The 72,089-nt window shown below is 38.4% G+C and overlaps 3 protein-coding genes across 5 annotated transcripts; 2 read left to right on the forward strand and 1 right to left on the reverse strand.

Moving 5' to 3' along the window:
- Positions 1–622: 622 nt before the first annotated feature.
- On the forward strand, positions 623–8,157 carry LOC124376594 (cytochrome P450 2U1). Its single transcript, XM_046835763.1, has 5 exons — positions 623–1,286; positions 4,437–5,090; positions 5,546–5,707; positions 5,888–6,055; positions 7,014–8,157. The coding sequence occupies exons 1-5, from the start codon at positions 842–844 to the stop codon at positions 7,190–7,192; spliced, it is 1,608 nt and encodes a 535-aa protein (XP_046691719.1). The 5' UTR covers positions 623–841; the 3' UTR covers positions 7,193–8,157.
- Positions 8,158–8,561: 404 nt separating this feature from the next.
- On the forward strand, positions 8,562–12,762 carry hadh (hydroxyacyl-CoA dehydrogenase). The gene is made up of 8 exons (XM_046837878.1): positions 8,562–8,726; positions 10,101–10,229; positions 10,305–10,462; positions 10,558–10,684; positions 11,491–11,580; positions 11,835–11,907; positions 11,994–12,110; positions 12,193–12,762. Exons 1-8 carry the CDS (start codon positions 8,610–8,612, stop codon positions 12,309–12,311), a joined length of 930 nt encoding a protein of 309 aa, XP_046693834.1. The 5' UTR covers positions 8,562–8,609; the 3' UTR covers positions 12,312–12,762.
- Positions 12,763–18,384: 5,622 nt separating this feature from the next.
- On the reverse strand, positions 18,385–58,263 carry lef1 (lymphoid enhancer-binding factor 1). 3 transcript variants are annotated; one of them, XM_046836703.1, is made up of 11 exons: positions 57,304–58,262; positions 55,642–55,708; positions 54,011–54,138; positions 35,611–35,734; positions 33,815–33,905; positions 32,665–32,784; positions 30,620–30,782; positions 29,989–30,096; positions 27,681–27,729; positions 26,984–27,041; positions 18,385–19,817 (listed from the first exon to the last, which is right to left on the reverse strand). In XM_046836703.1, the coding sequence occupies exons 1-10, from the start codon at positions 57,499–57,501 to the stop codon at positions 27,007–27,009; spliced, it is 1,083 nt and encodes a 360-aa protein (XP_046692659.1). In that variant the 5' UTR covers positions 57,502–58,262; the 3' UTR covers positions 18,385–19,817; positions 26,984–27,006. The 3 variants fall into 3 exon arrangements, with proteins under 3 accessions (XP_046692659.1, XP_046692655.1, XP_046692666.1); XM_046836699.1 differs by having other exon boundaries at positions 26,984–27,024; positions 57,304–58,261; XM_046836710.1 differs by lacking the exon at positions 26,984–27,041 and having other exon boundaries at positions 57,304–58,263.
- Positions 58,264–72,089: the final 13,826 nt, after the last annotated feature.

Raw genomic sequence — 72,089 nt, forward strand, 5'->3', positions numbered from 1 at the left:
TTAATCACAATCACACATTCAGAATGATGATATTTCTCATTTTCCATTGTTTGTACTGTTTTAATCATTTATAATCATACTTTTGGTGTCAACCAAATCAGAATGGGTTCCCATGAGTCTGGTTCCTCTGAAGGTTTCTTCCTCTTCTCATTTAAGGAAGTTTCTACTTGCCACAGTTGCTGCAAGCCAGCTCATTGGTGATAAATACACAATTTTAAATATAAATACATTGAGCTGAAATGAATTAATAAATTTGTTACTATTGATAATAAATGGGGAAGTGCTAGCTCAGTGGTTAAGACTTTTCAAGCCCTAGTATCGCCAAAGCTGCCACTCTTGGACCCCTGAGCAAAGGTCCTTAACCCTCTGTGCTACAGGGGGCTGTATCATGGCTCTGAGTCCAACTTTCCATTGCTGGGAAACCCTTTAATTAGCTACAACACCATAAAATTTCTGTTCACACCCCAGCACACATGACACTCATCCTATTCCAATATGGCGCCAGACGCCGCATATCTACAGCAGATTTTCATTGGACTGCGCGTTCTCTGAGCCACGCCCATGTGTCGCCCTGCCCACCCTATTTCTGACCAATGAGAAGCGGCGGAGTGAAGCACGCTTCCGAAACATCAGCGACAACACAAACACGAATGACAGATGCGCGATCGGGGAGCAGAGCAACGGAGCAAAAGTGGCAGCAGGGGCAACAGTGGCAGTAGGGGCAGCAGGGGCAGCGAGAACCTCGGAGGAGGATTTAAACGGGTTTCACTAGGATGTGTTAGATCCATCTGGCCTCACCAGAAGTGGCTCTTTTTATGCGTTTTATTCATTTCGGTGAATCATGGAGGCTGCGTTCATCAAACTGCTGCCTGGGGTTGAATTTCTCTCCGCGTCTTTCGCATGCTTCGGTATTTTCCTTCTGCTTTTTTATCTATTGAGGCAGCACCAACTGAGCAAACAGTTGCTTGTGAACATCCCTCCGGGCCCAAAGCCACTTCCGGTGGTAGGTAATTTCGGCAGTTTGCTCGTGCCCCCGTTCATTCTGCGTCTGTTCGTGCAGAAAGCTGAAGAGTATGAAAAGAAGAGGACCAGCCCGCTTTCCCCGCAGGTCGGCTTGACGCAGTTGTCGAAGATTTACGGTAACATCTATAGCCTGTTTGTGGGCAGCCAGCTGGTGGTGGTGCTGAACGGGTACGAGCTGATCAGAGACGCGCTGTCCAATCACCCCGAGGCTTTCTCTGACCGACCTGACATCCCCCTGGTCACCATTCTCACCAAGCGCAAAGGTGAGATCAGCACTCTTTCTGCAGTCATCAGGGGTTCTCTCAGCTTTGTTCACACTCATCAAAAGGGAAGCGAAGAGGATGATGAAGCCTAGAGGAATCTTATATAAGTTCTCAAAGCTCTAACACAATCCCAGTCTGTAAACCCTGACACTTACTCAACCTTCACTACATCACTCGAGACACACAGAAGTTGAATTGTTGTCTGTACATTTTACAGTTCAATTCATTTTTCTATTTTTATAGCACATTTAACAACAGACATTGTCTGGAAGCAGTTTTACACAAATAAAGTTATATAGTATAAAAGAATGTATAAGTGCCAATGCATTTGTTTCTTATAATTGTAAGTTTATCCCTAGTGAGCGAGAAAGTGTGGCAAGAAAAAACTCCCAGGAAAGAACCAGACTCAAAAGGAAACCCATCCTAATCTAAGTGGCACCAAATATCCATTCATTTCAGTTTCATCATTGTTGACGTCTACTCTTCAGGTGTTTAAAAGCAGAACTGTTCATGCAAACTGTTGTCCATTTTAGTAGACTGTTTATATTAATTACAGTTTTAAATACGTCCTCAAAGTTCTTGATTTGCTCAGTAACTTCATGGCTCTTTAGGCTGTATAGGTGGAACCATCCGTAGCTGCTCGGAGTGGTTTCCAATTTAAGAGAACTCCATCCAGAGGGTTTTGGGATGAATTGGGCAGATCTGAAGAGAAGAAAGAGACAGGAATGCTTGTACCTCAGGAACATGTTAAACTCAGAGGGAGAGAGAGAGAGAGAGAGAGAGAGGTTGTTGGTTAAATTTAGTTAGAAAATACACTCTGTGACCAAAACTTTCATGGACATCAGACCATCACACTCATATCGTTCTTCCCTTCACTGGTTCCACAAATTTGGAAGCCCTCATTTGTCTAAAATGAGCCACTTGCACTAAATGATCCACAAATATTCCAGCATTAAGCACGCTCTTAATGAACACATGGTTTGCCAAAGCTTTAATGGAAGATCTTAAGTGTTCTGCACAGAGACCTGGCCTCAATCCCACTAAACACTTTAAGGATAAACTGGAATGCCAAATGCACCCCAAGACTCCTTACACAACACCAGGCCCTGACCTCACTAACACTCCAAAATCTAAGAAGAGTGAAAGCTATTACAACAACAGAAATGGACTTTATCTGGAGTAGGGCATTCAACTAGCACACGTGTTATATTTTGGTGTCCACAAACTTAAAAATTGTGTCACAGAGCCCCAGACTTTCAAATCATGCATTAAAACAAACAACAACAAAAAAACCCTGACCTCCCACACGCTTGAATTTCCAGTTGTGCTTTGTGGGATCAAAGTTCGACAATGCACACCTCTAGTCTCAGACAGATGTCCAGTGGAAAAAAACAAACAGTGAACCTTCTATTCATGTCTGTATTGGTGTCTATTTTGAACCATTAGTTTATTTCAAACATATAGTTGTATTCGGATATACCCCTAAATCTAGTACTCAATACTGATCCAGTACTTCAATAAGTATAAGCTTCTGCAAGCTTCTGTTAGTGCATTACAGACGTTATTGTAGCTCATCATAACATGAAGATTATCAGGTTTTGGGTTTAATTAGGTTCTTTGCTTTTCTTCCACCTCATTAAACAATACTGGTAGGTGGATTGGCAAAAATGGCCACTACACGTGAGTGTGTGTTGAACCATTCAATGGACTGGTGTCCTGTCCATGGTGTATGCTTGCCTCATGTCCAATCTTTTTGGGGTTGGCTCTGGATCCAGGATTTCTGACGAATTGTAAAGTAGCTTCAAATGAAATAATTATCCTAGGCTACTGAAATAATGGTTGAGTCCAATAATATCAGGATAGAAAGGTTTCATCTCAGCATAATGATAAAAATGATAAAAATGAATACATACTACACTGCAAAATAAATTCTCTTGCACTTGTTACAGTTTTTTGCTTTGCAGCGTTTCTCAGATCAGATCTTCTTCTTCTTCTTTCGGCTGCTCCCATTAGGGGTCGCCACAGCGGATCATCCGTCTCCACACCCCCCTGTCCTCTACATCTGTCTCTTTCAAACCAACTACATGCATGTCTTCCCTCACCATATTTATAAACCTCCTCCTTGGCCTTCCTCTTTTCCTCCTTCCTTTCTGCTCCATCTTTAGCATTCTTCTACTGATATACCCCATGTCCCTCCTCTGCACATGTCCAAACCATCTTAATCAGGCCTCTCTCACTTTGTCCCCAAAACGTCCCACATGCGCTGTCCCTCTAATAAACTCATTTCTAATCTTGTCCATCCTCGTCACTCCCAACAAAAACCTCAACATCTTCAGCTCTGCTACCTCCAGCTCCACCTCCTGTCTTTTACTCAATGTCACTGTCTCTAAACCATACAACATCTCAGGTCTCACCACAGTCCTATAAACTTTCCCTTTCACTCTCACAGATACTCTTCTATAACAAATCACTCCTGCTATCACTCTTCTCCACCCACTCCACCCTGCCTGCACTCTTTTCTTCACTTCTCTAACACTCTCCATTACTTTGCACTGTTGACCCCAGGTACCTGAACTCCTCCACCTTCTCCACCTCTTCTCCCTGCAACCGCACCACTCCACTGCCCTCCCTCTCATTCACACACATGTACTCTGTCTTACTTCTACTGAATTTCCATACTTCTTCTCTCCAGCGTGTACCTCCACCTCTCCAGGCTCTTCTCAACCCGCTCACTACTCTCACCACAAATCACAATTTTTAGCAGTTTAATAAAATTATATATGAAATAAAATTCTGATGATGGACAGGATGATGGATGAGGTCAGACAGGAGTCTATAGCACATCCATGGTTAATTCATGACAACATGAATTAACATTTTGATTATCCTGTTTGTTAATGATGAGAAAAGGAATGGTTATTCTGATGTTCAGTGACAAAAATACATACTTTTAAGAGATGAACAAAGGATTCTGAGAAAAGTGCAGGTTTTTGCACGAAATCCAATGTGTTGTGATGTTTGTGATTTTGAGAAATGCACTTAATGGTTCACAAATATTAAGGATGATTTCAGAAATGCTTCAAAGCAACTGAGAATAACTGTAATCCGTCACCTCCAAAGATCCTCCTAAAGATTGCTTCTGATCTGCAGGCATTGTGTTTGCACCTTATGGTCCAATCTGGAGAAAACAGCGCAAGTTCTGCCACACGACCCTTCGAAACTTTGGCTTGGGAAAGTTGAGCCTGGAGCCCTGCATCCATGAGGGATTCGCTATGGTCAAGGCTGAGCTGCTGAAGCAAAACAAGGAGGCAGGGGGACAAGGCGTGGACCTGACACCTTTTATCAGCAATGCCGTGTCCAACGTGATCTCCTCGATCAGCCTGGGCCAGCGATTCCACCACCAAGACAAGGAGTTCTGTACGCAGCTGAACCACATGTCCCACGGTCTGGAGATCAGCATGAATAGTGCTGCCATGCTCATCAACATCTTCCCCTGGCTTTACTATGTTCCCTTTGGCGTCTTCAAGCAGCTCCGCCAAGTGGAAAGGGACATCACGGCGTTCCTAAAGAAGATCATAGCCAGGCACAGGGCTACACTGGACCCCGAGAACCCCAGGGATTTAATCGATATGTATCTGGTGGAGATGTTGTCTCAGCAAAAAACAGGCGGATCCGAGGAGGGCGGGTTCACTGAGGACTACCTGTTCTTTATAATAGGGGACCTGTTTATTGCAGGGACAGATACAACCACTAACAGCATCCTGTGGATGGTACTGTACATGTGTTTACATCCAGATGTCCAAGGTAAACCCATCTTTAAATCCACCTTAAAACCCACCTTTCCCAATATGAATGTAGCGCAGAAATATTGTATGATTGTAGTGGTGTTTGGAATTGTTCCCACATTTTGTTAGAGACAGTAAAAAAACACTATATTACTTAACAAATTTTAGTGGTATTATTACCTTTTTACCCTAGAAATACTCAATTCTGATTGGCTGAGAGTGTTTTTTTATTTCATGTATGAACATAAAATTGGGTCATTGTTATTCTATTATATTTACATTTGGGCATTTAGCATTGAATATATTTGGTATATTTTTTGATATTGTATCAGATATTGTGTTATCTCACAGTGGTATGATGGCAAATGGTTGTTTCTTAAATATACAAATACTTCATCACAGAGCCTTATTAAAAAAAGCAAATCCATTAAGATGCATTAAGCTACATTAAAACATCCTCATGTTAATGTTCAGAGAAGGTCCAGCGAGAGATCGATGCTGTACTGGGACGTGGAAGGCTGCCGTCGCTGACTGATAAGGGCACACTGCCCTACACCGAAGCCACCATCATGGAGGTGCAGAGAATGGCTGTGGTGGTACCTCTGGCTATTCCTCACATGGCCTCCAAGACTACAGGTTAGGAAGTGAAACCAAACCCCATGATTCTCCATAATCATGAAAGAAAATCCCAAGTTCTGTAAATCAGTCCTCTGATCTGATGTTTGCGTGATCTAAATGACACTGTGGTAACAATGATTGTGTAAAAAAGAGAACTAAAACCAGTATTTGTTTTTCTTGAAATTGTTTTCTTCTTAGAGTTTCAAGGGTATACCATTCCTAAGGGGACAATCATCATTCCCAACCTCTGGTCAGTCCATAGAGATCCCAGTGTATGGGAGAATCCAGATGACTTCAATCCTTCACGGTTTTTGGATGAACAAGGCCAGCTTCTGAGGAAGGAATATTTTATTCCATTCGGAATCGGTATTATTTGTTTTATTTTATTTACAAGATGCCAAATACTTATTACCTTCAGCTAAAGCCATAGTCAGGGATATTAGGAGAGCTGTATACATACATGTATATTAGGGGTGTATCGGTACGTGTATCACCAAACATTTTCTGTACAGGGCTTTCGGTACATGTGTACCGAATGCAATCCATTTTACATGCGGAACAAAGTAAAATCTGAGTTTCCTCAGGAACGTATTATGTGGCGGACCGCAAGTTTATTTAATCTCCGCCTTGCATTTTTTAAAATTATTATTACATTTGAAAACATACACAACAATGCCAGGGGTATAAACAATTTAATTACATTTTTCCATTTATTGAATTTTATTTAATCAGTTTAATTTGTTCCAGTTTAATAAATTGCTCAATTTAATCAATATAATAAAAAAAGTATATTACACTAATTTGATTTATTCTATTTAATTTTGAGATATTTTATTTTTATAAATTATTATAAAATATAATTTTATATATTATTTAACCGAGCAGGCATTTCATTTAAAATTATTTTAAAAATAAAAACTGTTGATGTTCACAATTGTTTATATAATTATATAATAGTTAATAATAAAAAAAACTGCGTCAATAAAAAAACCACAAGCAATTTTGTTTTGCGTTTCTTTTCCATAACTGTAAACATAACTTAAAAACCGAACTGTGAATTTTGTGTAGTTACACCCCTAATGTATTTACACATGCATATACATATGTACATGCCAAGAGCAGAAAAAGCATTTTCCTTGTTTTAATATAAATAATGAAAGTTTGTATTGGACAAATGGCTTAAATCAATTAATAGATCAATTTTATTTCTGTAGGGAAATTTTAAAATATACTAAGTGAAGGATTGCGGTGAAAACAACCAAATATAGTTTCCGTATTTGTTTTGTCACCTGTATAAGGAGAAATGTCCTTCTCGTGTTTGTAGGTCGGAGAGTGTGCATGGGAGAACAGCTGGCCAAGATGGAGATCTTCCTGATGTTCACTAGCCTGATGCAGGCTTTCACATTTCGCCTTCCCAAGGAACATCCACCCCTGTCCATGCACGGACGCTTCGGCCTCACTCTGGCTCCGTGTCGCTTCAGAGTGTGTGTAACACCACGCTAACTGCAGTCCAAACATAATCAGAAAATCTCAGAGGCAGTAACTTTTTTTTTTTTTTTTTTTTTTTTACCTAAAATGCTTTTTTATGGCTATGAATCATTTCAATAAGGGAAGGAGCTCTAGTGAAGCTGCTCATCAAAAAATTTCAACTGATTTCCATAATGTGAGACTGTGAAATTATGGCTTCAGCTTCAGTTGTTTGTACCAAAGGATTTCACTTAATTGTGTCCAATATTAATGCACAGTATCAGTATACTGTTATACAAAAATATATATCTTTTTTATTCATTTCTAATTTTACCTTCAGCTATTGCACTTTACTACACTATAAATGTATGTGTCTGACCATTTCAAAATCAGAATCTTAATATTGTAACATGAAAACAGAGCATTTACATTTCATATTATTATTTTGATTTTTTTAAGCTTTAGCACCTTATGATCTGTGGCCAGAATCTTCTTCAATGATCTTTGTTTATCTTTCATTATTTAAGCGCATTTTATGAAGCTGTGTACATTTATTACCTAAAAAAGCTGTACTTCATTAATAATTGCTATAAAATTAGGGAACTGATATGAAACAGTTCAAGATAATTAGTCGGTTTGATTTCTCTGACTGAACAAGCCATCAATTGAAATGAACTGCAGTTTGATAAATGGTTATCTGATCACTTCTGGGAGATGCTGTAAAAATAATGTGATGTGCAAGTGGCCTTAACAGCATTTAAAGTTAATGTATGAATCTCTGATTTGTAGACAATGCAAGTGAAATGTATTGCACTAATGTGTTATAGATGAAGATCAATGCATAAATACTACAGTATGTAAAATTAATCTATAGGGAATCTTATGGGACTGTTCTCTTTTTTTTATTAAATAGGGCATTTACTGTGTTCTTTCCTGTTGAATGCCTTAATACTTGAAGCTTTAGTTTTATTTGACCACTGAAATAAATTAATAAAAATAAATCTGTGCATTGAAGTGTGATTATATAAGTTTTATATAAAACACTGAGATATATTACTACACAAAAAAGACTTTTATTTGATTAAAGTTGCAATCATATATATTTGTATTATTATTATCATTATTATTATCATTATTATTATTACTATTATTATATTTCTCATTAGTATAAGTAACTTATTTAACATGCAGAATGTGAAAAAGAATAACTGATTAAGCATTTAATAGATAGATAGATAGATAGATAGATAGATAGATAGATAGATAGATAGATAGATAGATAGATAGATAGATAGATAGGCTGGGGTAGAATTTCCTCACTGCACGCATGGCCCCTTTGGTGTAGTAGTCACGTGGTCTGGGAACATCATAGAGGAGCTGGGATCACGTGATCAGGCTGACCCCGACTCCGCCTATTTCTTCCGGTGTCGAGGAGAACCGCTGTGACACAATCATGGCGTTTGTCACTCATTATTTTACGCGAGCGCTGAGCTCTTCTAGCATCCGAAATGCCGTTATTAAACATGTCACTATCATAGGAGGAGGATTAATGGGATCGGGGATCGCACAGGTAGGCTCAGCTAGCCAAAGAGCTAACGGTTAAAATAGGTGTCAACAGCCTAACCTTATCTAGCTAGCTAACTTGTGACTAGCAGCAGGTCACGTGTCCTCTGTCCACCTGTCCTCTGTAACTTTCATGCAAAGTTTACTTACAAACGTGTTTGTGTCTAAACCTCATGAAAAGACATTTTATTCAGGGTTATGCTCTTTTCTAAACAAGACTGCGACCCAATCATGAAAGAAGGTGTTTATATTGAAGTCCTAAACAGCTCTATGTTGTGATTTTAGGGCACTAGATAGGGTGAAGACCATGATTTAGAATCCAGCCATCAATCTCACTGGAAACTGCTACATATTCTAATATGAAGCAACCCTACAAACTCCTTCTCTTCTTTTTTTCTTATTGTTTTACATTTAGTTTTACAATATGCAAGTTACAGAAGGAAAAGAAAAGTACAGCAGAAGTGCGATCTACTGTAAAAAACGAATGAATTCCCAAACATGCATGACTCCAATTGCATATCAGTTCAATGCATTTGTATTTGTAAAGCACTTTCAACAATGGGACGTTGTTCTAAAACAGCTTTAAGGAGATAATGAAGTTATAAAATATGAATTTTAAAGTTTAGGGCGTATAAGTTTATCCCAAACAAAAGAGCCAGTGGTGACGACGGCAACGAAAAACTCCCTGAGATGGTACGAGGAAGAAATCTTGAGAGAACCCAGACTCAAAAGGGAACTGATCCTCATCTGGGTGGCACCGAATGTCCATTCATTAGTTTCATTATCGTTGAGGTGTGCTGGGATCTTAAATGCAGAAATCTCCATGCGAATTGCAGTCCTGAGCCAAATTACAGCCCAAATCCATCTTCATAGTTCTTGAGTTGCTATGTTGCTCAGCGCTGTCGAGATGAATCGGGTGGATTCGGCAAGAAGGGAAGAAAAGGAAGGCAAGATCGCTGGTCACTGGTACCTTAAGAACATGTTTAACTCCACAGTGGGAGGGAGGGAGAGAGAGAGAAAGGAAAAAAGGGGAGAAGGAGAGTAGATGTGTGACATGAAGAGAGAATTAAGAATTATTAAGTATCCTTATGAGAATTAAACGATATTGTAATTGTCTTATAATTGTCCTAAGACTAACAATTAGAAGACAATATAATTGTCTTGTAATTAAGACAATTATAAGACAATAACTGTCTTATTGATGTCTTGTGTTACAGACAGTGTGTAGTGTGATCAGAGAGCAAGTGTGTGTATAAGTATGTTCAGAAATGTATTCAGGCCATACTGAATCATTCATTGAGTGGTTTAAGGTTGGACATTCATGTGTACTTACATCGTCGAAACACTGATTAAGCGAAATCTGTTTCACATCTTCATCCAGGTCGCGGCGTCAACCGGGCATTCGGTAGTGCTGGTGGACACGTCTCAGGACATCCTGAACAAATCAACTAAGAGCATCACGGGCAGCCTGCAGAGGGTAGTGAAGAAGAAGTTTGCAGACAAACCAGAGGTTTGTTTTTAAGTCTTCTGTATCGGACAAAAATCTTCCTGAAGCTTCGAACTGAAATATTTTTTTCTTTCATAGGCCGGCGAAGAGTTTGTTCAGAAGGTAATGAAGAACATTTCCACGAGCACTGATGCTGCATCTGTGGTGCAGAGCACTGATTTAGTGCTGGAGGCCATCGTGGAGAACCTCAAAGTGAAGCAGGATCTCTTCTCTTCGTTGGATAAAATAGCACCAGAGTGAGAGCTCGAACACGTTCCTCTAATTCATAAAAGATCCAGATTTCTCTCTCTTTTCTGATCAGCATTCGTTGTGTGCTTGTGTTCCTCATTAGACACACCATCTTTGCAAGCAACACGTCCTCTATTCCTATCTCCAAGATCGCCGTCTCCACAGCTCGTCTCGACCGGTTCGGAGGGCTCCATTTCTTCAACCCTGTTCCTATGATGAAGCTTGTGGAGGTATATTCAGATAATCACGCTGTCTATATACTGCCTGTTATATAGACTAAGTAGACCTTTGATTCGTTAATAACTGATTGCCCTTAGGTTCCCTTCAACTGAACTGCAGCATAGTGTAACATCAGGTCACACTCCATTCACACACATGCTGAACGACATGATTGGTTAAACTTACAGTAAGTTGGTTCAGGTTATAGTAAGTGTCATGAGACATTAGAGACCCATTCTCTCCGCTGAGTCATTTTTACACATTACTTTTCTTTAAATCTGTTTCGCCATTCACATCAATCATTCCTGAGTTTTGTGTAGTTTACCCATTTTTCAGACACTGCCTAGACCTGTCTGGTCGCATAAACGATCACGCCAAAGGGAGGAGGTAGCTCACTGTTTAAGGCTCTGGGTTACTCAAGCCTGGGTATCACCAAGCTGACACTCTCGGGGCCCTTGAGCAAGGCCCTTAATGTCTGTGCTCCAGGGGTGCTGTATCATGGCTCATTCTGCGCTCTGACCACAGCTTTTCTTTTCTTTTCCATTTCTTAGTAAAAAGTTATGGACAGGGGTGCATCATTTTAAGATTAAGACTTTCAGGAAGCTTTGCGTAATGCTAAGACCTTTTTTTTTTTTTTTTTTTTTTTTTTTTTTTTTTTGTAGAGAACACATTTAAGACATTTGAAAGTTATTTCACAGACAGCACTTAATTAACTAAAATAAATAAAAAGTAAAACTCTGCAGGAGAAGAACACGTTTTAAAGCTGTAATGTTCTGAAATGATCTCATTTCTTCAAATATGTGTTTGGTTTTTTCAGGTCATCCAGGCTCCTGGGACAAGCCAAGAAACATTTAACACGCTCCTCGATTTCAGTAAGGCGTTAGGAAAACATCCAGTTTCCTGCAAAGTAAGTTTCTGTTTATAAAGTTCATGAAGCTACACACTTATGACCGGATAAATAAAAGTAAAATCCTATATGTTGTGATTTATTACCAGGGTTAAAAGAGATATGTGCCAATACATAGTTTCTTTCATATGGAGGTAGTTTTGGTTTTACTGCATGTATTTGGTAGATTAGGTCCAGAGATGGTGTATTAGAAATGATGCCAGCTGTGTGTAGATCTTTCCACCTTTAATGCATCGTATTATTTTTGTGTGAAGGACAGTCCAGGATTTATTGTAAACCGGCTGCTCGTTCCTTACCTTATGGAGGCTGTGCGACTGTATGAAAGAGGTACACTCGCTGCTCCTGTTTACATTTATAGCTTTGTGTAATAGTAAGTAAAAAAGGTCAAATTGTCCATTTCTCTGTCTTTACAGGTCACGGATCCAAAGAGGACATTGATGTTGCTATGAAGCTTGGAGCCGGTTATCCCATGGGTCCTTTTGAGCTTTTGGATTATGTCGGATTGGACACGTCCAAATTCATCATCGACGGTAAGCGTTTATGCAGATGTTATTTAAAAAACAAATCATGATTGTAGTATTTTATTCATTATTAATTATTATATTGTTACAGGTTGGTATGAGATGGATCCAGAAAACCCACTGTTTTCCCAAAGTCCACTACTCAACAAACTAGTATCCGAGGGAAAGCTTGGCAAGAAAACTGGAGAGGGATTCTACAAGTACAAATGAGCAGAGCTGAAACGTACCTGAGCTTTAGTCAGAGAACAAAAATCATGAAAGCATGTAGAGGTTGCCAGAAAAGCTGGGATCAGACGAACGGATCATGAAACAGCACTTATATAATATATGGACATAATAAAAAGAATAATGATAAATAGAACAAACACTAGCGCTTTGCTGTGATGACACGTAGAGACAGTTTTGAATGAATTATGCACGTCATGGTATTGTATGTCAGCGCTAAAATCAAGAATGCGATTTCTTGGATTTAAGTCTTCAGATGTGCAGTACTGACAGGTTTGAAAATCGAGTCACTTTGCAATTACTATGAGTCATATAGTCCTGAGAGATCGTAAGTGATGGTGAACATACTGTGTGATTGTGACCCGTCACTTGTTTTCTGCACATTTCATGTTTAACCTGTGGTTATTTCTGCAATACAAGCAAACACTTAAAAATATCTCGGGTTGTTTTCCGTTGTTTTTCCGACCTATAATGTCCCCAAGTGGCCTTGATTAAATATTAATCGCATTAAATGCACCCAAAATAAGCAGTGCACCCTGATAATCTCCAGGGGCTTCAGATTGTCTGCGAGATGTTACATTCTGCTTAGTTTAAAGTGCTTTTCGAGTTCTTGAGGTTCCTGATGATGATCTGACGTGTGCAGTAAGTAGAAGCAGGTTTGGCACGTTTTACGCCGGATTCCCTTCCTAAGGCAACCCTTCCCATTTATCTGGGGCTTGGGACCAGCAATAAGGGTGCACTTACTTGTGCAATCCTAATGGATGAGTTCCTGCAAGAGCTGCAGATAATTTTTTTTTTGCATAATTGATTTATTATTATTATTATTATTAATATTAATAATTATTAAAAGATTCTACCAATCTATCTACCAAAATAGATTTTTTCTCCTTTAATATTTCTACGGAAGTGTTATGTACTCTTGGCATCTTCTCAACCTACTTAAGGACATTTGTTTGAGCCTTCTTTAGTTTTACATTGAACATAATATGATTAGATTTAAAAAAAAAAAACAACGTAGGCATTAATGTAAAATTACATCAGTGTCATTAGTTTTAGCAAAAAGTTGATTTTCAACATTACACACACCACATGGCCAAATGTTTGTGGTCATCATGTGACCTGACTATCAAATTTACCTGTTTTTGTTTATCATCCCATTTTTTTTGGCTCCAATGTGCAATAAATGAGGTCAGGTACTGAAGGTCTGGCACTTGAATGATTCCACTACAGCAATACCAACCCATGTCTTCATTGCATTGTTACAGCATACACAGACATCCTGTGTAATTGTGTTTCCAGGTTTTTTCTTTAGGGAAATCCTACATTTTGATGTGATGTTCAGGTGTCCACAATAGCCATAGTGTATATGTCCTGCTTTGTAGACATTTCAAACGTATATTTATTTCGTCCGAATGCTACAAACTAAAACCTCTCCCTTTTTATAATCCCAATTTTCTTTAGGCGTAATGGGTTCATTTATCCACTAGATGGCAGCATGACATTGTATTTAACAGATGTCTCACATGACCAATTTACACGCCGTTTTCGTTATTTTTAACCTTCAGTGTGATAGATAGAAGGAAGGATATGGTGAGTGTGATATTTTAAGGAAAAATATAAATTAATCAGCTACACAATAGTATCCTCTCTCCGATCCACCATGTGGTCTTGTGGCTCGTCTGCGCCTTATATCCTGATATAAGGGTTTTTAAACCACATGCACACCTGCGAATTCAACGACCTATGACGTCAATGATGATGACGACAAAACTATTACTATCAACAAACTATTACTGTTAAACGTTAATGAAAGCTTTGATGAAATGTACACCGTTTTTGTCTTGAAGGTCATTATTGCATGCGTGATAATATCATTACATTTTGTGTATCTTTGTTTTATTATAGGCTTTATATTTGCTCATTTTGATCTTCACGTGCTAATTGGCCACGTTGCTAATTTAGTCACGTGCTAAATTGGCCTCATTGCTTCAGCACAAAACTGAAGGCTTTAGACCAGAGATGCCCAAACCCTTCCTTCTGCCATGAATCGAACTTGTTTGGGGGCCTGGGGTGAAAATAAAAGTCGCATTATACTGAACATGATATACAATTTATAATGTCCATGGTTCCTCTTATTTATGATGTCATACTATTTAAAAATAAATGAATAAGTAAATGGAAAACATTATTCGATAATCTGCTTAACCAATGCAGTTGTAGTTCAGTGAAACTTAAAGTACAATCCAAAACAATCCAGTTTATTCCAGTACAGTAGAGTTTAATGCCTAATACATCTATTCAGTGAACTCTAATGAGAGACATTCGATTCAATTCAATTCATTTTTATTTGTATTGCGCTTTTAACAATGAACATTGTCTTAAAACAGCTTTACACATAATGTGGTGATTAAAAATGAATATGTTCTTTATAAGTGTAAGTTTGTCCCTGGTGAGCGAGCCGGTGGCGACTGTGACAAGGAAAAACTCCCCGAGATGGCAGAAGGAAGAAACCTGAGAGGAACCAGACTCAAGAGGGAACCCGTCCTCATCTGGGTTGCACCGAATGTCCATTTATCCAGACATCAAGCTGCTCCTTAGTTTTATCCCTTGTTTTCCTCTTCTTATTAAAGGCATGGCGAAGTCAAGGGTCACCACCAGCTAAATTTCACCCGAATGTTCTAGTTTGGGCGTCTTGAATTCATGGAAAAAGATAATAGTGTAAAGAGTTGTTTAGAGATGTTTTAGTAAACTAAAAATCATTAACTCCATCACCGAATTACAAATCTTTCCTGCCAGACACAAATTTGAGATAAAAAACACTATTGAGGTTGATGATGTTGCTTTTTAATTAATTTTTTTTTTTCAAGCAGTCACAGAAACACAGCGGTTCATTTTTGTCCAAAAATGTGTATTACAATAAATCATTTACAGCCATCGATTTATTTCAATGTCAATTCATTCATTTAATATTTACAAATTGATTTAAGTATGTAGTTGTTTTTATTCCATCGATTGCACTAATAAATTAAATAAAAAACAGTTTTCTTTTTTGTCCCATTAACTATAAATTATGCAATTTTTTTGTGATGATGAAAAAGTGATTTTTAGAAATTTTTGCACATCTGTGGGATGAATGTGTTCAGGCAACAGAGTAGAATCAACTGAAAAGATTGAACACATTAATGCATTAATATTAATGTATTTTAATGGCTGTATTTATAGCATATAAGTTAAATAAGTAATTTATGTTTATTACTAATAATCATGCAGGTTGTTGTGAGAAATAATTGTCCTTTTACAATACACTGAATTTACACTACACTGTATTTATGCCTGAACGTATCAAGACACCATCATACTCACATTCCCTTACTGAACACCAAATCCCATATTTAGTCCAACTTACCTGTTTTATTAAGGGAATCTTCAGGGAAGCTTTTCCACTAGATTTTGGAGCTTTGTTGAAATTTGTGATCATTAAACCAGAAAGACATTAGTGAGACTGGACACTGATATTGAGTGAGAAGGTCAGACAGTTGGTGTTTCTATTCATCCTGAAGGTGTTTATTGGGGTTGAGGTCAGAGCTTAATGCAGGACCCTCAAGTTCTTCCAATTACACTACAAGTCTTTATGCTTTCAATTTTGTTTCCCCTGTTCTGGGACGAGCCACAGATGAGTGTAAGGTATCCATTTACATTTGGCCATATATTGTATTATATTTATATTTCTATCTCACAGGAACACAAATAGGACCTCTTCTTATCTTAGTTAACCCATCTAGAAACAACACAACTATGTTAAGCACAAAAAAAGTTGGCAAACCAAATCTCTAAAAACCTGACAAGACATTGGTAGTATTTATCATTCTACATTTCAAGTCTTGCTTAAATAAAATTCGCTGAATGGCGGTTCTGATTATACCAATGTCCTCTTTTCCTCTATTTATGAAACGCATCCAAACAGCTCTTGTGCCAAGGCCGATACCACTGCCGGATTTATTTCACTTCCATTAAAAGGTCATCTGTCTTGGAAAGTCTGCGAGCAATTCCAGCTTATACGTTTAAACAACAACGACGGACAAACGTGGTACGCTTTTTACACAGAAAAATAATCCTAATCATATAAATGTGGCCGAAAGTCTGTCAAATACTGCACCCGCAGGAGAAATAGGAAAAATTGATCATTTAATATATACACACAGACGGAGGTGCCAACACTGCTAACAAGAAAACCCTACAGGCAGAAAGAAAAGTGTGCCAAACAAGACAACAGCCAGACAAATATCTGGTGTGAATTTTACTTAATAATGAGCAGCTTCTTTTTTTTGTTCTGACCAAAGATCACTTTTCCACACATTTGTTTTCTGTTTGCTCACAAGACTACGGTTTTCAACTTCACAGGTCAAAGTTTACCCAGAAAAAGCCAGCGTGAAGTGAAAGGAAGTCCTTCCAGAATCAAACGCACGTCTCCCACGTCCGACGTCCCCCCCCCACGGTAGTGTATTGGGTCGCTTCTAGGCGCATTTGACCAGGGTTTCATCTGAATACTGAATTTAGCCGGAGTTTATTGTCTCTTATGGCATCAGAAGGAAGGGTCAAACATCCCAAAACGCTTTAATAATAAATAAATCCACAGCAAAATAAACTTTCGGATCTGCAATATGAACGTTTTTGCATTTCCCACTGATTTACAATAACTCATGATTATAGAGACATAAGATGGAGCTACACTGTAAATTTGTCATTTTAGTTTCTCTTCAGAATTTATCCAAATGAAGCATATTGGGCAAAGATTATGGAAAAGATTCGCTAAATAAAAGTTTATTTTGCTGTGGATTTATTTATTATTAAAGCGTTTTGGGATGTTTGACTCTTCCTTCTGATGCCATAGGAGACAGTAAACTCCGGCTAAATTCAGCAAAAAATAAAAATAAAAATCTAAGAAAACATTTGCCTAAAAACACAAAGGTTTTAGTCCTGAATTAGTAAATATATGTGATTGTAATGTAATATGCTTTGTACTTTCGATCTATACTTTAGGTAAAAAGGGTCAAAAATTATTTAATATCACTCTAATCATTGAAAATAAACCAACCAACCAAAAAAATAATAATAAAAATGTACGTATAGTCTTCAGGAGATTCATATGTTGCTACTTCCTGCTGAACATGTGCTCAGGTAACAGAGGCCTACCAAGTGTTGTAGAACACCATTCAAATGTACATAATTTCTAGTGAATAAGTTGTGGAAAAGCATGATTTATGAACGGGAGGTCGTTAGATTCATACATTAATGTGAAAAAAATAATTAAAATGATTACACACTATTTTAAGGTAATATGGATGTCTAATAGGCTGGTGGGGAAAAGTGCTGTAGCTTTTGTTTTAAAGTTCTTTATCTGAAATTGTTAACATTTTGTCAGAGATTAAAACATTTTCTTTCTTTACACAGTGTTAGTTCTCACTCTCCAGTGTTCTGTATTGTTAAAAGATTTATAATCACACTCTTGATATCACCCAAATGAGTTTGGGTTCCCCTTTTGAGTCTGGTTCCTCTCAAGGTTTCTTCCTTATAACATCTAAGGGAGTTTTGTCCTTGCCACAGTCGCCACGGCGGCTCATCAGTGATAAATACACACCATTCACCTTAACTGTTGATTTCTGTAAAGCTGCTTTGAGACAATGCCTGTTGTGAAAAGCGCTGTGGAAATAAACTTGACTTGACAAAAAGTAACTCACTAATCATGGAATTACCCCAATACAAATCTACTGTAGTGAGCAGTGATGAAATATACCGTATCACTACTAATAAAATTCTCTCCACTTGACATTGTGGAATACAAGAGACTAAAAAACCTGACTTCAAATAGCATGATTAAGATTAGGCTATTATATAAAGCAATATATTATTGCTAGATTTCTTTAATACAGGAAAATGAACTGATCAGCACCCTATAATGCAGTTTCTCATTCCTCATTTAAACACAGCATTCTTTATATTCATGAGTGAAAATAGAAATTGTAGTTATTTTGCAGGTTTGAAAATCAGAGAGAAAGAGTCAGTCAAAGATGCTGATTTATTTTTGGACTTTTTTTGTTTTTTTTTGTTTTTTAAAAAAAGGCATGTAGAAACACAGTTCAAATGTGACCACTTGGAAGCAAAGTGCTAAACCAAGATGACAGTTACTTAAAATGACAACGAATAAAAAATAAAAAAGGAAAAAAATAAGAAATTGTATCCGATAATACTAAAAAAAAAAAAAAAAAAAATAGCATGTAAAATCAAAATGTTACAGAAATGCTTGCATGTAATAAACAACATGGCAGAGACCACACTATTATCTAGCAGATAGAGAGGAAACCGAGGAACATCGCAATAAAAGAGACCGGCAAGTGCTGGGGGTAAATATATATATCTGCTTCATTTGTCTGTTTAGAACAATAAAATATAGGCCTCTGAGTACCCACTCGAACACATGTCCTATCGCTGCCTGCCAAAATACCAAGAAAAGAGACATATCCAGACATTTGTCATGAAAAAAAAGGACACATACTGAGCATTATTTTACATCTGAGCACTGGGAGGTCATCATCAGTTACAGTTCTCAAATGAAAGAAGGTCGCCTCTGCATGAAAGACAGAACAGCTTTCCTGTCGCAAAGCTTATTCTCGTAAATATATATATACCAGTATATATATAAAAAATAAAGATAAAAAAAAAAAAGACTTAAAATATACACCGAGAGATGAATCGAATATTTAAAAATACAAAAAAAAAAAAAAGCATTCAAAATCAGCTTGAACTCAAAAAAGACAAAACTTTGATCCTTTTTTTTTTTTTCACCCACTGGTTGAATTATGAAAGAGTCTTGAAAGAATGTCTTCAAGTCGCGAATGAATGATCTGTCTGACTTCTGAACAGAACGCTCCTGAATACCGGGCCCTGAAATGCTACATCATTGGGTGAAAAGTGAGACGGTGCTCGGGATGAACTGTACATACAGGAAACAGGGGTGATGAATAACTTAAAATAACTTAGGGACAGGTGTGGGAAAAGGTGTGTGATTGATTTCTTCCCTCTCTGATGATGATCAGTGCAACAACTTGGACTTTGGGAGCAACAAGCTAAAACAAACGTAAACCCCAAACAAACTGTGTGTGGAACTCGTATCTATGGGCTGTGTGTATCTCTGTGTGTGTGTGTGTGTGTGTGTGTGTGTGTGTGTGTGTGTGTGTGTGTGTGTGTGTGTGTGTGTGTGTGTGTGTGTGTGGGGTAGTGGGCCTAGGCGGGAAGCGATTGTCTGTGGTTTCAGTTCAGTGTCTCTACAGCAGAGGAGCGCACTCGAGAGCTGGAGCCCTCCAAGAGGTCAGCAGAGGGGAGTCAAGAGGTCGCAGAAGGGGTCAGAGGTCATCTAACAGGCTTCCATCTCCAAAAGGGCCCCTGCAGCTTCTGGCTTCGCTTTGCATGAGGAGAAAGCAGTTCGTTTTCCTCCTGTTTGACACACACACAAAAAAAAAAAAAAAAAAAAAAACATGCACAGTATGAGATTGTAAGCAAATGCCAGACATAGTTTTTGTTCAAACTAAAAAGAAGCAAAAAAAAAAAAAAAAAAAAGATTTGTATTTACATTTTATGCCTTTGAAATTGATTCATTTGTGACTCAAATGAGACTGCATGGTTTCGGCCTAGAGATTTTGCAAACTGTCATCTTTAAACTGTTTAATTTATATACAATGCACAGCAACTCATAACTAATTCGAGACTTGCAATGAGAAGCGGGAAGTACCTCGAAACTTTTGATCGATTACGACCTTCAGTAAGTCAGCAGAGATGCCTGCAATGATACCTAATTTTTAATTATGTTCCCAAAGGTGACATACAGGTCAATTCAGAGGACGTTTTTTAGGTTAATGAACTATAGTCTTCATTCTTTCATATTCACAGTTACGGACAGGAGGTGATAACACATTTGGGGCTCCTACTGAGGTTTTGCAACCAAGATAAAAAAAAAATAAAATCATGTGTCGCTCGGAAAATCGGCCGGAAGTTGGAGCATTAACCTGATCAGAGGCCTGTGGGTTGCAAAGAATTCAGTGGTACGGACTCCATTGCACATATCGACAGGCTTTATGGACTTATTCGAGAAGTGCATCAAATAGAATTCCAGATCAAAGGAAGATAATAGAGAAGCAGCGCTCCCATGAGCTGAGGCAAAAAGTTCCAGATACAAGTCCGCTATTTGAAAGCATCATTCACACATACATTTCCTTACTGCTTTACTATGTGTGGATGACAGGCTGGTTCTTTCAACAGAGAAAAAAGATAAGAGTGAGTAAGAGTGAGGGAGAGAGAAAGAGAGGCAGAAGAGCACGGCAGTGACCAAAGCTTCCTGGTGCTTCTATTTACCTCCTCCGTCCCCTCTTTTCATCCCTGCACCTCAAAGCTCTTGAACAGCCCATGCCCCCTTCCTGGAGTGCACTTTCCTTCCAGGCCACACATAAAAAGGTCTGGCTGCCCTTCCTGCCCGGGGTGGAGGGAGCAAGGGGAGGGAAAGAGGGAGGTTGAGATGGGCTTTGCACTGCCCATCTCTATACAAGTGCTGGGATTCACAAGCTTTAGCGCTGCAGAACACCCAGTACCAAGTCGCAGGAAATGAAACGCTCCTCTGTTTTCGAGAGCCAGCCACACTCACTCTCACTCTCTTTTTCTCGCTCTCTCACACGCTCTCCCTTTACTTGGTGGTGAGGAAAGGCAAGGCAAAGCGAGGAAGGCTTTGAAGTGTGGGAGGTTAAGATAACTGGCACGGCCTTGAGTCCCTCAATCGGCCCGTTCACCTCCCGGGCCAAATCAAAGAGCCTGCAGCTGGGGCAGAGACACCTCCCTCTCCTCTGCTCTCCCACATTGGTGGTTTGGGTTTCTTTCTCCAGGGGGAAAAAAAAACGACACTGAAAATAAGCTGACCGAAAGAATCCCACATGGCGCGCACAGGTTTTTTTTTCCAACACGAAAGATCCGTTGAGGTTATAAGGCCACTGCGAAGAGAAAGGAAGTACCTGCTTAAAACTGCTCACACAAGGTACTTACATACTCGTGCACACACACAAAAAAAAAATACCAAAAAACTGCGAAATGGTGAGAGGAAATAAAACAGATCAAAGTGTGTATGACATCACTGTCCAACTCTGGCAGGCGAGCAAGAGTGGCCTGAATAAAGTACTACAGACTGAGTGTATGAGTGTGTGTGTGCGTGAGCATAATCTGGGTTGTGTTAAGTCCAGCCAACTGGAAAGCCCCCCCTCCCCTTTCCTGTCTCTTTCCTTCTCTCCTGACATTTTGCCAGTGGCCTGGCCTTGCAATGCTCGTCTAGGCGTTTGGTTTGGCAATGCCATGCAAAGCAGCGAGTCCATAAAATCAAACGGCTGCTATGAGTGGGCCAGCGCTTGGGGGAAGCCGCTAAACACTGGGGCCCAGTAATAAAACGGCACCTGGAAGAAAACGAGATTTTCGAACAAAGTACTTTGTTCTGTCAGCAGTTCATCTGGCGTAGACACAGTAACATTAAAAGGAAAAGCCCTAGCACAATTACGCCTTTATAACTCCTCTGCAACCACCGAAAGTAGGCTTTGTGTGCGAGTGTATGCATAAGGTGGGGGTCTCCCTTTTACACATTTGCAATGAGAACTCAAATACAGCGCAATAAGCAGCATGTGATTTATTTGTACTCCAAACAGTGAAGTAAGACAGGACGATGACTGCTTCCCCAAAACCTCAAGCATGTGCTGGTGGGGGAGGATGGAGGTCAGGAAAAATAACGATGGATCTGGGAGGTGGGATGAAGAACCTGCCCACATTTGAGGTTGCGGTGGTTGGGGGCCACAGGGCCAACGTGGCCCTGCGCTGCCAGAACTGAGGGCCAGAGCGGCAATATCAAAGAGTGGCACAATGACTGCTCGCCTCCACTGGCGGCAGGCTTCAAAGAGCCGCTCATAGTGGAAGGAAAAGGAGGGAGAGGGGGGAAGGTTCCGCCTGCATTCACAATAGGACCCAGATTTAGAGAAACTCCTCACTGGTCTGTGCGCATGTGTGTGTGTGTGAGAGAGAGAGAGGAAATGGAGAAGACATCACAACACACAGGGATGTCTCAACCCTTCTGATGTGCCGATAGCAGACTCAGCGTCTGAACAAAAGTCTCTGGCCTTCACCACTGTTTTAGGTGCAGCTGTTGCTGTTGAGTCATGCATGTTCGCAGCACTGAACTTCAGAGTGAAACATTATTTGGATTGGATTTAAGAGATGATGTGTTTTAAATGCTGCTCATTGCATACACTCTTGGAACAGTCATGCTAACTTTACACACGCAGCGTTGATTTTTAAAAGTGTGTGCAGATGCTAAAAAATTATTTGTAATTATAGGAAAACTTATAATAATTGTATAGCTTCACTACTGATTTAGTTACACCGGATCCTGAAAATGGCACCGTCTGAGGAGGTTAGCCAGAGTACAGACCCTACATTGTGAAGGGCAGGACGGAGACTGAGGAAGGAGAATGAACTACAGATGAATCCTCTATAGTTGAGAATGAGGGAGGGCAAACACGGGAGCAGGAAATAGAGAGAGGGGCTAAGCAACAAAAAAAAGGAGGTGATCGAGAGACACGGACAGAATGAGCGGTGAGTCGAAAGATAGACATACAAAAGACTGTCAGAGACACACAGGCAGACACAGAGCCTGAGAGAACGTGAAGGATGGGCGAGTTTACTGTTTGAGTGCGGAAATAAAAACTAGCGAACGCATCATTTTAGTGCATGAGGGATTTTCATTTCTCTCCCTCACTCTCTACCTTTCTCATCAGATGCTGACAGCTGACTCCTGCCTTCACATCAGATAGAGAGAAAGAGAGAGGCTGAGGCTCTCACTGAAACAGCTTCTTTTCATTCCTCACAGCCGGTCCTGGACTCCACAGCACCCTTACCTCTATAACTTTCCCACACTTCCCCCAGACATGCTCTGACACACACAGCGAGCTTTGAAATCCCTCAACAGCCACGCCCAGATTCAGGGCAAACCTTACCCAGCAGCCTGCCAGCAGTAACACTGGAGCTATGCTTTTCCTCGCAGCTTTATAAAGTGTCTCTCTTTGTATACTGATCTGTGTGCTACAACCAAGACCTGGGATCAGATTCCAGCTGGCTACAAATGGAGTGTACCCTGATGTGTTATAGTAACACATGCTAATACCTTAAACACATCACTGCTAGAGTCTCAAATACCATTGGTCAATAGGTGCACTTGGTCAGCTGGTAGCCATGGGCTTGCTCATTACGGATAAACAAATATTATAAGGAACAAATTAACAGGCGCTAAACTTATACATTCTTTTATACCACTTTATAACCCATTTATCTCTTTAAAGTTGCTTTGAGACAATGTCTATTGTTAAATATAGAAATCCAAAATAATTGATTTGAAGTAATTTTCCAAAACGGCAGCTTTGCCAATTAAATGTATAATAATGTGCTTATTTTAATACAATACTTATACAATAAAAATTATATTTATAAAGATTTGCATGGCGGACCCTTGTAATGTGATGGATGTGTTGGTAGTTAACAGAGCAAACTATGTAATGGTTAATATGGTGGCGTTTTTTTTTTTTTTTGCACAGTCATGGAAGGAGTCACCAGTTTTAGCACTTATTTTTCCCACCAGGAGAAAGCTGCTTTGTTTTTTTTGTTTTTGTTTTTTTTGGTAATTTTATTCTGTTTTGTCTTACTAAATACAAGACAGAGAAAAAAAAAAACCTTGGTGATCCAACAACTGTTTATGCCTAAGTGATAACAGGAACAAACTTGTTTCTCAGACATTCCACTGCATTAAACATAACAAAGAATGGATACATATTGAATAATAAGGTAAAAAGGCTATCACTTGGCCACATTATTACTATAATTTTTACATATCACATTATCATTATTATTGTTTTGAATAGTATATACGTGGAAACTGGTACATTATACAAGAGAAGGTTTTTTCCTTATAAATGTAAATTATCATCTTTTTGCCAGGCTTGCATACACAACACGTGTATTGTATATTTACTGTAGCACCTGAGCTGTTGTGTTTCATTCCATATGTAGTACTAATCCAAAACACACAGGGGGGAAATGTAAGAACCTGTGTCCCTGTACAGATGATCATCTCAAAGCAAATTGGAGAGAAAAACAGAATGGCCAATGACAGTCCGGGGAGGACGGATAAGTCGGAACACAGGCAAGACAAAAACTATGAATATTATTATTATTATTATCATGATTATTATAATAACTTTTATCCAGCATAATGCAAGTTCCCACACCCCTATGTCTGCTTTGCTATTTTAGTCAAAATAGCGATCTTAGGCGCTTTTTTAAATTTTGTATTTAATAAATAAAAAGAAAATTGTCAATTTTGGGTCGTCGTGGGAAAAAAAAAAAAACCCAGCAACAAAATGCTTTGTATCCAACTTCAAAAGGTTTGGGAGTAACAAAATTGGCAAAAAATAACAGCAGCAATGTTTGTCTATTACTAAAAGTCATGAACTTCTTGTCTATATAAAAAAAGTAAAAAAAATTAAAAATAAATAAATAAATAAAGATTACATTATACGTAACTTGATACACACTGTTATAAACAGTCCTGCTACATTCCTTGGAGGAAAACAGGAAGGCAGATCAAAAAAAAAAAAAATAGACAAATAAGTTCATTTGAAAAAATATTTTCAGGATCCTACGCTAAGCTAACCTCAATCCAGCTCTTGAGATCTGCATAAATTGAGGGCTTTCAGGGTAGCAGCAGTATTCGTGGTATTATGCATATTAGTTTAAGGCTGTCACAATAAATCAGCAAGGGTGTCCATCCCCCGTCTGCTCGGCACTGCTAATTATTGGATCAGGAATAGAAATAGAATTCTCGCCTGTGGCCCCCGAGCCTGCAAAGAAGAAAAGCCGAGGAGAAAAAGCGTTCCGATTCGGGTTCAGAGCGAGCCACAGGGTCGCGAATCGATCGACCATAAAACCTTTGTCTGTTGGCTTTCGTCTCGTTCGCAGAGCAGATTTGTCACATCTGCGTACGTTTCCCTGCAGACTGAGGGAGCGGAATAACAGGATACGGTGGCACTTTATATGAAAAAGACAGACAGAAGGTCCCTCTCGCTCGATACTGGCATGGGGAGGTTTCACTTCTACTTACTTCGGCCTATTGAAAAAGGATCACTGCCTTGTTTCTAGCATTCCTCACAGTCAAAAGGACCAACAAATGCAACAACTGCGGGCAAAACCTCTCACCATTCATGACGCTTGTCGGATTACACATGTGGGCCATGTGGGTAGATGGGAGGAAGGGGAGAGATCACATCTGGGCTGGTTCTTTTAAAACCAGCCCCTTCTCTCACACACACACACACACACACACACACACACACACACACACACACACACACACACACACACACACACACACACACACACACACACACTGCAAGGCTTCTAGATTTGCACTCAAGATTTTAAATACAAAAGATAAGAGCAAGCAGGTCTATGGCAACCTTAAATATGTCTCTTTAAAATAAGGATCATCAGGCATTAAATGCGCAATACTATGCTTTCAGTGATGAAAGAAAATTGTCATATTTGTCGTATGGTCAATTAATAGAGCAGTGTATAATTATTTACAGAGATGATTAACATTTACGATGAATAAATCTACTTATGCCGTGAAGTTTTTTCATTTTTTCTTCAAAGAAAAGACAGAATTGAGCCAACTCTGGGATCAGGGATAATTGCTGGGCATAGAAAATGCACACAGGAGCTTAAGATGGAAAAAAAAAAAACTAGTGAGATATTAGTATTAAAATGTATCTTCAAAATTATATGGTTAGTACAGAACCACCAGAATCAGAAAAACCTGACTACCTGAGCAAAACATATGTTTTAAAAAAATGAAAAAATAAAAATGAGAAGATGAAGAAACTAGCAAGAAGATATCTTTAAAATGATATAGTTAGTACAAATAATCATAAAATATTACAACCTTCAAACTGATAAAATCCTGTGTGTGTGTTTAAAAAAAAAATTAACAAAGTAAAAGAGGAAAGTATTAGCAAAGATGACTGGATTATACACTATTTGGCCAAAAGTATGCAGACACCTGACCATCACTTCTTTGAACTGGTGGCACAAACTAAATGCTCATAGAATGTCTCTTTATGCTGTAGCATTACGATTTCCCTTAACTGATACTAAAAAGCTGAAATCTGTTCCATTATGATAAATTAAGGTCCATGAAAAGTTCACATGCCCTTCACTGACCTCGACCCTACTGAACACCTTTAAGATGAACTGCTCTACACTGTAGTCCCGCTACAATATCTTATGGATAGTCTTTTAGTCCATTATTGGGAGAGTGAGGGTAGAAAACTCCATATTATTAACCATGAATTGTAGAATGGGATGTTTAACACCACATATGGGTGTAATGATCATAATACTGATACTTTTGACAATATAGTGCATTTAGTAAATCTGGTTGGTAGAAAGGGTGCACACAAACACACTGGCGAAGCTTTAGGATTAGTCTGTACTAAGAGACGGTTAATATAGGGACACGGCGGGCCGCTTACCATTGCTCAGATGTATGCCGTTTTCATTCTCTGGGCTGTACCTGTAGAAAATGGAAGTCTTTAACAAAAAGGGGGGATGGTTGCTTAACATCGTACCTTCAACGTGTAGTCATAAAGAATAATCGAAAAAGCACAGAGTGAAGACTATGCAATTATTTTATTCATTAAAACACATTCAGAGCATGTTTATTACACAAGTGCTACTATACAGAAATATCGACTGCTAAGCAAATACACAGAACACGTAAATATGAATCAACGTCGCTAGTGTTGCTTAGTAAAAGTCAAAAGGACAGGGCACAGAAAGAGAGTTAAAGCCTGAGGGAGTTGAGTCTTATCAAAGAATGGACAGACTAATCCCAAAGACTGCGAGTCATGTGGAGGAAGTGACAGATGGATGGAGGAATGAAAAGCATGAGTGACGACAAGAAGTGTGCTGCTGCAGTACTAGCGCGAGCTCTTTATTATCTTTTTACAACCTGCACTCTAAATGTTACCGAAAAGAGAGAGAAGGTTTCATGAAAATGCACTGAAGTTACAAATCTCGCAGAAAACATGTCGTCATGGTTAAATAGTGAAGAGTAAAGCATGCACAGTGAAAGCGTAGTCAGAAACCAGAAGTTGTAGAAAGAAGGGAAGCCAAATGCAGAGGAGAGGAAAAGAAACAAAGCAAAGGAGGCAAGTGGAAGGTTTTTACCTGAGGCTGTTTCCTGAAGTTTTTCCCTCTTCCTTTTTTTCTTTTTTCCCTAGAAAATATCCAGAATGAGGTTTTAAAATACAGCTCAAACCCTCCTGACCACTCGAGATTTCAAATTCACTCTTCACCCAAAGCTGAATGTACTTTTTGGCTATAATCCTTTTATCTGTCTTTTTCTTTACCTGATCCCATCTTTTATATCTGTGAAACTGTTACAATGCAAACACATCTCGCTAATCCTTCTACAAGACATTAGGAACTAATGATCAATCCAAAAGTTACACATGGGAATAAAATATCTGGTCTGCTCTAATTCCATGAAGATCACTGCTCTCGAGCCAGAAGTCGGGATTGGTTGAGGATTTGTAGCTTACTCTAAATCCCCTAGCAGGGTGACTATAGGTATAGATCGCTGTGTGGCGTCATTTTGCGGTCCAATATGAGGCGTTCTTTGGTTGCCTGCTGTAAAAGTCTGATAATCCACTTATTCAGCAGCTAATCTGTGTATTCTAGCTGTGGCTGACAGAGCCATGAAACTCTGAGCAGTGAACAAGCGTGTATGACAGAGCAGGGATGGGCTCATAGCGCTTAGCATGGTTAAATACAGCTGTATGGCCGCTGCTAAGGCAACCAGCAGAGTGGAAAGTTCATCCCTCTTTTGAAGTGTTTCTTAGCCTTGTGTGCTTTTTCTAGCTTGGTCCAAGTAAAAATGCTCACGTCCATCAATTGAGGAGAATTTCTTGTCTGATTAAGGTTAAGGCTACAATGCATTGCAACGTGAGAAGCATAACACATATTTAGGAGAAAGTTGAATTATTCTATGTGCAATTACAGACTATCAGTATTATTGTGGTGGAGGTTTTTTGTATATGTCTATACACAGTATATTCTTTAACTTGTATTATAATTAAACACTCACATTCCTTAAACAAGTTAGTCAGAAGGCAGGTAAAAATCTGAATTTTACATTCTCAGTATGTTATTACTTCTATAGTAGTTTTTTTTTATATATTGGTATTGATATGATCAATTTTTTTGGAAGGATTTATTTACTGTCTATTGGAAAAAGCCTCCAGTATAAACACTTTGTAATAGCCTGTAGGTTTCCTACCACAGGCAATTTGGTAGTTGGTGGTTTGTGGTTTTTCAGTAACATGAGAAGCTGCATTTCTTGAGAAAAAAACCCTGAGAAGAGTAAGACTATACTAATAGTTTATAGCTGCTATAAGTGATAAAATATATTTGTTGTTGTCTCATATGTTCCACAATAATAATAATAAAAAAGCTTATAGAAATGGAAATATATAGTGCTCATAATTGGGTACAAGTTTAAATTAAAATTACATACCACACTTGAGAGTTCATTGATAAAATATTTTGTTATAATGTTTAGGTTTATGATCAAAAAGAGCGGTTTAATCTGATATACATCTTCAAATAAACAGTTCAAGCAAAATGTAAATGAAATGATTGTGTACACTGAATGTTTGTCCCTGCAGAGCCCTTAATTATATGGTTGTGTCCCAAAGTCTTATTTATAAAACCAACTAACTATTATTACTGGTGGAGTGAACATTATATGACAGTCATTATACACAGTGAGCAAACGTAGATTGTTGATTTCTGCTAGATTGCACCATACCTCTTAATCAATACTCAAAATCACATTCTACATATGCTGTTTCTCGATCACTGAATATGTAAAGGCTCTGGCATGGAGGAGCTAATTTATGATTTGCTCAGTAGCTCCTGGTTCCACAATTCCAACTGACTGTATAAGAGCATAGAAAAGATACTACTCAATCACACTCTGGTCCTCGTGATATTTCTCACTCTCTGCTGTTTGTAACGTTTCAATTTTTTCATAAATCACACTCTTGGTGTCACCCAAATGAGGTTGAGATCCCCTTTTGAGTCTGGTTCCTCTGAGGGTTTCTTTCTCAGAGAGTTTGCGTTGCCAAACTCACCACGCTTGCTCATCTGGGATAAATACACAAATTTAAATAAGTGAATATTGTTCTAAAATTCTTACATTCTGTGAAGCTGCTTTGAGACAATCTCCATTTTGAAAAGCGATATAGGAATAAAATTAAACTAAACCTTTTCGTATTAAATGTAAAAACGAACGACTATTGTGATACCGATCTGTCTAAAAATCTAAAATATGGTAGGAAAATCAAGGTAAACCATAGAGAAGTATGCCTTTTTAGGGGCTTTTTAAGTCAGACTGATCTGTTAAAGGCTGTCTACAGCCATCTCTGACAAACACAAACATACGTCACATTTCCCGGCATGTACGGATACTTACGTAATTGTCTCTGGCAGACCAGCCTGGGTATAACTGCATGTGGAGCTGCCGTTCCTTGCGGGCTAATTCGTAATACTTTGCTTGCTCTTCCCGAGATAAAGCATGCCACTGTTGGGTGCAAAGGGAAGATTAGGGGGGGGGAGAGAGAGAATCAGTCAGTCTATTACTTGAACACTTTCAAGTTCCCAGCAAAGAGATGCATGCTAGTGTTTTGCCACAAAATCCTTTGCCAAATGATTTGTATTTTGGAGGGAGGTGAGGGGAAAGGGGGTGGGGATGGCAAAGGGGAAACATGATGAAGAGATTAACTTCAACAGCGAGAGAAAAAGGGACCGGAAAAAAACTTTGATTTTATATCAAAACACTGGTTCCAATTTAGCGGCGCTTTACTTCAAACTATGTCAGCGGGCAATTACCCCACACAACCGCAGATCGGTGCTTTGCTGTGGCTGGCTGCCTTAAACTACTCAGGCTTTTGGTTAAGGCATTAAACATGCTCAGAGCGGGTCCACTTTTTTTTCTTCCCAAAAAAGAGGAAAAATTTCAGACTAAATTTCACCAAGTGACAGCTCTTATATTTATATCTGTTAAATGTGATGATAAAGGGCATATGTTGAACTTCGATGCATACCCTTCTGCCTAGAATCTGGTTGATGGCGGCACTCTCCTTCAGCGTGCACTCAGCCACCACGTTGGCACGCATCTCTTTCATGTAAAGCATGAAGGCGTTGAGTGGCTTCTTGATGTGAGGCCTTTTGGGCTCCTGCTCTTTTCGCTGCTCGTGTTGAGACTTCCTGCAAGAAATGATCGCGAGAAAAAAAAACAACAATGAAAGAAAGAAAGTTTGGAATCAATAAAGAAACAATTAAAAAAACATGGGGTTTCTTGGGGGTGGCAGAGCCCTCATAGGGGCCGTTGTAGGGACCGCCGCCACAAAGACGGCAGCTAGTGTGAGAATAGCAAGCGATCGCTTTTGTCATCCAAAGCAGAGCTGCACGACTCACTAGCAGAATGCCTTTAATCAGGTCCAGTTGGGTGCTTTCATGCAGAGAGATTACTTCACCAGTAATAGCAACCAAACCCTGAGCCTTGCTCCTCCTGCCAATGGAGGAAAAGAGTCGTCTCTCTCCAAAAAACTTTTAACTGCACGCGTCTATCTCAAACCTGGATCTGCTACCTGGGGCCAAATGGAGCACAGAGTCTTATCTGTACACTTCTGCTTATCCATAGCCAATGAAGGTTAATTAGAGGCTTTATTTCTACAAGCAGGTCTTGATCTGCTGCTAATGGGAGCAGTTGAGCCCTCTCAAGAACAGATTTTGAAAAGGGGTCAATGTGCGTGTACATTTGTCTGGGAGTTCATGCCACATGAAGGCTCAACTCAAACCACACAAAAAAATAAATACATCTACGAGCTCACGGAACTTCAACTACACAAGCAAAAGAGCAGGCAAAACAGAATAGGAAATTCCCTGTTCTACCTTCCTCCATCATTATGGACATTTTGCTTGTTTTAATTAAAATCATGCGTCGTATGTCCCTGTTCACGTTCAATACATGATCCACAAAGTCATTTCTACAAAATATAATAGTGATCATTTTATATAACGAGTAAATGAATAGATTCAACCCTGAAATTAAAAAGCGCTAAAGAATTGCTAATGACTGACCATTTTGAATGTGTGTGTGTACCATTTTAACACAATCAGATTTACTTTTGAGTTAAAATTTTAATTCACATACGATTTAAATGTTTAATATATATAGCAAAAAATGCTCAGAAAAGTGTATAGTAATAGTTACATTAGATCATTATATGGATATTATATTTTTATTTTGCTGAGCCTAATACTATGAGAAATTTTTTTTTCCTTTTTTTTTTTTTAAAGGTATTTAAATACAAAAACCTCATTTATTGGGATTAAAGATACAACATGTATGTAAATGAACCAAATTCAATACCAAATGAAACTGTGTGTATTCAAGCTTTGCACTTGATTCAGTTAATGTGTATTCTTCAGTAGATTTTTTATAGATAACATTGCCAAAACCTCCTGAAAACTGCAAAACTGTCAAAAGGGTGTGGTTTCAGAAATACAGAGTGTCTCCTTTAATCTCTGGCTGGCAATGAAAAAAAAAAAGGAGCAAATAGATCCCCAAAAGCAGTAGGGATTACGGGCAAATACCAAGGTAAATAAATCTGGGCTATTGATGTTTTTAAGCAATGAACTAATGCTGGTTTCAATCCCTTTTTTTTATTATTATTATTCTAATATCTCCAATTTAGTCTATATGTATTCTTCCAACTAGGTTTCTGATCTTTGGTTAGTTTCTACTAAAATGGGTGAGTCATAGTGATGACAGTAAGAGAGACTACACTGATTTAGAGTCAGGCACATCAAAGCGTGTGGTGTGTTTACACTATTTAGTCCAACATGAAAGAAATGCTTGGATCATCGTTTTTTTGTCCAGTTGGTTGTTTCGCCTAATTGATCCACAGCTTAATTTCCAAATACTGAAATAAAACAGTGCTTTCTTGACTTCAGTCATGCTGGTATCAATCTTAAGCATCTAGTAATTTTTTTTTTACCAAAGTTTTAGTTATAGTGGTATTCTGCTTTTTATTTGCATGACTCAAGAGGACGATGAGGAGGAAGATGAGGAGGGACCACTCACATGTGCATCAGGTCTGTCTCGTGTGGAGGCTCATGTTTGACTTGTGGGTTGACGATAGCTGGGTGGGGGATTCCTGTGGCATGAGGTCCAGGAGGTCCTGGAACCATGTGATGTGGGAACCTGAAGACAACCAAACCACAAAGGAGAGTGAACGGGTTTGAGCCAGAAAGAAGAGAACGTGGCACATAAGAGATGAGTAGTGCAGTGAATCAACGAGTTTAAATTGCTTGGCATAAATCTCTTCACCAATATTCATTGTTGCAGGTTAGTGACCATCAGCTTGCTCTACTGATAACAGGGAGCAGAACTCTATTTTAATACATTTTTACATTTTACAAGTTATTCATCACTATAATGGTACTCCTTTGTTTCAACAGTATGCCATGCTTGTAAAGGTGTAGAATCAAACCCTTCACAATCATTTAGGCCTGTTAAGATCTTTCTTTTTCAATAAAGTATAGAAAAAAATGTAGGTCTTCATTTGACTTACATATTGTACATTATATGTATATTCCCCACATTCTTCAATCGTTTTTGTAATTTTTGTGTGCTGTTTACTGAGTGTGTGATTTCTGAGTGAATCTATTATTATGTGGCAGTTATTTGGTTATTTATCCCCCAAAAAAAAAAAAAAAAAAAGTTGTGCTTACACCATTAAACTTTAAACACAAATTAAGTTAATCTGACATGCTGTCCATTTGGTTTCCAGTCTTCCAAATCATCTCCTGTTATGTTCCTATTTGATCAGTAGTTGGGTTGGTTGACCTCAGTGCCTGCCTGTGGTCTGATCCAGTTTCACTGTGTTTACAGGCAGTGCGCTTAGTCTTTCGCTAAGGCTAGTTTTCTCTTCCAGTCCCGTATGATTCTCACGCTCGGCTTACAGAAGCCAGGCCGAGCCGAGGAGCAGCTGCATATGGCCTGGATAAGCCAAGGAGGCGCATGGCCAGGATTGAGTCAGGAGAAAGCTTGAGATGGGAACATCAGTAGACACACACATGCACACAAACCCACCATCTTGATGCCATTTGCTGATTTAGGATGCCTGATGAGCTCTGTGTGCATGTGTGTAAGAGTATCTGTGTGTGTGTGTGTGTGTGTGTGTGTGTGTGTGAGAGAGAGTGTGTGTGTGAGAGAGCGCACATGCACTCACCAGCCCAGTGGTGGAGTGATCTGTCCAACTCCTCCAGGGGAGAGGGAGTAGAAGTTCGGAATATCTGGACCAGGATGATGCCTCTGCATTCCTGTATACACAGAGAGTAGTGCATAGTATCATTTTACCTACGTTGACAACTGAATGCACAGTAACATTCGTTTACACACACACACACACACACACACACACACACACACACACACACACACACACACACACACTCCCCATAGACACAACACAGTTGTTCCTTACACAAACCCAGAGGTCACGAGTATGCATGTAGCCCAACATGAACGAATCAGTCATTAAATGTCCAAGCATTCGCACAAACATGCTCACACACAAAGGATTTTGATTCAATATCACCCTCAAAACCTGAACAGGGTCAGATTCCTTCAACTCGAGGAGAAGGAACAAAAGATCTCTAATAGAGTTTTCTGTCTGCTTATAGTTTATTACAGTGGCTTAACAAATGGTAACAAATCTATGATTATACAATTTTGTCATAATTTCCATTGCTAAATATCTGTAACTATGTATCGGTGATGTATTTTGCGTTCCCTTCTTGCCGGATACAAACTGGAACATAAGGGTGGGGGATAGTAGTGCATGCCACTGGTCAAATGCAGTCATCAGTGATTTACCAAGTCAATGACATAAAAAATAAACAAATAAAAATTCTATACTAAATAGTATGAAACATTGGTTAGTTAACTTTGTGCGTACTACTTAGGGTGTAGTTTGGAACGTTAACCATTTGAATTGATTGGGGCATTTTAACCCTGAATTTATACTCTCAATTATGATTAATAAAATGGACTTTAATGGAAAATAATCCACTGTTGAACAAATTAAAGCTGTTGATTATGGTGATGTTTTCTATAAGACATTTATTTTACACTTCGGCAAAGAGTTTCCAGTGTCAGCACTCATTAACACAAAAACAAACAAAGAAAAGCAAAAAAATCTGTGTCAAAAGACTAAATACCACTGCACTAAATAATATTATGAATTAGTATAATCTGCTTCACCACAAAGTGCCTTTCAATTAAGTATAACAGCTTTAAACACTTTTAAACACATCTTTTGTTTCTAACATCCTAGTCAAGTCCAATAAAAAACCTGGAAAGTTCTGTAAGTTTGGCCATTTTTAAAGATTTTCACTAATTCTGAGTAAAACCATTTTATTGTTGATCGATGTTAAATTGTAACACCAGGGTTGTGTTACGACTACGATCACAACCAGAGAACTCCTCCTATGTTCCCAGGTTTTGTTCCCCAGTCCTATTTACATAAAGGAAACGAAAAACAGTACTTGACCAAGGTATGGACAGTTGTGTAGTCTCTGTAATAACTCTGTAATGTTTTTTGGATGTATCCACTGGAAAAGTACTATAAAAACCTCACTGATGCAAAGAATCAGCATAAAAAAAAGAAAAGTAAAGAGAAAAAAAAAAAAAGGATTTTGGTGTGGGTCGCCACTGAGGATATTTATAGCTTGCTAGACCTCCACAATTTTACCACATCCTCCCTATCTCTCTCCCTCCTATCGTTTTCCTCCCTCATATTGAGTTGCTTCGGAGACAAACGTCTGCCGGAAGGAGCACATATGGAGTTGAGCTTGTGTGCAGTTGTCTGCCAGACCCCCTGCCACCCCTTCAGACCCAGATCCTCCAGCTGCTCTAAACTGCTGAGCTGAAAGAGGACCTGGTGGAACTGCTGTTCTTGGACGAATCCTAATAAAATGTACCCATTTCAGGTGCGAGTGTGCAAATGTGAGGGAGAGCATATACCTTTTGAGTCCTGGGGGTGTTGTGCCGAGTGAGGGCCAGGGGCGAAGTGCTCATCGCTATAGGTGATCAGAGGTGTGAGGGGGTGAACTGCGTGGGATGGCTGCACTACAGGAACCTTATTCGACTGCAGGACACACAAACAGGAAGGGGACATGTTAGAATGCAACAGTTTACAGAACATTACATTAGCAAAAAAAACACACTGATCATGATTTTTCTTTTATTGTAAATAATCTCACCATTTCTACCAATTTTTTCCCTCTTCATATCAAAGCTCACTGGAAGCTTTTCAGTTAAAAGCAACGAATCAAATCTTTTTTTTTTTTTTTTTTTTGCTTTTTCCCCCTCATCTAAAGAAAACCACATTCAGGGTAGTTGTGATCACTGCTTTGCTCTTATCTGCAGTATGCCCTGGTTAAATGAGTAAAATGTGGTGACCTCACATGCCATTCTTTATCACCAACATTCTCTCAATCACACCAAATATTCCACTGCGATTCTTGGGAGGGAGGAAAAGAAGAGGGAGGAGGGAGAGTTGGAGGAAGGGAGCGCCACAGGGCAGAGGCAGAGCAGAGGTCTCAGGGCTGGAGATCAAAGGGAATCATTAGCCGGTGAATAAGGGAGTTCATTACAGAGCTCCGGCCGTCTGCGGTGGAACTAAGCAGGGTTAATCACGTCAGCAGCAGCCTCTACACACACACACGCACGCACACACAATTGTGGGCTGACTCACAAAGCCAAAGTCTTGACACTAAACAACACACACTCATACCCAACACACACACACACACACACACACACACACACAGCAACCCCGACATCGTCAGGATGTATATGTTGCCATAGCGATTATACGTTACATGTGACCCAAATGAAGCACTTATGACCGAATTTCATTGTCGGCTTTGGCAGAATGGCGCTGGGGGGGAATCATATCAATCCCTAGAATTCACACGGTCCATGAAGATGGTGTTTATTTCCTCAGTTCTGAGGCTGATGTTCTCATCCAGTAAATTAGGCTCCTGACCATCCCATACAGGCTGGCCAAGCCCGAAACAGCCATGTGGTCCTGGAGGTAGGGCTGGGTTCAAATGAGTAGTTTGTCCTAATTTGTGAGCAGAGCTTGACATTCTCGACCCGCTAATTGGCAAGCGAGGCCAAGGGGGAGGTGAAAGGTACCATTATTGCTTCATGAAATGGTCTGGTTTGAAGCCACAGGGTGTGGGAGTTTGTGTGTGGGAGTCTCTCGTGGCTGGAATCACATTGCCCCAAAGATCATCGTGTTCTTATTCCAGAATGGGAAAATAATAGAACAGAAATGATGAATGAAGGCTAATAGAACATTAGTTAGCAGCAGGCACTCAACAGGCTTGTATCGTTGTTAATCACTCGTTTTCGTTCATTCATAATCCAAATATCAGGTGGGACAAATTAACCCTTAGGTTGACAGGAAGTATGAGTGAACTATGATTGAACAGTCTACTACTACATTTAAGGGCCTACCACTGAACAGCACATCTCAACAATTATGAAACTGTAACGAATGAACATTCAGTGCCACCCAGATGATAATGGGTTCCCTTTTGAGTCTTGTCCCCCCTAAGGTTTCTTCCTTGTGCCAGCTCAGGGAGTTTTTCCTTGCTATAGTAACCACTGGCTCGCTCATGAGGTACAATTATAAGGAACAAACTTAGAGGCACAAAACTTATCTATTCTTTTATACACATTTATAACTGTTGTATCTCTGTAATGCTGTTTTGAAACAATGTTCATTGTTAAAAGCACTACAGAAATGAAAATGAGTTGAATTCATTTGTGTTTGTGTCATGTGAAACCAGTTTATGACTTAGGGTAAAGGTCAGGACTAATTCAGGAGGCGAGGTAGCACTTTACTGATGTTATCGTAACACAGAAAGCCAAACTACGACCCAGCCTCGGCTAACGACATGTTACCTGAGGCCTATAGTCTGAGGCAGGTCCGAACTTGAGGCCTAAATGATAGCACGCATGCTTCTTCCTTTATTTTACGCCTTTCAGCTCCTATTGGCTTTTCCTGTGGGAAGGAGATAAGAAGCGAGCGGATTTTTTTCTTTAAGCCCCGCGTCCCTGTCTCACAGTGGGGTAAAAAAGAAAAGAAAGACGCGTAGTATAGAAAAGAATGGGGAAGTGTTGAGAGGGGGTGGTCATCAAAATGCTCATGAAAATGAGCTCTCTCAGTGAGACATACAAACGTTGCTTCTTATCCCGCTGGTATAAGGCTGTTGACTTGCAGCAAATCATAATAGTGGAGAGCTCTTGCGTTTCGTTCGATGGCATATTGGATCTTTGTACTCGCCAGTCACAGCTGTCAAAGTGTATTTTACTCAACTTCTTAATAAGCTCCCAGCACTGTGCATCACTTCAACTGCTTGGCTAATGTGACACACACACACACACACAGCCGAAGAACGAGAAAGTCACAATATTTACGTTCACTGAAATACGAGCACTTGAACAGTAAGTTCAATCAAATAAATCTTGCAAAATATAGTCCTTCTACATAGCACATGGTCTAATTTTCAAAACCGCAGCCTTTCATAAAGCGACGGGTTTGACACATTCATCGACGACTGTGCAAACACTTTTACTGATGCAGCCCAGGATGTGGCGACCACAGGAACCGAAATCGTCTGCGCCATAGCAACTTGTCCCCGGAATCTCGTGGACGCTACGTTTACACAGACTGGGTGGGAAGTTATAGGGGATAGGGCAGCCATGCTGGAGTCCCTGTCGCCATTTCATTCTTTATTGTGAGGAAAAATAATAGGCTTAAGGCTTTCTTTTCATATTTGGGGAGAGGCGGCACGGGCTGGAAAGAAGCGATTCCGTTTGGAGTTTTATAACCAGGCTTGGCTTCACAAGAACCTTAGATGTGGTTTTTAAGAGAAATTTCATTGTTCAGAACTTGAGCTGGCAAAAGGCCTACGAAAATTCTGATGTAAAGGGACAGAGTGAGAGATAGAGAAAGAGAGAGGCAGAGTGGTGTAAAATCCTACTAGGCTAGTCAACATTCTTCTAACCAATGATGTATAAAATGTTCTTGCACTAATTCTCCAAATGCGCCCTCCTCCCAACCCCCCACCCCACCCGACACTACATTTTATACTCAACTCAATTATCCCACTTCTGCGACATGCAGGGAAAAAGAGGAAGCAGGACTTTTATGATAATCGCTTCCCACTTCTGTAATTTATATGCAATGAGGACTCGTTCATGCTCACGGCTACAGTCGAACATGAGCGAAAAGGTTCCCTCAGTCAGTGAAATGTAATGTTGCAGACAAACTCTCTCAGCCTAATAAAACTGTGTGAAGCTTGGATTCATGGCTGCATTTAGATTTACTGAATTCCACCTACCTGAAGCTGAAGATTAAGCAGCACTGGTCTATCTAGCTGTTTACTTGCGCAACATTAAGAAAACGATGATGGAAAACATTAAATAATTAGTTGATCATCTATTTTACATTAAGAAATCAAAAGAAACCTTTGATTTCTAGTCATTCATGTCCGGAAATTTCAAAATTCCTTGGTCAAAATTGACCATAATACATTTTATATTCATATCCTGCACCTGTTTGTTTTTGGCAAACAAATTTTAGTTCACTCTGATGGCAAAAAAGCAGCCATAAAATGTGGCAAAAATAATAAACAATTGAGACTACTTGTCTAAACAGCTTCAAATGACAACGTGAAAAGACACAGAACAACAAACTTACATTTAAATTTCCTTTTTTGATAGCTGAATGCAGAGATGATGTCGCTATAGATATCAGTCTGTTTAGCTACTTAAACAAAGGACATTAAAAGGCCAAAGGCAGAACACACCCAGGACCCAGGTGTTCCCGCTCACATCAGCAGGAATGCATGACCTTTACACAACAAAAGGTGAACACACATTATTCTACTGCTCTGTTCCCTTCAAAGCATCCCAACAAGCCACAGAGCACCAGTGCACTTGTTTGGGATAGAACCGTGAAATTAGATGCTTAAATAAATAACTAATTAGCATCTGAGAAAACAGGCAAAGCCTCCAGTCTTCACTGAAGTGTTGAAAATGGAATGTGTTATTGGCAGGACAGCCTTTTGGCCAAAGGCCTTAATGTAACCAAACCCAATTAATGAAGAAGAAAGGAAGAGTTGCAGCACATGCCACGCGCCTTGGGTAATGAGACAGAGAGAAGAGAAACAGAGAGCGAGCTAATACAGAGGGAGATGGAGAGCATGAGTAAGAAAGACTGAGGGGAGAAAAGGAGAGGTACAGTAAAAGGAAAAATAAACGTTAAAAAGCCTGCCCAGAAGGGTGAGAAAAAAATATTCACATCAATGAAGGGCTTCTCAGTCTTTCTTTGCTTAGAGCAATTAATCTTTTCCTTTATTCACTTAACAGACGAGTTAAACACACTGTCCTCAGATGACCACAAAGCTTAGCAAGCCACCCATATGATGCTTTTTTTTAATAATGCTCCATATATGTTTCATTTTTCATCACTGATGAAAGCTGCTCATAAAAAACCTAGCCATATAATGTGACAAAACCGACACATGTGAAACATTAATGCCTTGTATTGTGATTTCACTATCAATCATACTAAACTCGTGTTTTTGCCTCAGTTACTGAGTTACTCAGCTGCTGGAAGTGACTTCAGACTTGAGTTCCAAGCCAAATATCACAAATTGTCTTCAAAAGTGTAACACCAGTGAAAACTGAACACACTTCGAAATTTTTGAACCCTTGAGGTAAGTCGGTTGTCTCTCTGCAGATCGCTTGAAGGTTTCACAGAAATACCTACATCAGCATGTTTCTCAGTTTGACAGAGCTTCAAATAGGACCATTTTAGAAGGCCACGACACCTTAATATCTACTGACCTACTAAAGACCTCTTGAAGAATCCATTTTATAAGAAGTACCAAGCCAATTAGGCTTAATATTAACTGTTGTGTTGTAATAAATAGAACATGTTTACAAAAAACTACAAAGTTAATACATACACTCTTTTAAAAAAAAAAATATATATATAAAAAAAACGGGTTTATTGGATAATTAAAAGTCTGTACAGATGTGCATCAGGACTTGCAACAAAAGAGTTGGAGCAATGGGTGGTTTCACTTTTATGCGGGCACTCAGGTAGGAAGACCATAGAGGGAATTCTTGTGGTGCTGTACTTTCATTCATTTGTTCATCCATTTTCAGTGGGTAAAGGACGTTCTTCAGAAAATATAGCAGGCGCTATAACTGCGTGAAATGGACTGGCAAAAAAGAATGGCTACAGGTCTAATAAAACAAATAAATAAAAAAAAACCCATAAATACTAGTTTTGCTGGAGTTTAGATAATGCCATTTCATCCCTTTGTGTGTTCTGTTATCAGAACAGGATCACATGACCAGCACAGAAACTACTAGCCTGAAAGACAAGATACAATAAATCAGAAATGCACTCGGACATGCGGCCAAAATCGAAGCAAAACACAGCTACTGTTTCTCGTCTTCCTGAACAGTCACAGCTAAATGAATTGAAAGGACTTCGATATAACAGAATCCCATCACTGTGCACATTTCTGTGTGAAGCAATATTATTTGCAGGGATTAGTTTAAAGGCTTTAAGACATACACTTTTGTGTATATTATGACTAATATTCAACTTTACTCGTTTTTTCCCCTCGTCTCTGGAGCAGCCGTTACGGATTTACATCAAAACCATTATTTTGGTAAAGCTGTTTAATGAAACTGTATATGATAATGTTCAATGTTTTAACTCATTTATGACTCAATGAACAATAGAGACCAAACTATCATGACTGATTGGCATGCATATAAATATTAAAAAGCAACAATGAGATCTTAATACCTGACCTAAGGCATCAGTTCGACATCATTTTTAAGTGACCAGCATAACAACGTTGCTCTCTAAAGCTAATTACGCTATGTAGCAAAGTGATGCTGGTTTTTAATCTATTTAAAACTCTGCTTAGTCACTGGAATCACGTGGGGCTCTTTGGTTGTTGTGGTTTTTCAGTGGCTGAATAAAGGCTTGTGAATATTTATTGGTGCGTAGAGTGTGGGTGAGCGTCTGATTGGTTGGTTGGGGTTTTGAGGGGGTTTGGCTGAGTTCTTGGCCCCCCTTGTAGCCTGAAGCTCATTAGCACAGCAGGGCCTGGTCACATCAAAGCACCGCCGAAAGGTCAAACATTCCACTGGAGCAACACAGTCAGCAGGCCCGGCTGCTCCTACCAACCAAACACACGCTCACACACAAGTGTGCGTGCACACACACATACACACAATTAATGAATAATAGTAAAATAATAAAATTAAATAAATTAAACAGCACGGTTGAACCAACACCTCTCTAAAGCCACACAAGCAGATCTGAGAAACGGTCATCTTTACTGATCTCTACGACCTCTGTGACCTTGACTAGGCACAAATAAATGAATGAGTGGTTACTCCCTCTTCTTGTTCGGTGCCAGCTTTATATCTTCTATTTATAGCCATCGTTCTCGGCAGCTGCAATACATTGCTTTTCATCCTTTTAGCTGTGGTTTAGTGCTAAACATGCAATGAGCTATGAGTGTGTGTAAATGGATGAAGAAAATTCTGCGACAATAAAAGCATTGTACTTGATGCGATCCTCTAGTTAGCCGCTTCCTACCATGCAATATTAAGAGAATGTAAGAAAAATAAAAACAGAAGGTGGAAAAGAAAGATACAGTGGGTGGGCGAGAAAGCGAGCGAGAGGTACTAAACGCCTTTTGGCAGACAACAAGGTGATGGCAGTGAGGAAAAGGGAGGGACGTGCCTGCTCTGATTATAGTGCTGCACTCTCGTTCACACAGGTACTCAGACTCGGTGTGTGAATGCTTGTCAGTCTGGATTTCAGGAAGCCGGCAGTGAAGAGGGAATAGAGCCTGCAGACAAATTTCTACACCATACCAGTGGCGTAGAAAGTGGGCCTTTCTCTTTGTCTCAGGCTCGAGCCTCTTGTTCGGTGTCTCTCTCTGAGCAGTAGGACTGGTTTCAGGTTCATGTTTGATGTGTGGTGGTGACACAGTGGTATGTGCTTCAATGTGCACAGTAAAGACTGGGGAAATGCAAAGATCTCTGCTGTAGGATAGTGACCTAGTTTTTACAAAACATTGCACCGCTGGCTGGCTGATCACGTTTAGTCGCAAATCCGTGAACGGTATTGCTATACCTGAACCTATAACATTCAAGCTATTTTGTTACTTATTTTAACAAAATTTAAACTACATTTTATACAAATTTGAAGAGCTAATATGATTCATTTTGGTAACCATAATCACTGAGGTTACACTGTATATATTTTGATGCTGAAAATAGTCACAAATGACTAAATTAAGAATTGTAACAGAACACGGACAATACGTAACACATGGGCTTCAGTTAACCAGTCCTGAGAATACATTTAATGTATGTAACAATTACAGTTGTACCAATGCAGCTTTACAGTAATCCAAATATCGCTTTAGATCCTTAATGAACAAACCTGGAATGACCGTGGCAGGGCAAAACTCCCGTAAACTTACTCAAATAGGAAAACCTTAAAAGATCCCACCCTCAAAACAACTCATCCACTTCACAAGTGATATAGATTATAGATTATTACGCTTCCACAACTTTATGATTAAGCCAAACAGTACAGTGTGCTGTCCTGAGATGAGAACAAGCCAGTGTTTATAATTACATAAGCACTTCTTATGAACAACGGACAGTATCTATGTCAGACATGCACACTGTAATATGATCAATCTCTGTGGTTTCCACAATTACCATTTCCCATTTGATTTCTTGTCCTTAAAATAAAAACAGTTGTCGCAGGTTAAGTACTAACTGGTCACAAAATTAATAAAGTAATATATTTATTTCAAGATATCCACACAAAAAGATTTTGGTTATCTTTTCAAATAAGGTAATTTACCAAAATCTATCATCGAATTAAACTTTCGTATCACATGCGATGCAATATAATTGATTCAAACACTTCCAGCAGTTTAGCACCTGCGTCTTCTCAATTTACTTGTTGCTCTCAGTTATCTGCTCAATTCTATCAATTCTTTCAGATTTACAAAACGACAATTAGCCAGATGTTTTAATTATTTTTGTGTTCACCTACATGCATTCCATCCTGCTGTTTTACTCCACTTGCCTCAAAAAGATTTCAACATGTCATAAGATATAATGTCCGCCTCTCCACCAGTGCATCACTGCTCACTCACACACTCGCACACACACACTTCCTGCCCATTTTCTAAGCACTAAATTGTCCATCTTGACGGCTTTTAGAATTGTGTTCACACTTAACCCCTAGCTGATTAATTGCCATTAAATCCCAACATAAAAGGGCATGCGTGAAAGGGGCCAGTGTGTGAGACAGGATAATAAACCAAAGCAAAGCACCGAAACCAAAAGAGATCCTGCATTCACATGCCCGCAATGCTACCCAGACCTTCAAAAGACATTATGAAGCTTTCCAACAAGGCCTCTGTTTATTAAAAAAAAAAAGGAAAGGCTTTGAAAAGCCATCCAGCCATCCATTTGAACTTGTGGCCCTGAGCCACCTGAATAAAGACCGCCCCCTTTCAGTCTCCTCCCATGATCGGCCCCCGCAAAGACCTGCAACATCAAAGCCAGGTGTGTGATGTGTACTTGGTGCAAAAACAAAATCACAGACTTGGTTAATGATGACTTATTCCTCATCAAATGGCTATTCTTTCATTGTTGTGGAGAACAAGGACAAAAAATAAATAAATAAAAAAGGCAAAAAGGACATTGTCCCAAAAACTATCACTCCCTGTGCACCCTTCTCTGGGGGCAGCTTTAGTAGGTAGGACAATGTTGCACTACTAACAGGCCGAATTGTAGAGGATTAGCTAGTTAGCCCCGGCACAACTGCTTTTCAGGCTAGGATTATCCAGTGAAAACACACACACACACACACACACACACACACACACACACACACACACACACACACTCTCACTAAACAAATGTATTTTCTCCACCCTTCTACTTCAAAACCTCGAGAGTCGACAAGCACCTCCCCCAGTCGATACTTTTGAAGAAGTGCCTCAGAAACTTATCAGGGGCCAAAGCAAACGAAACACGGCCCTGAGTGGAACAAGGCCAATCACAACGACTGGAGGATGTGCGCAAGGCTTTGTTTTCCTTTGCCAATATGCGATTTTAAAAGGAGATAAAAAAATAAAAGAAAAAAATTGAACGAGGGCTGTTGGTGATAAAATCCTTGTGGACCATAAGCTACACAAGTCATACAATTTCCCATTGAGATAAAAAGTTTGCACCCATTGTAGAGACCTAAAAGCTAAAAATTTTACCAATATGTATTATTATTATTATTAAGAAGATGAAGTCATCGCCTAGTATTTAAAGTGTTATCATTAAGAGTCTTCTAGCATCAGGATAATAAATCTTTTTCTTTTTTTTTTTTTTTAAAAATGCACAGTCCAATCTTTGTCTAATACCATGTTACAGTCAATGCAGGTTTCTTATTGATAAGAGAAACTTATACGCAGTGTGCATTTTTCTTGGCCCACATTAATAATAATACTAATAATAATTTGTCTCAATGTCTCATGCCAGGTCAGATTGTTGCATTGTATGTGGGCAGTTAAAATGTCACTCACATGAATGAGACGTGTTTGTCACAAATATCTGCAGGATGAACCCGCCCACATAATCATATACAAATCTCCACAATAAAATGTCTGTTTCCACCATTAACCGACTGCACTGCTCTAAAATATAATCGACATAAAATTTCTTGCTGCATGTACCTTTCCTGAAAAGCAGAAATTTCACTAACAGCTCCTATAATGAGGGATCAAGGTGCTGAGCACGAACCACGTGTGCACGCGCACAGACTGTTGCTGAAAACTTTTACATGTTTCATCATCCTGCATCCAAACAAAGAACTCCCATACTCCGATATCAGCAGAGAGAAGAGATGCGCAAAACAACCCTACACGAACAAGAAGCAGAAGAACAAAAATACCTGAGGTAGCTCAAGAAGTGAGACAACAGTAAAGTGAAAAACAAGTGAAAAAGAAAAATAACAGCCAAAAAACAGAGACAGATGGTACACGGAGGACAGCCAAAGTGCACAAGAGGATAAAAATTTGTTTTCCCCATGAGCATTCCTCCATTATCCAAATGCCAGGATGATACAAAGTAGGTGAGTAATATGACAGAATCATTAAATCAGGACAACAGAGAATGTTTGTGAGGTACAATACAAAGGTTTGATTAAAAGCTAATCTGTAGAATTTCATTTAATGACAGACCTGCAAAAGTCTAAGCTTCTCCAACGCCTAATATCAATATTTATACGATTTAAATTTTTTACCAACAAATCGGATGCTTACAATCAGGGTATACTACAAACATATGGCAACAATTTGATCGATGAAAACTCTTACGATCGAATGGGACGATATTAAAATTCATTCTATTCCCCTTGTTACATTGATACATGTCAGTCACGTTTGGTAAAACCACAAACAAGTGCACCTCAAAAGAGCACTTGAGCGCTCAGTGACCCTGTGACCAAACACTCAAAAGCTTATTGGCCAGACTGGATTTATGCAAGTCTATATCAATTAGCGAAAAAGGGACGCTCAATAAAGCTAGAACACAGATTCAGAGATGAAAGATAACATCAAAAAGCATCGAGATCCATTTGCTTGATGAACCTTAACAACAACTTGCATACATGAAGAAGCAGTGACTAGTTATTACCGAAAGTGTGTAGAGCGACAGTGTGAGGTGGCTGGAAAAGAGACACTTAGATGATGATCTATGTTTATGGGTCATGTGTTTCGGCCCTGGAGACCTTGGCTTAAGTTGTTATTTTGTGGGATTTGTTATATGACCAAAAAAAAAAAAAACATTTGTGATGTTTTTTTGTTTTGGTTTTGTTGACCGATCTTTTAACAGATTTTCCCCACAGTGTTAAATATTGTGTGCATTTTTACATCATTTTAAAACTATATTCATACAAAAGTAGAAAGAAATCAGACTCCTATATGCCTAATATGTACAGATATAAATCATGTAACGGCTCACTATTGGCAGTCATGATGCTGATGCACATCATGTGCTTTAAAAAATGCATTTGTGCATATCGTCATATTGCCTGTCCGAAATCATATGGTCATGTCGATGCTTATTAAATAAAATCACCTTCAACAGGAATATCAAAGGATAAATAAACCAGCTTGGATGCTTTTAGCCTGTAATCGATTTGCTTGTGTTCATACTTGATGATTTACTGGGGATCCGGCTTGGTATTGTTCTGTGTTAAACCTAACAGGATTTTCCCTTTTGTTCGTGTTTACCCTTGATCAGGTGCGTGAGTGTGCGTTTCATTCATGTCTCTTTATCGCAACCTCAAAACATTCAGACGTGCTTTGGATTTGCTCATTAGGGTCAGTTTAGGGTCAGTGGAGTTCCATAGCAGGGCAATACATGGACAACAGGGGGCTTGAATGAGCCTCAGGAGCCCCAGAGTGATTGCACCATCAAAACATCAGCAGAGATAAATATGGAGACATCTGCATTTGTAAGCAGGCCATGGTGCTCCCGTTTTCTGCTCTGCTGGACGACCACGGGACAGACTGGCTCTCAGACCTGTAAGTGTGTTGTGAGTGTCACTATCTGTATCTATCTCACACACACACACACACACACACACACACACACACACACACACACAGCTCAGGTATCTAAGACACTAATCAAAAGCCATACGTAATTGCTCCGATGGATTTCATCCTGAAACGGAGGGGGGGGACTGGCTTGCTCTCCCTCATTTTCTCTTCCCTCATCTTCATCCTCTTTCCAACACACACAATTCCTCCTCCCCTTTTTCTTATTCCCCCCTCCACTGCCTTCTCTCTCTTTCGCTCACGAACAGCAGCCAAGACTCTCCATCTAGTCGGAGGCAGGAGGCTTTGAAGAGATCAAAGGCAAGGCCGCGAGCAGTGCGGCACTCTGGGAATACAGTGAGCCTCTCTGCTCCTCAGCCCCATTTTCCAGAGTCATGTCGGATTGCAGCTGGATTGCATTCCGCCGGTTTTCTTAATGCTCTTGGTTTTGACTTTGACATCACTGACCCCCCCCCACTTCTTCAAAACAAGAGTGAGACAGTAAGGGAGGAAAGGGGGGGCTGATGGACCAAAAAAAAGCAGAAAAAAGGGGTAAAAGAAAAAGAAAAGACCTGTGCAGAATAAAGAGAATAAGAGAAGCATGAACTATAGTAAGAAATGGAGGGGGAGAGAGAGAGATAGAGAAAGAGAGAGAGAGAGAGAAAGAGAGATCGACAAAGCAAATTTTATTTTCACAACTCCATAATTGGGCAGTTCAAAGGGAACAGGGGGGGAAAGGGGAGCATTTGTTTTCAATTCTGTGGTCAATATGAAAGGAGCGACAAACTTTTATGAGTTTCACAAAAATTAAAGACAGGCTCTTTGCAGATTCAAAGAACAGGCTGTTTTTTTTTCCCTTTTCTCTCTCTCTTTTTTCATGATAGAGACCACACAAAAATGAACTGATAGCAAACTGCAAGAGAGGAAAAAAAGGAGAGAAAAAAAAATGGAACATGCTGGTAAAGTCAGGGGGAAAAAAAAGTGAGAGAACGAGAAAGAGAAAAAGGCAGCTGTATCCATACATCCATTAAAGCGGCAGGCTAATAAAGCCTGGTGGCAGCCGTCCCTTTGTACTGCAATTCAGCTGAGGCCAGAATCGAACTCTTCCAGCACAGAGCATGAATACTTCAGTGCTGTCTGCTCCTCGGTGCACGCAAGCCTCTTTACTTTCACACACCCATGGAGACGAGCGAGAAAAATAATGAGTCTCTGAAAAAGACCGAAGTTATAAAAGAAAGAACTGCAACTTTGTGCTGCAGTCACCATTGATCATCGGTGCCACTGAGGGGACATGGTGCTTCTTATTCCAGCGTCTGAAGTTCAGAAAAGAGCCGGGGTTTAAAATGCATACATCAGTCCTACATCTGTCAACGTACAAGTCCGCAGCTAAAGCAACTCCCTTTATCACTGCTGTATCCAACAACACGCATGTCAAGCATTCTCGTTTGTGTCAGAACACGATATACAGAAACGCCAAAAACAAGCTGAATCTGTCCCAATTTACCGCTAGACAATTTTTCAACATGAACAGAACAGAATTTTAGGTCATCTGAGAAAACAGCATTCAGAACGAAACACACAAAAAAGAAAAGAAAGAAAATGTGCAGCACAAATATTCAAGCCTGCCTGACAAATGAGCGGAAACAGCACAGGGCTGAGCAGACGCCTCACCAGGCGTTTACCCGAGGTCACACGTAGCCGCCAAGTCACAACAAGAAGTCGTGCGAATGCAGGCAGCATGTGGAACAAAACACAGAACAACTTTATGATTTTCAGACTCAAACTCGAGTCCTGAGGGGGGAAAAATCTGCAGACCTCGGAGGCAAGAAGAGAAGGAGAGCGCTAAATGGTTTTCAGCTGGCATGCTAGTTACTGCTAGTTTATGTTGACTCCAAAGTTTATATCATATTTTTTTTGCTAGCAAACTCAGCAAATTTGAACCAAACCGCTATGCTAAATGAAACACAATGTGAATCAGGATATTTGAGGCTTGCTAACAAAGTGACAAATTTTTAGGGGTACTTGTCCTGATAGATATTCATAAAAGTGTACTAATACAGTGGTTTAAATTTGCTGATCTGAATGACAATCCGAAAACGTACCCTATAATGATTAAATGTGATCAGCCCTTTTCAAAGTTTGCGACGCCACAGAAATATATTGAATGCTTGGTTAAAACAAGTAAATAGATCCCGAATCTGTTCAATAACATCTACAAAACGCACTGTGATTATCTGATTAACACAACAACAGAATCAGCGATCTGCGACTATCAAACACCCCACACACCAAAAAAATTACAAAAATAAAAATAAATAAATGAAGACTAAATGTAAAATCAGTGTCAAGTCAGTATGCTAGGCAACTAGATCTGAAAATACATCAGTTTTGATAGCGGTCCAGCATTGCAGGCTAGTATCACATCACTGCATGGCTGATTAGGATCATTTGGATGCAGCTGAGTTTTGCAGCTTGTTCCGGAAAATGTTTTCCTGTTAACACTGCCAGTCTAACCAAGTACAAATTACACATTTCTGACTCTCAGGTAAATGGCTTTAACAGAAAATAAAAAAACATAAAAATAAACAACTGACAAACCTGCTTTATTTTCTCACCCCCATTCTTATTCTTTCCCCAAAATAAAAAAAAAGCCCTTAGCCACATGGATTCAATAAAGCAGTGTTTAGTGCTGGATGGAGATGGGAGTATCGATGGCTTTGTTTATGAAGCCTGAATGTGCATCAGCACTTCAAAGGCCTGTGGGCTGCCACACACATACACACACACACACACACACACACACACACTGTGAGGTCTGTGTGTTCAGACCTGCTCTGCAGATGACACGGCCGTCTCTGTGACCCTCCTCACTGACTCGCTGCATGTGTGGAGGCTTTATTGCTACTGTAAAATGAGACAGAACTGAAACGAGCACCTCGGCGTCTGTGTGTGTGTATACAGTCTATGTGCATGTCATGTGCAAACATCATTTGTACCGCGCCGCTGTTTAATCTAAGATCTAATTTTCTGTAAAAGTAGCTTTGACAGTAGAGGCAGTGATTAAACTTACAGGTTTATATTAATGTACTTATTCTGAATTCTCATTTCTATCGTGTCTCATTCACAGGAACTGAAGTATAGAGGAAGCGCAACAAATTGAAATAATAAACTGTTCTTAAAATAAATTTAAAAAACCCCTGAAATCTCTACCACGGTTTGTACATTGTTTGTTTATCATTCATCGAAGAAGCCTCTAGTGCACTGGCAATGCAGTGTTTCTCCATGAGAAAGTCTTCAGCATAGAACTTTGAACTTTTCCATTTCCTTTTAGGACAATAAGCCGTTTTGTTGTCTTATTTATATTATAGAGTGAAACATAAAAGATTAAGGAGGGAATGAATGCTGACTGTAATACATTTTGTAACACAAAAGACAGCAGAACAGTCTTGTGTCGGTTCTAAAACCTTTATGGTAACAATAAATGGTTTAATTGCATGACATGCCATTCAATAATAACTTAAAATCATTGATATTTCATTCCTTTAAAAAAGTTAATCAAATATTATATTATTGGAAAATATTTCAATTCATGGTTGTATAAGGGTTTTATTTATTATTTCTCCCCAGTGACTAAGAAAGACGTTTTGATGGCAGAGCATCTTCTATGGTACAGGGATATAAAATGTTTCAGGACAACAGTTTATACACAATAGAAAGTGGTTGATGTTTATAAGAATAAACATCGTCTGTTGGCCAACCATGCCATCTGCTGAAACATTAAGACAGATCAGCTGTTTGAGTAATATATTACATGAGCTACCAAAAAGTGATAAACAGGGTTGCCTACACCATTGAAATTGATTCTGTCCATAACTGTTAAGAATTTCAAGAGTGTAATGTATTTATTTACAGTAGCAACCCTGTCATTCATGCATTTACCTCTCATGTAACCCTGAATCATTGATATTCTTTGTAATAATAACTCTACCAAGCCACAGTCAACTCCTTGAGTCTCAGGGCCAGTTCTTGAGGGTTGGCAACCCAAATGGAATGGCATTAGTGAGACTCAGGAAGCATGGGTGCTGGGAAATGTGGTCTGCTGACATTGACACCACAGAGCTCATGGAGAAAAGAAGCACGGTTAACGGCAGTGTTAAATCTCGTTAGGTAAGCCTGGGTTAGGGGGGGATACCCGTTCCAAGGCATGTCCACCCTGAGGAAGAAATCTGTCATGTCCCACATCAAAGTTTAGTGTGTGAACATGTGTGATCTATTGCCAGTTTCCAGTTCTAATGTTTGGGGGGGCGTGGGGGATGTGGCGTGGGAGGGACAAGCTTGACCTCTGAACTGCCACCAACATCCTACACAATCTTACATTCAAACAGCAAATTAGCGGTTACAGGAAAGCTTGAAGAATTGATCCACCATGCATGAAAATAGGTGCAGAAGACTAAACCCTTGAAAGACCAACCATAGCATGTTATTTTGGAGCATAATCACACTCGGGGGAATTTTTTTTTTTTATTATTATTATATTCTATATATATCCTTTGCTACATTTGACGTGGCATACCAAGTGCTTCCTTTCTATTCTCTATGTACATCCAGGAAAAAAAAAAGTTTAATTGTACGGTTTAATAATTTGCCCACGTTCACATTATATTGTTATAAAATATAATATAATATAATATATTGTTATAAGGCCCTTAACCCTCTTTGCTCCAGGGGCACTGTATCATGGCTGACCCTGTGCTCCGACCCCAGCTTCTGAAATAGCTGGGATATGCGAGGAAAATAATTTTCCCTGTGCTGTAATGTATTACATTGCTGGTAAAATTGTTGATTTCTTTACCTCAAATTAACAGACACAGGTTTTAAAAGTACACTTCTTAAAATAAAACTGCAGCTATTAAAGCTGCAACACAATGTTTGGCCACGTTCCCATAGTAAGGTGTTAGCTAATTGAAGGATTACCAACCAGACTTGTAGGTTCTTCTCTGCAGAAGCCCTTCAAGGCATGAAAGCGATGAAATGAAGCACCAGATTGCTTTGCCCTGCCCTATTCTTCCACTGCCACCTTTCAGTCAGTGGCTTATGAAGAAACATGAACCATTGCACATGCAGTCACTTTAAATAACCCAAAACGGAAGAGTAAAAACCTCATGCGACCTCCTGCTGATCGCTTCCAAACATGCCAAGAAAGGAACAGGAACTCAGCATGCTGCCAAACAAAACCCAACTTTTCACCACCCTTCTCTCTCATACTCGCTTTTTCTCCTTCTCCTCATCTTTATGCTTTTCTGGAGACCATACCTGATGAACTGTCCATATCTATAAGAACATGAAAATGGCAATGGGCTCAAATGCTTAAGGATATAACTTCACTAATTTACTAATGACCTGAGATCATATATCATTTCCACAATTCAGGATCTCAAAGAAGCTCTGTGTCGGAGAAACATGCGCAGGCTCCACGGGTCAAAGCCGCTGGTAAGCAATAGTAGCACGGGTCAGCAAAGCCAGCCTGAGGGAGCATTTAAATCTCACCACTGCTTTCTTCCTCTCTAAACTCACAGCCTCGTACCTTCCCACAGTCAGGTAGCAGCAGAGCAAATCTGCTGAGCAGCGGAAAAGCCGCCAACCCTTGACTGGGTGTGTGTCAGGCAGTGGAATGTCATGGCCAATGGAAATCTATCCAAACTTCAGGGAATGAAAGAAGCGTGGAGGAGGAGGCGGGGGTGACTAGCGCCTTTGATCTTCGAGAAATCTGATTCCAGGCTTGAGATACTGTGTCGACGTATTTGAGCCGAAGGAGAACGTGGGGAAACGCTCAGTTTCTAGGGTGCAGAGTAGTGTGTCTGACATGCTGGCTAATTGGGATTTTTTTTTACTGCGGTATTGCACACATATGGCAGTGAACCGGTTTTAATAGTGAGACAAACACGTCAGTATATAATTCCAATCATGTGATTAGTACTAGTAGTTCTAGTATGCTCGCGCCATACTTCCTACATCATATGCATCAGTACCCTCTCAAGCGAAACAATGCTCAATCACAGCTGAACACCCGAGCTGACTTTACCCCTCAACACCCGACAGCCTCTGTGCTTTCATTCGGCATCAGCACACGCAGACTAGAGCCGTGTGAACAATGCCAGAGATGTGCTGGTGCTGGTACGTTAGCCTGTGGCTGGTGCCTGTCCCCGGCACGGGGTCACTGCCAGACTCTTCTTCACACAAAAAAACTTCCAAACAGGATTAGGTTGGACAGCTGCGTGCATGTCCTGCATCTGTTTTGCAGGCATTGAAGCTTTGGAATGAGGCTGAGCAGACGGAGAGCGAGTAGCACCAAAAGAACGAGCCCCGACTATATATAGATTCTGGATAGCATCAAGCTGCCTTATTTTCCACATATATTTAAATGCATTAATAGTGTAGACAACACCGCAAAACATTAAGGAAATATTATGCAGCACACTAGAAGCCAGAGTGGCATGATGAGTATTTCTCTTGTAAAAAAAAATCACCACATGGATGCCAGGTCCTCAGAAACAACATGAAAAATCATCACAATTAAAATCTGTTACACCATACTGCAAAAGATTTATTACATATAGGGAAACTAAGAGCAACTACCGTTTTGTCCTACAGTAAAAGAACAAAAAAAGGGCAAAACCCACCGTTCTGGGCATGGGAGGCGAGAGCGAGCCGTTGTTCATGTAGTGTTCGTTGTTCATGTTGGTCATCATGATGTAACTCGGGTAACCAGAGTAGGCATGCCCTTTACTGTACAGATCTTGGAGCTTTCCTGAAATAGAACAGGATGGTTATTTTGCTTATTCAAATAGGAGGCTTTCAGCAAGCAAGGAAAAATCTAGTGCACAACGTGGTTTTGGTGCATTTTAAACACGACTAAATGGATCTCTGATTCACATCAAAATCCCCCGTCTATAAAATCTACTTCACGGTTTTTTTAAATATGACACAGAGTTGTACATGACAATAATTTTTTTATGTAGACAGTTCAATTTAAACTCAATCCAAAAGTAAAAATGAATAAAACCATAGATTTTTAGTTTTCACTATTCTGTATGTAATATACTGCAAGATGAGTCGATTCAAGATTAAACAAATTGGTCATGTGTACAATGAAATTCTTAACTTTGTCTTGTGAATGCTGCATTATAAAATAAAATAAATCAAAAACAACCACCAGTATTATATCGCTGTATGCAATAATAATGCAACACAGAAGTAAATTTATCATTCAATCAAAAACAGGATATTCTGTCGGTTACTAAATGTATTGCACTTACATAGTTCTGAAATATTATTGACTCTATAAAAATGTCTCTCTTTTAAAACTTTCATTAAACGCCATTTCCTTCATCTTCTCCAGAACGCTGCCCTGTTTTTGGAAGGACAATAGAAGCCTCTCTGTGCCAATTAGCAACAATTAACACACAGTATCTCAGACACATGCGCAAAGTATCAAAACACAGACGACCCCCGACTGCTTACGGAGGTCCTCAAAGTGTTCGTGTATTTGTGTCAGGGTGAAACAGAGACAAAGTGTTTGAAACAGGGGAAGGGGGACGGGGTTACTTCTAAAGGAAGAACAGAGAAAAAGACAGCCTTCTGTGTAGGGACGGTGGGGGTGTGAGCGAGACCGATTCAGGGGGTTTGCAGTGGTGGTGGTGGTGGTGTGCGTGTTCGCGCTTTTGGGGGGGGGTCTGCTACTATTCACAACGACCCGAGAACAAAAAGGGCTACAAGCCCACCATTGTGAAGTCCGACACTTGGGTGCAAGATTGACGAGCAATCAGTGGAGATCAAATGAACTCCGCAGCAACACGTCCCTGATGGTAGCACTGAAGTGTGTGTGGGGTGTGTGTGTGGAGGCCAGAGTGTCAGTGGGAGTCCTCTAGACCACCACATTGGCACGTGCCGTGCGCCGCCAGCACTAAAGCTGCTGCTCGTCTTGCTGAACAGCTTGTCAAAAGCAAAATGGAGTTGATGATAAAAAAAGAAACAAAAGCCAGTTCATATGGGGTTGGCACAGATCAATAGAGAGTCATTTTTCAGTGCTTTGTAAATGTATGATCTAAATTTATAGGGTTTTTTTTTTACAGAACAAAATTGGAGCAGATGAGCAAATGTAGACATTGTAGAAATTAAAAATTGTTTAAATAGAAGTTCTATTTCACAAAAGAAATCTTTTATTCTTGTTACACACATTTTTAAACTGCATTCGATTTGAGTCTTTTTCTTGTTTTGCTTTTTTTTTTTTAAACAAAAAGGTACCACTTACCATCATCAGGATGCTCTCTGTGTTTTTCGTGATAGGAGTCTGGGGTTATTTGGGACTGTCTACCTGCCTGTTAGAATAAAAAAAAAAAAATCACAAACAGAGAGAGTAAAATAATTGTATCATATTCGTGCACATATTAATACAAAAACAGCATGAACACGGTAGAGAGAAAGAAGCTTGTAATCTGTTGGTTTTACCAAGTGTGGTTTTTTTTTCATTGGGTTTCCTTGAAAAGATAATAACAATGAATATTTAATATACAGTAATTATATTTTGGCAATAAACAATCCAAATCTGTTGTGAGAAGATAAACCTTCAGAAAAAAACCTCTACAAATACACACACATTCTCTGTATGCATGGAAGCAGTGATGGAAGAAGGGGAGTGGAACTTATGAGGCAAAGATCTGCAATGAATTTCTAATTAACATTTAGCCCAGTGTTCGATTCTTCCTTATGACACTTCCTAACTCTGATCGTTGTGCATGTCAGGAGGAAAAGCTTGGAGGGAAACCATCCATGGTGTGTTGAATGATTTACAGTCCGTAATAAAAACAGAACAACAGAGACCTGGAATTGTATTAATCGTACAATAATTATGTAGACGTTTCTGCTTCGATATTATAGAAACGATTATGATGAATACTACACGCAAAATGTGTTTTAGTTTTTTCTTGAAAGGGTGGAAGGATTAAGACAGTATGCAACAAAGCCAGATCATTTGCATCCATGCATCCTTGACATAGATCCAAAACAATTTTACTATCAAAAAAAGGCAGGCAAGGGGTAGTACGAAAATTTTCATTATTTAAGAAAAAAAGCATTTTTAAAATGGTTAATGGGTAAGACAAGGAAGAAATGCAGGAGGGAAAATAATACTTAAATGGAAGAAATAACAAAGAAGAACAAGTCTCTGTTTGTTATATATATATATATATATATATATATATATATATATATATATATATATATATATATATATATATATATATAAAAATATTTCCAGAAATACTTAAAAAAATGTGTCAAACAAATAGCATGATTAAACTGTTAAAAACATTAAACATCCATATGAATCAATTTATACTACTAGACAAATATTATTATTATTATTATTATTATTATTATTATTATTATTATTATTATTATATATTTTGCAGCATTTTAAATTACATTATCCAAACCCCTATTAGCATAAAGATGCTCTCTTGTTTTTTTTTTACTAATTCATTAAAGATACAAAAATAAATGCTTGGTTTTTTTTGTTCAAAATAGGATTTTAACTCAATAAATCTAAGCTGGATGTGTTCACATTTTGAATGAACTGAGACTCAGTAGCAAATTGACACCAGGTGTATTAAAAAGGGAAAGAAAAGAAAAAGAAACAAAAAACAGATGGTGTTTTTCGAACAGCAAAAGAGAGAGAGAGAGAGAGAGAGAGAAGAGAGAAAGGAGTGTTATGATAAAGGATAATGTTGCAAAACAAATATTTCGGGAGATTTGCTGCAAAAAAAATGAGATACAGCAGATGATACAATGTACAAACGCGGAATCTCAGGTGGTTTACTCCATGAAAAGAAATCAAGCTGATGGAAGGTGAAGAATTAAAGATTCTACACGGGTGTAAAGGAGATTTCTGGAAGTCGGAAATGTGAGGACTCACGTCGTGGTTGTTGCTGTTTGGACTCGTTTCACTCTCGTTGACCAGAGAGGACTTGAGCTCGGCCAGGTCTCCTTCCTCCTCGGAGTTGGTGATCTCGGCGAAGCTCTGCTCTTTCTGCGGGTCGCCCTCGTCCTTGAACGGGATCATCTCGTCGGTGGCGCAGAGCTCCGGGTCTCCGCCGCCCGCCAGCTGCGGCATGGTTCCTTCCTCAACCCACCGGGAGCTTCGTGGAACAGGAGCTCAAAATCCTTCAAGAAAATTAACGAGTTTGGAAACCGCTCTCTTTATTTTTCTCTCTTTCTCTCTAAAAAGCTGACTGGAGTCGAAACAGTGTACAGGCTATGATTTTTTAACTGACAACCCAAAATCCTGGAGTGAAATAAAAAGTCGGTGTTCAGGTCTAAGCAAATAAAAATATATATATTTATACTTTCAAACCCAAGAAAAAACTTTGGAGGAAAAGCGACTCCGTAGTTCGTGTATTTCCTTCTCTCTGTCCTCTTGAAAGAGAAAAAACACAGAAACAAAAACAAAGTTTGGAAGTTTGTTTGGTAGGGCTAGCAAACGGAAAACACCGGGAAACACCGGAAAACGCGCTCACAGTCCGTCAACACTCCAGTCCAAAAAACAAAGTTTTTATTCTTTCTTTTTTTCCCTACACGTTAAACTTTCAAAAAACATCCTCCAGGCTTTTAAAGCTCACTATTAATTGAAATTGTGTCCCCCAGAAAAAAAACGACACTTTCTGCAAAATCCCCTAAAAAAAAACAAAAACAATGTTTCCCCGCAATCTCAGCGTTGTGGACGCGCCGCACGCGCGCAGACAGCACACCGTTCTGAAACTGAGCAGCGCGCGATCTGCGCCACCTCTCTGGAAAGGCGCGTGAGAGTGTGCGCGTGCGTGCGCGTGCGTGCGTGCGTGTTTGTGTCGTAGCAACGGCTCTCCTCCCCTTCGCCCCCCACCTTCCTCCTTCCAGCTCCCGCATTGACTGTGAAGATAGAGATGAAAGAGACGCCGCCGCTCTGATTGACACTCCAGTAAGAAGGAAGGAGGAAGATGGGAGGAGGGATGGAGGGATGGAAGGAAGGAAGGAGAGTTTATACATCTCTCAATGGCAAATGGACCAACCAGGGAAAAACAGGGTGAGAAAAAAAGAGGTAAAAAAAAGGGGGGGGTTTAAGCTTGTAACCTGTACAACCAATGTGCACTTTTTTTTTAAACAAAAATCTATAATTGATATAATTCATCTTAAAGTATATATCAAGCATAAGCCCTTGCATAAATTTGCATAAATTATTTGTAAAAATCCACATTCTTTTGTTTTATTATTCCTTAAAATTGCAAGATACAAATTTTAATACATTTTACTTTAGTAAAAAGTCAGTGAATAATCCATGTTCAGAAAATCGATAGAAAAAAATCCTATTACAAATCTTAAAAAATGTAAATAAAATAAGCCATGTTTATACAACATTTCAAAATATATAATGTTAGGGGATCTTGATAGCAATTTAAAACTTCATGTTAAATTATTTTAATAAATAAATAATGACGAACATATTTTCAAATATCTATTTCAGTGTATTTACATGCATTTACACTTACATTTTTTTTTTTGGATTTTGTGCTGGAGGATTTTTTAAAAAAGAAAGACCTGCCACACATTTCATTGACAAAAAGAGAGACAGAAATCAGATTAAAATTCTTATTTTTTTTTTTTTTATTGCATAGTGATGGCCTCAAATGATTTGCAGGTGATTTAACAGTGTTAAATTAATTAAATATACACACAGGCTTATATATAGTGTTTGCACTGTCTACATCTTAAATACTGCATTGCATTGTATGATGTCAAAGATTTGACAAATGTTCTCATGTAAAACTCTTTACATGAATTTTATGCAATTTTAAGTGAGGCTTTGCAAGCAATAAGTGAACATTTGACAATGATACCAAATCGGTTACGATACCATACATTTTCATTTTTTCTTATAGCATCAGTATTTGTTCACAATCTGCAATAGAAATCAGTTTGCTTGTCCATTTTAATGTAATGAAAAAAAAATTATTTGCCTTCATCATCATAATGTAAAAATCATTAACCATATAACCTGTACAAAAAATATACATGTTCAGGCTTCTATGTATATATAACAACAACAAATTAGTAATAAGATATACATTTTTAGCCAACCTCAACCCTCTTTCTGAACATTTACTACTAACAAAGTGTAGATTCATTATAAATATACATACTTTCAGAAAACAAAGTAATAAACTAAATGGTGTCTTTGGTGGTATACTCATCTGTTTTACCTTTCATCTTCACATCTGGGTATAGTGTGCATTTTAAAGACACTACCTCATGCACTTTAATGAATAATATATGGTTATAGACAAAGTAAATATAGTTTATTATGAAGTGTGCAGAATCAGATCAACTGTTAAATTAACAGAGCTTCAGCTAATTTCTGTAGATTCTAAGATTTAGGTTTCTTAGTTTTTTTCAGAAGTGTCAAATGGATGCTACAATAAAAATTCAATTGGTTCAGTTCAGTGAGTTCTTTGGTATGGTTTTCTATACTACAAATGCTAAGATGACAATGATCTAATATTAAAATTATATATATATATATATATATATATATATATATATATATATATATATATATATATATATATATTATTATTATTTTTTTTTTGATAGATGCATAAACAGTACCTTAAAAAAAGAAAAAGAAAAGCTAATCAAAGGGTCAGTGGTCTTTAATTATTCAATTAAAAATATATTTTCAGCTACACAACATTTACTGCAACATGCAAGAGTTATTTACTACAGGTACAAAAGATAGATGGTACCAAGGAGGTACAAGGAAAGGTGTCGTTTTGTACTTATTTACACAGAGCGGATACGCTACAGATCTACAAAATAATAAAAATGATATATGAGTCAAATATTTAGAGTGACAGCACTTATGATTTAGGGTTGGTTGGGTACAAAACCTTGTCTGGAAATGTATGGCTTATTTAGCTTTAATATTGATCATATATACCATATGATACTGTATGCCACAAGTCTATAGGTTAATAAAATGCACATTACAAATGTGACAGTCTTTTATTATTATTATATGTATATAGATCTATTATGGTAGCTGTTATAGATATGATAGCTTCTTCTTGAATTCAGTATTTGCAACCTGTGAAACTGAATTACTGAATGTAAAGTTGAGCATTTTTTATTTTTATTTATTGAAGGAGTTGACAGTAGATAGTAGAGGGAAAATACTCATTTCAAGTACTTGCAAAAAATATCCTAATCTTTCAGTGCAGTAAAGCGTTAGAAAGGGATTAGGAAAAGGCTGGCTCCAGTTGTTCAATTAGTCACACTGTGTAAAGATCTGCTTCCATAGGTGGAGCTGAAGGGCGTGCATAATTAGCAGAAAATGACTCACTCTGGGTTAATGGAGGCTTTTGTTTTGCTGGGCAAAAATACTGTGTCCTTAATGAGCAGGATGAAGGAGACATTGGGACATTTTTTTTACTTGTTTTTATTTCTGTGCTTGGAATTAAAAAAAAAAATTCAAGTCCTGTAGGTAAAAAAAGTAAGAAATGCAATGCTGGATATATAAAATATCTTTTTAACAAATCACATGAAATAATGGTCAATTGAAATAAAGACACCAGTTTTATGAGATTTATTATGCAACTCTAAATCTAATTATATAATGTGAAAACAGTGATTCAAGAAATCATGTAAGGAAAATGTGGGTGAAATGAATGATCGAAATATTCAATATAAATATTTGTCACACGTTTAAATGAAACCCCCAACCACTAAAGCAGGAGCAAATACATTCCCTCTTTCTCTCTCTTAAATCGGAAACGTACCGAGAACCCAAATACAAGCATGCAGCAAGAAAGGAGGAGGAGGAGGAAAGCAGGAAGCCTAGAGAGGGAAAACTGTGCCTCGGACACATCGCGTGAGAGTGAGGCTGGGCCCTGCGAGGCGCCTCCTTATAAAGCGCGTGGAAGGGGTTAATGGGCGGGGCCACGACTTCCTTTGATCTTCTGGCGGCGATTTCTTTCATCCCCGCGGTACACCCCAGACACACACACACACACACACACACACACACACACGCTCTTCCTTGCGCTCGCGCTTCTTTTCCTTTGTATGACTAAATTTGGTAATGAGCATGGAGGCGCGCCAGCACTTCCACGTGCGCGCTCATCTCAGCTGAGAGAGAGAGAGAGAGAGAGAGAGAGAGAGAGAGAGTGTGAGAGAGAAAGAAGAGAGAGAGAGAGAGAGAGAGAGAGAGAGACAGAAAGAGGGGGAGAGGGTTCTCTTCCGGGTAAGGGGGGAAAAAGATCAAAGGCTTTGGATTTGGAACTGAGTGTGGATGTGGATTCAAAAGAGCCGCGACTGGCCGCATTCCAGAGGGGAGAAGGAAAAAACCCAGACACACACACACACACACACACACACACACACACACACACACACACACACACACAGAGAGATAGAGAGAGAGTGTCTGGAAAACATTCAAAAATTCTATTTAAAAGTGCATAAAAATAGTATAATATAATATAAATAGTAAACACGGAAAATGTGTTTATGTTCCTTCTCATTGATGGGAAATGTAAATTATAAAATAGCAAGACATTTATTCAGGCATTCCTCCTCTTGATTTAGACCAAATGTGTACAGAAATGTGCATAACTGATTCACACGCAGAAATGATTCCTCATCTGAACAGTATTAATAGTATTAATTACTTGTTTGTGTTCCTTTTGCTGAAAGGATTTTTTCTTCTTCTAATAAAATAATTACAAGCCTTGCACAAAACGAGCAGTTTTTCTATGACCCCTAAAGTTAAAATGTATAAACTGCACATGGAAATATAATTATATAGAGGAATTAGATGTAAACACATAACCACAGTTGAAAGCATCCCTTCAAATTAATATTATAAATTAATATTAGACAATCGTCTTGCCTAGACATGGTTTGGGGTGGACTATCTGAACTGAATTCGTCCTGTCTATACATCCTAATCACTATCTTAATACAATTATTAGAGGCAGAATTTAGAGTATATATATATATATATATATATATATATATATATATATATATATATATATATATACACTCTATATTTTTATTTATTTATTTATTTTTTAAAGCAGCATTTGCATTTCTTGGCTTAATGAGTTTGCAGGAGTGACCCCACCAGATGAAACATGAAAAGGAAACCTTCCTGCTGTGCTTTGACCTGAATTTAGCTGTCTTTCACATTCAGCTACTGCATTTTGAACATTATATAACCTTGCCATTGGAGGAATATATCTGTAACACAGCATAATTTATCAGGAGATTTGAAACATGGACCAGAGGAGGAATTCAGGGCCCAGCCAACCCCAGGGCCCTATTCATTCTCACACTTAGTATGAAAACAAGGACACAGGAGGTTTGCTCAGCTTTCTGCAATTTAAGCTCAAAGTGTGTGTTGTCTGTGTTTGTTGTATCATTACTGCCACTGTCCACTCTTTATACAAAAAATATATTAACCTTATTAGTGAAATGTATACTATACCCTATACATGTCTGAGGCAGTTTTGAATTAATGTTGTGTTTCAATAAAACTTCAGAACAAAATGCTTCATGACAGAGTACCAAGGATTTTTTGTAGCTGAAGGAATTTGGTGAAAAATCCCCCCCTCATGGCAAAAACAATCCTTACTTTAACTGTAACATTCTTTGCTTTATGAATGCACTCAACAACAGAACATCAGCTAAAGAAATCTTACAGAGAAAACGTTTTTGAAATCTTGCAATGACACAATAAATTGATTATACAATAATAAAGTCATTGTTTAAGACATCTACTGTTGCCTTCACTGTTCGATAAGATGTTTTATCAAGTTATGTCCATGTATTGGGTCAAAACATATGGAAGATACATATCACAGGAGTAATTCATAATCCAATCAATGCATAAAAGAAATAAGTTAAGATTTTATAAAGTTCTTTTCAGACAAGGTTGAGAACATTTAATAGGTGTACAGAACAGGGAACAGGTAGACCTGAAGATTGAGGTGATTGGATGATTATAATTTCAAACCACAGAGTAACCATGCTAGGCCTTTAAGCAAGACCCACAACCCATAACACATGTATCATCTCTCAGATGTACGATACACTAAATATAGATTTTCCAAATGACAAAATAAAAGACAGTATGGAAATGATGAGTTGTTAAAGACCCTGTGATTTCAGCATTATTAGAAGCACCGTTCCCGGAGATTTGCATTAAACGGCGGTAAAATCTCCCTCCACATCCTCTCGTCTAAAGGATAGAGTTGGCACGAGGGCAAACAGATCTTCCACCTGCTGCTGCAGTCCCTCACACCTCCCCTGGATCCAAAAATTACAGCCCTGCGACCGCTGCATAAATGTCAGGAAACAAACATCACATTAAGATAAAAAGAGTGTGCAATTAAAGTTTAAGGACGAAAAAAAAAGAAGAGCCGTTTATCATCATAATCATCATAAAAAAAAAAAGTGAAGGGGAGTCAGGCAATGGGGGAGGTCCATGCTGAGCGATGGTTTACGCTTGTATAGTATTGGTGGAAACACAGGTGAGGCTGAGTGGAGAGTAAAGTGTCTTGGGGGGACAGTTTAGTGTGGCGTACAGCCCCGCCGCCTGCCCTGTGATCTGCTAAAATTACTGCAGCGCTGGCAGCACAAGCAGACACACTATTATTAAAATCAAATCAGACACTGGGTTGTGGTGAGGAGTGGAGGGGGTTAGAGGGGAAATTCGGTATCGACGTTTGGAGTCGAGTTGATTTGTGATCAGAGTGAGTCAGTAAAGTCCCTCCAGAGTTAAAGGAACACCTGCAGTGCTTATATCAATCCAACTGCACGCAAATGTACAGTCGGATAGGAAATTCATCACTGTTTGAAATAATTTAACACTGTAGGATTTAACTCAAGAGGTTAAGGGTAACTGCAACATTAATGTTATTGTTCTTCTCTCTGTATTTTCGTTGGTTGCATTATTTTCTTCCTTTTACTTCATTTATTCATTCGGTCTTCCTACATTTTCTGCCAAATAAACATGTACATTTTAAATTGTGAAACATTCCTATGTTTGTGGGAATTTGGTTCCCCAACACCTAAACACAAGGAACAAGAGAAGGTGATTGCAATAAATATACCGGGACTGTCGAAAGTTTGAAAAACACCAAAACTGTTATGGTTTTTGAGACACATGCATGTTCTTTTTGTTTCTATGCAACAAAATAGTTACATTTCAAAAACACACCAGAATTGAACAGTGAATAAAATAGACAGTATCTGTAGACAGATTAGTCCAAATTTGACATTTTTGCCTCTAACAGAAGAAAATTATGAACTGCCTCACCCCCACAGTCAAACATGAAGGTGGAAAATTCAAAGTTTGGGGTTGTTTTGGAATAAGGAAGGTGAATGACTTATTCCAGGTGAGACAAACACCGAACCAATATGGCTACCATTCCATACTTCAACCCCATGCAATTCCTTTTAGACTTCGGCTTATGGGAACTTCACCATACAAAAAGCTGTAAACGTTATTTAGAGAGCAAACAGTCGGCTGGAGTGTTAGCTATCATGGAATGGCCTGCTCAGTAACTTCACCTACATCCTATTGAACTGCTCTGGGATTACCTGGATCTCAAGGTCAAAAAAAAATATCCTAGTGGAGAACTGCTTTTTCCTCCTGAAATTCTTTTCCACCTTTGTATTTCTTTATTTATTCATTCAGCTTTCCTAGTGGGTGCACACAAAGCCAAAACTGTGATATATTCACAAGTCTTTAGGGGCATTTGACTCCCCAGCACCCAAACAAGAAACAAGGAAAATATTAGAGTTATAATTGAGAATATTCTTGTGTAAATACCAGATAAAGTTTTCCTATATACCGCATATATGGAGTTGGGGTTTCATCAAATAGAAAAATCAGTGGCATTGTCCACCATTATTACACTGTCAGAAAAAACCCTAGAATTTAACTTTACATCTATACTAACTATATAATCCTTTGGTAGTTGGGTTTAAATCTCAATGATACCCCTGTTGTATCTTTAAGTATACATTAATGTTACCTTCAGAAGTGCACACAGTATACTATTAAAACTCAATTCACATAAAGTATGGTCTAATTATGTACACTAACGCACACTACATTCACTTTTCGGGTGAAAGGTACAAAAGGTAAGTATACCATCCTGAAGACAAGGAATGATGTTAAAGGATGCAGAATTACAGACAGGTCAATAAGTAAGTAGTAAAGCAATGTAGTATGTAATATGAATGTGGAACTGTACTGTTGGTTAAACAATCATTTTAATAGTTATACATAATAATGCTGTAAGTATGATATCCAGCTATAGTCACGTGTTTCTAATCATTTTGTATATAAGAATTTTATACACAGATTGCCAAGAAAAAAAAAATCCCTTCATGAAAACACAATAAAAAATCTAAATATGTAACAGAAGGATTTACTGTTATGTCCAGTTGTATATGATGCAATTTTAAGCAACATTGTACATGGACTTATTGACACACACACACACACACGCACACACAGCCTTTTTTTTTATTATCTCTATAGGACAGTAGAAATCTTCAGATCTCTTACTCCGGCTGCTGTACAAGGAAACTGGGCTCTGTTAGAAACATCTGGTTAGAGCTAAAGAATCAAGGCCAGTACAATTAAAGTGTAATGAAATATTCATAGCAAACGGAGTTGATTAGTGAAAAAAAAATTGAGCATGATGAAAACTTAGGATCTCTCCTGGTAACACATTTTTGTTTTCAAATTTAAATAATTAAATAACCCTAACCCTTACCCTGATTTTTTTTTTTCCTGAAAAGTGGGTTGTCAATGTAGGCAAATATTCTATATATCTATAGTTTATCTTGACCTAGAAACAAAAAGTTTAATCTTGGATACTTAAAACAGTTTTGTTCAAACTTGTGAGCAAATAGTTTTTTTATATAAGAACCTTAGAACAGATTCTAAGTAGAATATTTATTGGTAACACGCATACGAGTACAGCATGCAATGAAATATGTTTTTTTTTATAGAATAGAAGTAAAATAAAATTAGAATTTTCATTTACAAGAATTTTTTCTAGACATGAAAAGAAAATCAAACAGCAAAGAGAAAAAAATATTTTAATTACATATATATATATATATATATATATATATATATATATATATATATATATATATATATGTAATTGTTCTATTAATCTATTTTTAGTTGTACTTCACTTTAACAAATGCTGGAATTGTAATGCTAAAAAGCAAATCATCTTTAGGAAACAAACATTTTATATTCAGTATTATTTATTGATGTATAATAATATATATTTTTTTCAGTGGAGAACATTAACATTTACTTCAAGAATCTAAAGCCTGAAAAAATGAATTAGAATTTTCATTTCTGCACATATAATTTTAGATAAAATTGCTATACACCAAAAATCCTCATTTTAATTAGTTAAGTTTGTCCTACAAAGTTCACAGAAAAATTGCATTCTTCATTATTTATCTTTCAATAGTGAAAATCTAGACAGCTAACCATAATGAGTGGTGTATATTTTCTCCTCCTTAAAAGATCAAACTGTACAGGCAGTGTTACAGATTTAAGAAGTGAACATGTCTATATACTGAATTAAATACAATTAACAAACTAAAAAAACTTTTTGATACACATTCAGAAGTAAAGACAAGTTACTTTTAATGCTGTAGGCAACTAGGCAGAATTCACTTCTGAACTCAAAGGGGTTAAAGACCTTCCTGAGTACTTTACTGTTGGATTTTTTTTCCCTTTTTGGAGGATAGTTGATGTTTTATTCGAAAGTAGCTTAGTATTCACTTATATACACTCACATTATTCATATATATATATATATATATACACACATAAACATATTTAATATATGTCTCCCATAGGCTTTTGGAAAATCTGAAAAGGTCAATATCATTATTAATATGAGAAAAAGAAAAGCGGAAAAGTACTTGCACTTTTTGGAAGTTTCTTTTCTAGGATTTAAACTCACTATATGCCACATACATATACACATACTTACCAGATTTATATGTTTAAAACAACATGGCGTATAAAACTTGACCTACAAACCAGAACCAAAATGGAAAAATGAAATGGACAATTGTTAAAGTTTGCATTTTGACCACAGGCACAAAGGCACTTGTTCATATTTTAAAACGAGTGAGTGTGTAGCCTGTGCCGAATGTTTTTATGGGCCGTGTGTGTATGTCTGTATGCGTGAAAGAGAGAGGAAATTCTCTTGTTGCTCGGCGCATTGGACTCGTCCTTTCATCCCCTCCGTCTTATTGGAGAATGCATTGGGTTTGCATCAAGGTCTGCTGAGAAGGTGTCAAAGGTCACGCTCGACCTGCTGAGGGGTCATATGGCCCCGTCCAGCCTGTAATCAAGCACACACACGTGCGCACACACCCACTGAAAGATCAAACAAGCTTTGTTCCTCTTGCTATCAGTGATTTAGTGTCTGTATCTCATCATTGCCAGTATGCAGGGTAAACAGTAAATAGACATGATACAATGTGTGTTTGTGTGTGTGTCTGAGGACATCCTTCTGTATCCTAATGTTGCATTCTAAGCATCATAAAACAATCTCACAGAGGAATGTACACCTTTTTACCTGAATATGATCTTTAAACTATAGATTGCTTGGGATAGATTCAACCTCTTAACCATATTTTGTGAGTTAAGAAACCAAACTGATAGACCCCTTATTAATACATGTCACTCTGACATCAGCTGCACATACTAGATGCAAAAACAAAGCATAATACTTTAGTGAAGTCTGCTGGTTGTTTTTTGTGCTGTAGGGTATCAGTTTCCTAACATATTCGATTCTCATGTAGACCGCACCATTTTAAGCTAACTTAAAACAGTTGTGGTCTCAAGCAATTCAGAGACATAATTAGACCATTTCATCTCAGCTAATTAGCTGTCACATCAGAAAAGATGGTTTTCTAAGTAAAAATTTAAAAGGCATAGTTTGTAGTTAGCTACTATGCCAGAGGTATAGAGTACCTGAAAATCATGTTTAAATAAAAGTATAGATGCCTTACTGCAAAACTTACTTCATTACAACTTATAAGTCACCAATTCTAATATGACTTTAATAAAGTGTCTGATTTTAACTGCACACCAAGATACATGTCATTGAATAGCTAAAAACAGTTGATTTGTTGTTTCCTAAAATGCTAATAAAACTGTAAAACACAATTGTACACACAACACTGCATGAACCAAGATAAACATAATCAAACAGCCTCTTCAACATGCCAGAAAGAAACAAAGATCAAACAATTTTGTAAAAAAAAAAAAAGAGTTAAAGTAGTAAAGCAATCTTACAAAAAGATATGTTCAATTAATAAATCATGTCACAAAGTAGAAGAACCATTAGTAATAAAATTAAAGCAAATTATTTTAGATAAAGTAAAACCAAATATTCAGAGTGGACTATGATTTTATGCCCCTCTCAGAGAGAGGTCTCCCAGAGGGGCAAAGAAAGCTAGTAGCAAAAAGACCCAAGTAGCCCAACACCCTGATGCTGCCTGGTTAGAATCATGTAGCATTCTGTTGAGAATTTTATTTAGGAAATGGATTAACTGATGCTCTACCTCTGGTTGGAGTTGGCTTTTCATGAATAGTTGGAATATCAAGAGGTTACTGTGGAGAGTTAAACTTAAGAACCATGTAGATGAATTTAGACTATAATTAACAAGTGTAATAAATGGACATTCAGTGTCACCAGGATGAGGATGGGTTCCCTTTCGAATCTGGTTCCCCTCAGGGTTTCTTCCTCAGTTCCACAGTTCCACAGTTACCACTGGCTTGTTAATGAGGGACAAACTTTTACATACTTATAGGCACCAAACTTATACATTCCAACTTCATAAATTCATCTCTGTAAAGCTGGTTTGCAACAATTTCCATTGTTAAAAGTGCTATACAAATTAAACTGAACTGAATTTAATTATAGTGTATGGCTAAAGAACCTTCCTAGATTCCTTTTTTTTTTAAGAAACCCACTTCTACATATATATGCTGTTTAATTCCAAAATCTGAAAATGTATTTTATTTTCTGATAATAAAGTCAGTGGGAGTGTATTGGATGCATTGGAATTATTAAGATGCATCCCATATTAAATGTATACATAGGCCAATTACATTTTGGTACCTTTTTTAATATTAATATCATATTTAAATATTTAAAGAACACTATAATTGTTGGTAAAACTCCACTGCAACCTCCAGCTGATTCTCAGATGAACCAGTTGAGAACCAATGAGTAAGCTATTTTATTATTTTTGGTGCATTGGCACTTCAAAGTAGTGATTTTTAAGTCTGTTTGTGTGCTATGTCAGGTTCAGCAATATTTACACACGTCTGTCATCAGCCTGTTTGTCTGCATGTGCCATTAACCAGTGTAGGAGAACCCGCCTGCCCCCTGCCCCTTATTTGTTTAAATAAATGACTAAGTGCTTGCAGAATAGCTTCCAAGCACTGAAGTGTGCAGCTGAAGGGCTCTGATTGATTTCTCCTATTCGGAGAGGATTCTAACCAAATCCCATGAGCAACTCCTTGATGCAGGCCTTTTCCCTGAACACACAATGCCAAAAAAACCTTAGCCTGAGATTAGTTACAGGCCCTCTCACTTGATCACTCAGTGGAGTTGAAAGGCTTCATTCAAACTCAAAAATGTCGATAAAAACACTTTGGAAATTCCCCACCGGCAAGTGACATTGCTAAACAAAAAGTCGGATGATCCAAAGAAGGAAAACACGACTCATTAGCAATAATAAATGTGTCCTGTTCAATGTGGCTTACCTGTCTGTCTGTCTGTCTGTCTGTCTGTCTGTCTGTTTCTTTTCATCTCCTGTCCCATAAGTATGTAAGTCACGTCTGCTTTTCAACTTTACTCCATGCTCTCATAGCAAATCCTGACTTAGCTCTGGATTGGGGACACAACATGTATGTAAGCCACTTTAGATTCAAAGGAACAAAAACAGATGAAACACTTGACACAGAAAAAACACATGACTAGGGTGCCATTGTATCCTACTGATATAAATTTTAAATATGTAGATAAAGTAAAGGTAAAATGCAGCAAACAAATTTAAACCAGAACAGAACAGAACCCTATACCAATAGTTTTGCTTAGTGGTTAAGATGCTGCATTAATGAATGCAAGGTTGGGGGTTCAAGCCCTGGTATCACCACACAGCCACTCTTGTGCGCTTGAGCAAGGCCCCTAACTGTGCTCCAGGGGTGGCGGTATCATGGCCAACCCTGCTCTCTGACCCCAGCTTCCGAAGAAGCTGGGATATATAAGGAAAATACTTTCACTGTAATGTTTATGTGACAAATAAAGGCAATAATTTTATTCTATAAATATTGACCAAAACTCTCAAGCAATTTGGAAAGGCACTTTTCCCACAACACTTTATGTTGAAATTCCAATAAATTCATTTAGTGTGTGTGTGTATATATATATATATATATATATATATATATATATATATATATATATATATATATATATATATGAAAGAATCAATGAATGTCTCACTAAGCATCTGAAATGAACAACAACCAAAGTGCATTTCTCAGGAAAGTGCCAAAATAATGAAAGAAGACAAGTAAGCTTTCATTAATTGTTTTAATATGATGACATCACTAAGACTGCTACCCAAATTATAGGTTGAAAGCAGTTTACTAATGTCAAACTATTTATGCGAATCATTGTTTAATCATTACATTATGTTGTCCTGCCACTAGATGCTAGTTAAGCCTTTTTGTGTATTTGCTAAATCTGTGCTATAAAAAGTAAAAACCTTGTAAAGTAATATTATTGCTTGAGATTATTACCACATTTTTTCAATAGTTAAGTATATACTCTCAGATTCAATGTTAATTAATGATTCACAGTTATAAAAGGCAAAATCATGCACACACATGGCACAAAATAGTAATCCGCATCTGAAATACATTTCCTGATATTGTTCCTAACACTACATTACATACTGTGAGCTAAAAAATTATAAAAAATAATATTGTGACCTGCTAACTATGAACTTTGATTATTTATAAGTTTTAATACATAATGAGCATTTTAAACAAATGCAAAACGGAGAAAAAAAAGCAAAAACAAATGTTTAAACATTCACCACATATTGGTTTATTAACTAAAATCAGTGTATTGTGGAAAAACATCAATTTATATAAACTTTTTTTAGTCAAAGTATCACTTTAGTGTTCTCAAACTCTGAACAAATGTTAGTTTTCCGGAATGCAGATGTGTATTTTTTTTAGCAAATTCATTTTAAATGCTTAACTGTTCAATTTTATATGGCTATCTCTTATTCTATTAAAAGTTTGATTTCCTTTTCCAAACATTTGCTTTAAATAAATCATAGGAACGCCAACTAGTTGACTAAAGTGTTTTTTATCATGATCACAAAATGCATTCCACTCTTATCAGACACTTGTGCAATACAACTAATCACAGTGTACATTGCAGTTTCTTGTTGTTCTAACAGAACATTTTGTCATGCTTGGTTAGCTGTTACACATCATGCCATTCATACAGCACCTTTGCCTGAAAACAGATTGTCTGAAAAGTTACTAAGAAGGTTTTTTTGGGTCACATGGTGTACGAG

The sequence above is a fragment of the Silurus meridionalis genome, chromosome 2, assembly GCF_014805685.1.
Source record: "Silurus meridionalis isolate SWU-2019-XX chromosome 2, ASM1480568v1, whole genome shotgun sequence".
NCBI lineage: Eukaryota > Metazoa > Chordata > Actinopteri > Siluriformes > Siluridae > Silurus > Silurus meridionalis.

Coding starts and splice junctions, on each gene's coding strand:
- hadh (XM_046837878.1), top strand. CDS start 8,610: ATGGCGTTTGTCACTCATTATTTTACGCGAGCGCTGAGCTCTTCTAGC. Junction 8,727..10,100: donor TGGGATCGGGGATCGCACAG/GTAGGCTCAGCT, acceptor ATCTTCATCCAG/GTCGCGGCGTCAACCGGGCA. Junction 10,230..10,304: donor AGTTTGCAGACAAACCAGAG/GTTTGTTTTTAA, acceptor TTTCTTTCATAG/GCCGGCGAAGAGTTTGTTCA.
- lef1 (XM_046836710.1), bottom strand. CDS start 57,501: ATGCCGCAGCTGGCGGGCGGCGGAGACCCGGAGCTCTGCGCCACCGAC. Junction 55,709..57,303: donor CAAACAGCAACAACCACGAC/GTGAGTCCTCAC, acceptor TTATTCTAACAG/GCAGGTAGACAGTCCCAAAT. Junction 54,139..55,641: donor CAGAGAGCATCCTGATGATG/GTAAGTGGTACC, acceptor GTTCTATTTCAG/GAAAGCTCCAAGATCTGTAC.
- LOC124376594 (XM_046835763.1), top strand. CDS start 842: ATGGAGGCTGCGTTCATCAAACTGCTGCCTGGGGTTGAATTTCTCTCC. Junction 1,287..4,436: donor CATTCTCACCAAGCGCAAAG/GTGAGATCAGCA, acceptor TCTGATCTGCAG/GCATTGTGTTTGCACCTTAT. Junction 6,056..7,013: donor TTTTATTCCATTCGGAATCG/GTATTATTTGTT, acceptor TCGTGTTTGTAG/GTCGGAGAGTGTGCATGGGA.